The sequence below is a fragment of the Aegilops tauschii genome, chromosome 2, assembly GCF_002575655.3.
Source record: "Aegilops tauschii subsp. strangulata cultivar AL8/78 chromosome 2, Aet v6.0, whole genome shotgun sequence".
In the NCBI taxonomy this organism is placed as follows: Eukaryota; Viridiplantae; Streptophyta; class Magnoliopsida; order Poales; family Poaceae; genus Aegilops; species Aegilops tauschii.
The window spans coordinates 69,326,275-69,398,056 of NC_053036.3; the positions used below are offsets into that span (position 1 = coordinate 69,326,275).

The 71,782-nt window shown below is 46.2% G+C and overlaps 3 protein-coding genes and 2 pseudogenes across 3 annotated transcripts; 3 read left to right on the plus strand and 2 right to left on the minus strand.

The window, feature by feature from the left end:
• Positions 1–16,123: 16,123 nt before the first annotated feature.
• On the plus strand, positions 16,124–20,769 carry LOC109764679 (F-actin-capping protein subunit alpha). The gene is made up of 10 exons (XM_020323471.4): positions 16,124–16,438; positions 16,546–16,661; positions 17,057–17,146; positions 17,892–17,956; positions 18,033–18,194; positions 18,659–18,737; positions 18,842–18,919; positions 20,154–20,228; positions 20,310–20,345; positions 20,462–20,769. Exons 1-10 carry the CDS (start codon positions 16,327–16,329, stop codon positions 20,585–20,587), a joined length of 939 nt encoding a protein of 312 aa, XP_020179060.1. The 5' UTR covers positions 16,124–16,326; the 3' UTR covers positions 20,588–20,769.
• Positions 20,770–22,076: 1,307 nt separating this feature from the next.
• LOC109764678 (uncharacterized) lies at positions 22,077–24,440 on the plus strand. Its single transcript, XM_020323470.4, has 9 exons — positions 22,077–22,204; positions 22,375–22,494; positions 22,594–22,661; positions 22,939–23,047; positions 23,127–23,195; positions 23,288–23,345; positions 23,640–23,875; positions 24,027–24,078; positions 24,168–24,440. The coding sequence occupies exons 1-9, from the start codon at positions 22,202–22,204 to the stop codon at positions 24,233–24,235; spliced, it is 783 nt and encodes a 260-aa protein (XP_020179059.1). The 5' UTR covers positions 22,077–22,201; the 3' UTR covers positions 24,236–24,440.
• A 414-nt stretch (positions 24,441–24,854) lies between these two features.
• Positions 24,855–27,467, minus strand: LOC109764677 (uncharacterized). Its single transcript, XM_020323468.4, has 7 exons — positions 26,917–27,467; positions 26,472–26,549; positions 26,239–26,381; positions 25,752–25,822; positions 25,564–25,659; positions 25,392–25,484; positions 24,855–25,305 (listed from the first exon to the last, which is right to left on the minus strand). Exons 1-7 carry the CDS (start codon positions 27,382–27,384, stop codon positions 25,220–25,222), a joined length of 1,035 nt encoding a protein of 344 aa, XP_020179057.1. The 5' UTR covers positions 27,385–27,467; the 3' UTR covers positions 24,855–25,219.
• Positions 27,468–32,257: 4,790 nt separating this feature from the next.
• Positions 32,258–40,843, plus strand: LOC109764676 (uncharacterized; annotated as a pseudogene).
• A 3,296-nt stretch (positions 40,844–44,139) lies between these two features.
• Positions 44,140–46,627, minus strand: LOC109764675 (protein FAR1-RELATED SEQUENCE 5-like; annotated as a pseudogene).
• Positions 46,628–71,782: the final 25,155 nt, after the last annotated feature.

The following is a 71,782-nucleotide window of genomic DNA, read 5'->3' on the forward strand; positions in this document are numbered from 1 at the left end:
TACCGATGACAAAGGGAACAACGTATGTTGTTATGCGGTTTGACCGATAAAGATCTTCGTAGAATATGTAGGAACCAATATGAGCATCCAGGTTCCGCTATTGGTTATTGACCAGAGATGTGTCTCGGTCATGTCTACATAGTTCTCGAACCCGTAGGGTCTGCACGCTTAAAGTTCTGTGACGATTGGTATTATGAGTTTATATGTTTTGATGTACCGAAGGTAGTTCGGAGTCCCGGATATGATCACGGACATGACGAGGAGTCTTGAAATGGTCGATACATAAAGATTGATATATTGGAAGCCTACATTTGGACATCAGAAGAGTTCCGGGTGAAATCGGGATTTTACCGGAGTGCCGGAGGGGTTACCGGAACCCCCCGGGGGTTAATGGGCCTTGTTGGGCCCTAGTGGAGAGAGAGAGGGGCCGGCTAGGGCAGGCCGCGCGCCCCCTCCCCCTCTGGCCCGAATTGGACTAGGAAGGGGGGGCGTCCCCCTTTCCTTCTCCTTCTCCCCCTTCCTTTCCCCCTCCTAGTAGGAGTAGGAAAGAGGGGAGTCCTACTCCTACTAGGAGGAGGACTCCTCCTCCTGGCGCGCCCTACAGGGCCGGCCGGCCTCCCCCCTTGCTCCTTTATATACGGGGGCAGGGGGAACCCTAGACCACACAAGTTGATCAGTGATCTCTCTTAGCCGTGTGCGGTGCCCCCCTCCACCATAATCCACCTCTGTCATATCGTAGCGGTGCTTAGGCGAAGCCCTGCGTCGGTAGCTTCATCAACACCGTCACCACGCCGTCGTGCTGACGAAGCTCTTCCCCGAAGCTCTACTAGATCGTGAGTTCCCGGGACGTCACCGAGCTGAATGTGTGCTGAACGCGGAGGTGCCGTACGTTCGGTACTGAGGATCGGTCGATCGTGAAGACGTACGACTACATCAACCGTGTTGTCATAACGCTTCCGCTTACAGTCTACGAGGGTACGTAGACAACACTCTCGCCTCTTGTTGCTATGCATCAACATGATCTTGCGTGTGCGTAGGATTTTTTTTGAAATTACTACGTTCCCCAATAGTTTTATGTTTTAATTAGTGTTTGTGCCAAGTAGAACCTTTGGGAAGACTTGGGTGAAGTCTTTATGATCTTGCTGTAAAAAACAGAAACTTTAGCGCTCACGATATTAGCTGCCATTGTTTACTGGAGAGTGCTTTTAGGTTGATTCTTTTTGTAGATTATTAATAGACAAATTCCTCAGGTCCACCAATTTATTTCAGAATTTTTGGAGTTCCAGAAGTACACGTTTGATACAGATTACTACAGACTGTTCTGTTTTTGACAGATACTATTTTCTATGTGTTGTTTGCTTATTTTGATGAATCTATGAGTAGTATCGGAGGGTATGAACCATAGAGAAGTTGGAATACAGTAGATATTACACCAATATGAATTTAGAATGAGTTCACAACAGTACCTAAGTGGTGATTTATTTTCTTATACTAACGGAGCTTACGAGTTTTCTGTTGAGTTTTGTGTTGTGAAGTTTTCAAGTTTTGGGTAAAGATTCGATGGACTATGGAATAAGGAGTGGCAAGAGCCTAAGCTTGGGCATGCCCAAGGCACCCCAAGGTAATATTCAAGGACAACGAAGAGCCTAAGCTTGGGTATGCCCCGGAAGGCATCCCCTCTTTCGTCTTCGTTCATCGGTAACTTTACTTGGAGCTATATTTTTATTCACCACATGATATGTGTTTTGCTTGGAGCGTCATTTTATTTTCTTTGTTTTGCTTGCTGTTTGAATAAAGTACTTAAGATCTGAAATTCTTAAATGTTAGAGAGTCTTCACATAGTTACATAATTATTCAACTACTCATTGATCTTCACTTATATCTTTCGGAGTAGTTTGTTGTTTGCTCTAGTGCTTCACTTATATCTTTTAGAGCACGGCGGTGGATTTATTTTGAAGAAATAGATGAACTCTCATGCTTCACTTATATTATTTTGAGAGTCCTAAACAGCATGGTAATTTGCTTTGGTTATGAATTTAGTCCTAATATGATGGGCATCCAAGAGGGATATAATAAAAACTTTCATATAAGTGCATTGAATACTAAGAGAAGTTTGATTCCTTATGATTGTTTTGAGATATGAAGATGGTGATATTAGAGTCATGCTAGTTGAGTAGTTATGAATTTGGGATATACTTGTGTTAAAGTTTGTGATTCCCGTAGCATGCACGTATGGTGAACCGTTATGTGATGAAGTCGGAGCATGATTTATTTTTTGATTGTCTTCTTATGAGTGGCTGTCAGGGACGAGCGATGGTCTTTTCCTACCAATCTACCCCACTAGGAGCATGCACGTAGTACTTTGTTTCGATAACTAATAGATTTTTGCAAAAAGTATGTGAGCTCTTTATGACTAATGTTGAGTCCATGGATTATACGCACTCTCACCCTTCCACCATTGCTAGCCTCTCTAATACCGCGCACCTTTCGCCCGTATCATACACCCACCATATACCTTCCTCAAAACAGCCACCATACCTACCTATTATGGCATTTCCATAGCCATTCCGAGATATATTGCCATGCAACTTTCCACCGTTCCGTTTATTACGACACGCTCCATCATTGTCATATTGCTTTGCATGATCATGTAGTTGACATCGTATTTGTGGCAAAGCCACCATTCATAATTCTTTCATACATGTCACTCTTGATTCATTGCATATCCAGGTACACTGCCGGAGGCATTCACATAGAGTCATATTTGTTCTAAGTATCGAGTTGTAATTCTTGAGTTGTAAGTAAATAAAAGTGTGATGATCATCATTATTAGAGCATTGTCCCAAGTGAGGAAAGGATGATGGAGACTATGATTCCCCCACAAGTCGGGATGAGACTCTGGACGAAAAGAAAAAAAAGAAAAAAAGAGGCCATAAAAAAGAGAAAAAAGCCCAATAATAATAATAATAATAATAATAATAAATGAGAGAAAAAGAGAGAAGGGGCAATGCTACTATCCTTTTACCACACTTGTGCTTCAAAGTAGCGCCGTGATCTTCATGATAGAGAGTCTCCTATGTTGTCACTTTCATATACTAGTGGGAATTCATTATAGAACTTGGCTTGTATATTCCAACGATGGGCTTCCTCAAAAATGCCCTAGGTCTTCGTGAGCAAGCAAGTTGGATTCACACCCACTTAGTTTCTTTTGTTGAGCTTTCATACACTTGTAGCTCTAGTGCATCTGTTGCATGGCAATCCCTACTCACTCACATTGATATCTATTGATTGGCATCTCCATAGCCCATTGATACGCCTAGTTGATGTGAGATTATCTTCTCCTTTTTGTCTTCTCCACAACCACCATTCTATTTCACCTATAGTGCTATGTCCATGGCTCACGCTCATGTATTGCGTGAAAGTTGAAAAAGTTTGAGAACATCAAAAGTATGAAACAATTGCTTGGCTTGTCATCGGGGTTGTGCATGATTTAAATATTTTGTGTGATGAAGATAGAGCATAGCCAGACTATATGATTTTGTAGGGATAACTTTCTTTGGCCATGTTATTTTGAGAAGACATGATTGCTTTATTAGTATGCTTGAAGTATTATCGTTCTCATGTCAATATTAAACTTTTGTTTTGAATCTTATGGATCTGAATATTCTTGCCACAATAAAGAAGATTACATTGATAAACATGTTAGGTAGCATTACACATCAAAAATTCTGTTTTTATCATTTACCTACTCGAGGACGAGCAGAAATTAAGCTTGGGGATGCTTGATACGTCTCCAACGTATCTATAATTTTTTATTGTTCCATGCTATTATATTATCCTTCTAGGATGTTTTATATGCATTTATATGCTATTTTATATGATTTTTTGGGACTAACCTATTAACCTAGAGCCCAGTTTCTGTTTTTTCCTTGTTTTTGAGTTTTACAGAAAAGGAAAATCAAACGGAGTCCAATTGACCTGAAATTTCACGGAGCTTATTTTTGGACCAGAAGAAGGCCATGGAGTAAAAGAGTTGGGCCAGAAGAGTCCCGGGTTGCCCACGAGGGTGGGGGGCGCGCCCACCTCCTTGGGCGCGCCTCCCTACCTCATGGACAGCCCGGAGACCCCCCTGACCCGTTCTCGACGCCAAAACCTCTTATATATACATAACCCCCCAGAACATAACCTAGATCGGGAGTTTCGCCGCCGCAAGCCTCTGTAGCCACCGAAAACCAATCTAGACCTGTTCCGGCACCCTGCCGGAGGGGGATCCCTCTTCGGTGGCCATCTTGATCATCCCGGCGCTCTCCATGACGAGGAGGGAGTAGTTCACCCTCGGGGCTGAGGGTATGTACTAGTAGCTATGTGTTTGATCTCTCTCTCCTGTTCTTGATTCGGCACGATCTTGATGTATCGCGAGCTTTGCTACTATAGTTGGATCTTATGATGTTTCTCCCCCTCTACTCTCTTGTAATGGATTGAGTTTTCCCTTTGAAGTTATCTTATCGGATTGAGTCTTTAAGGATTTGAGAACACTTGATGTATGTCTTGCATGTGCTTATCTGTGGTGACAATGGGATATCACGTGATCTACTTGATGTATGTTTTGGTGATCAACTTGCGAGTTCCGTGACCTCGTGAACTTATGCATAGGGGTTGGCACACGTTTTCGTCTTGACTCTCCGGTAGAAACTTTGGGGCACTCTTTGAAGTTCTTTGTGTTGGTTGAATAGATGAATCTGAGATTGTGTGACGCATATCGTATAATCATACCCACGGATACTTGAGGTGACATTGGAGTATCTAGGTGACATTAGGTTTTTGGTTGATTTGTGTCTTAAGGTGTTATTCGAGTACGAACTCTATGATAGATCGAATGGAAAGAATAGCTTCGTGTTATTTTACTACGGACTCTTGAATAGATCGATCAAAAAGAATAACTTTGAGGTGGTTTCGTACCCTACCATAATCTCTTCGTTTGTTCTCCGCTATTAGTGACTTTGGAGTGACTCTTTGTTGCATGTTGAGGGATAGTTATATGATCCAGTTATGTTATTATTGTTGAGAGAACTTGCACTAGTGAAAGTATGAACCCTAGACCTTGTTTCCTAGCATTGCAATACCGTTTACGCTCACTTTTATCATTAGTTACCTTACTGTTTTTATATTTTCAGATTACAAAAACCTATATCTACCATCCATATTGCACTTGTATCACCATCTCTTCACCGAACTAGTGCACCTATACAATTTACCATTGTATTGGGTGTGTTGAGGACACAAGAGACTCTTTGTTATTTGGTTGCAGGGTTGTTTGAGAGAGACCATCTTCAACCTACGCCTCCCACGGATTGATAAACCTTAGGTCATCCACTTGAGGGAAATACTCCTACAAACCTCTGCACTTGGAGGTGTTGGGGAACGTAGTAATTTCAAAAAAATTCCTACGCACACGCAAGATCATGGTGATGCATAGCAACGAGAGGGGAGAGTGTTGTCCACGTACCCTCGTAGACCGAAAGCGCAAGCGTTAACACAATGCGGTTGATGTAGTCGTACGTCTTCACGATCCGACCGATCAAGTACCGAACGCACGGCACCTCCGAGTTCAGCACACATTCAGCTCGATGACGTCCCTCGAACTCTGATCCAGCCGAGTGTTGAGGGAGAGTTTTGTCAGCACGACGGCGTGGTGACGATGATGATGTTCTACTGACGCAGGGCTTTGCCTAAGCTCCGCTACGATATTATCGAGGTGTAATATGGTGGAGGGGGGCACCGTACACGGCTAAAATATCGTATATCAATTGTGTCTAGAGGTGCCCCCCCTGCCCCCGTATATAAAGGAGCAAGGGGGGAGGCCGGCTGGCCCTTGGGGCGCGCCAAAGAGGGGGGGGAGTCCTCCTCCTAGTAGGAGTAGGACTCCCCTTTCCTAGTCCTACTAGGAAGAGAGAAGGGGGAAGGAAAGAGAGGGAGAGGGAGAGGGAAAGAGGGGCTGCGCCCCCCTCCCCTAGTCCAATTCGGACTCCTCATGGGAGGGGGCGTGCCACCTCCTGGGCTGCTGCCCTCTCTCACCCCTCAGGCCCACTAAGGCCCAACACTTCCCCGGGGGGTCCCGGTAACCCCTCTGGCACTCCGGTTTTATCCGAAACTTCTCCGGAACACTTCCGGTGTCCGAATATAGTCGTCCAATATATCAATCTTTATGTCTCGACCATTTCGAGACTCCTCGTCATGTCCGTGATCACATCGGGGACTCCGAACAACCTTCAGTACATCAAAACATATAAACTCATAATATAACTGTCATCGTAACGTTAAGCGTGCGGACCCTACGGGTTCGAGAACTATGTAGACATGACCGAGACACCTCTCCGGTCATTAACCAATAGCGGAACCTGGATGCTCATATTGGTTCCTACATATTCTACGAAGATCTTTATCGGTCAAACCGCATAACAACATACGTTGTTCCCTTTGTCATCGGTATGTTACTTGCCCGAGATTCGATCGTCGGTATCTCGATACCTAGTTCAATCTCGTTACCGGCAAGTCTCTTTACTCGTTCCGTAATACATCATCCTGCAACTAACTCATTAGTTACAATGCTTGCAAGGCTTATAGTGATGTGCATTACCGAGTGGGCCCAGAGATACCTCTCCGACAATCGGAGTGACAAATCCTAATCTTGAAATACGCCAACCCAACAAGTACCTTTGGAGACACCTGTAGAGCACCTTTATAATCACCCAGTTACGTTGTGACGTTTGGTAGCACACAAAGTGTTCCTCCGGTAAACAGGAGTTGCATAATCTCATAGTCATAGGAACATGTATAAGTCATGAAGAAAGCAATAGCAACATACTAAACGATCGAGTGCTAAGCTAACGGAATGGGTCAAGTCAATCACGTCATTCTCCTAATGAGGTGATCCCGTTAATCAAATGACAACCCATGTCAATGGCTAGGAAACTTAACCATCTTTGATCAACGAGCTAGTCAAGTAGAGGCATACTCGTGACACTTTGTTTGTCTATGTATTCACACAGGTATTATGTTTCCGGTTAATACAATTCTAGCATGAATAATAAACATTTATCATGATATAAGGAAATAAATAATAACTTTATTATTGCCTCTAGGGCATATTTCCTTCAGTCTCCCACTTGCACTAGAGTCAATAATCTAGTTCACGTCGCCATGTGATTTAACATCAATAATTCCCATCACCATGTGATTAACACCCATAGTTCACATTGTCATGTGACCAACACCCAAAGGGTTTACTAGAGTCAATAATCTAGTTCACATCGCTATGTGATTAACACCCAAAGAGTACTAAGGTGTGATCATGTTTTGATTGTGAGATAATTTTAGTCAACGGGTCTGTCACATTCAGATCCGTAAGTATTTTGCAAATTTCTATGTCTACAATGCTCTACACGGAGCTACTCTAGCTAATTGCTCCCACTTTCAATATGTATCTAGACCGAGACTTAGAGTCATCTAGATTAGTGTCAAAACTTGCATCGATGTAACCCTTTACGATGAACCTTTTGTCACTTCCATAATCGAGAAACATATCCTTATTCCACTAAGGATAATTTTGACCGCTTTCCAGTGATCTACTCCTAGATCACTATTGTACTCCCTTGCCAAAATCAGTGTAGGGTATACAATAGATATGGTACACAGCATGGCATACTTTATAGAACCTATGGCCAAGGCATAGGGAATGACTTTTCATTATCTTTCTATCTTCTGCCGTGGTCGGGCTTTGAGTCTTACTCAATTTCACACCTTGTAACACAGGCAAGAACTCTTTCTTCGACTGTTCTATTTTGAACTACTTCAAAATCTTGCTTAAGGTATGTACTCATTGAAAAAACTTATCAAGCGTCTTGATCTATCTCTATAGATCTTGATGCTCAATATGTAAGCAGCTTCACCGAGGTCTTTCTTTTGAAAAACTCCATTCAAACACTCCTTTATGCTTCGCAGAATAATTCTACATTATTTCCGATCAACAATATGTCATTCACATATACTTATCAGAAATGCTGTAGTGCTCCCACTCACTTTCTTGTAAATACAGGCTTCACCGCAAGTCTGTATAAAACTATATCCTTTGATCAACTTATCAAAGCGTATATTCCAACTCCGAGATGCTTGCACCAGTCCATAGATGGATCGCTGGAGTTTGCATATTTTGTTAGCACCTTTAGGATTGACAAAACCTTCTGGTTGCATCATATACAACTCTTCTTTAATGAATCCATTAAGGAATGCAGTTTTGTTTATCCATTTGCCAGATTTCATAAAATGCGGCAATTGCTAACATGATTCGGACAGACTTAAGCATAGATACGAGTGAGAAACTCTCATCGTAGTCAACACCTTAAACTTGTCGAAAACCTTTTGCGACAATTCTAGCTTTGTAGATAGTAACACTACTATCAGCGTCCGTCTTCCTCTTGAAGATCCATTTAATCTCAATGGCTCGCCGATCATTGGGCAAGTCAATCAAAGTCCATACTTTGTTCTCATACATGGATCTCATCTCAGGTTTCATGGCCTCAAGCCAGTTTGCGGAATCTGGGCTCACCATCGCTTCTTCATAGTTCGTAGGTTCGTCATGGTCTAGTAACATAACCTCCAGAACAGGATTACCGTACCACTCTGGTGCGGATCTTACTCTGGTTGACCAACAAGGTTCAGTAATAACTTGATCTGAAGTTCCATGATCATCATCATTAACTTCCTCACTAATTGGTATAGGCATCACAGAAATTGGTTTCTGCGATGAACTACTTTCCAATAAGGGAGCAGGTACAATTACCTCATCAAGTTCTACTTTCCTCCCACTCACTTCTTTCGCGAGAAACTCCTTCTCTAGAAAGGACCCATTCTTAGCAACGAATGTCTTGCCTTCGGATCTGTGATAGAAGGTGTACCCAACTGTCTCCTTTGGGTATCCTATGAAGACACATTTCTCCGATTTGGGTTTGAGCTTATCAGGATGAAACTTTTTCACATAAGCATCGCAACCCCAAACTTTAAGAAACGACAACTTTGGTTTCTTGCCAAACCACAGTTCATAATATGTCGTCTCAACGGATTTAGATGGTACCCTATTTAACGTGAATGCAGCTGTCTCTAATGCATAACCCCAAAACGATAGTGGTAGATTGGTAAGAGACATCATATATCGCACAATATCTAATAAAGTACGGTTATGATGTTCGGGCACACCATTACACTGTGGTGTTCCAGGTGGCGTGAGTAGTTAAACTATTTCACATTGTTTTAACTGAAGGCCAAACTCGTAACTCAAATACTCTTCTCCACGATCAGATCGTAGAAACTTTATTTTCTTGTTACGATGATTTTCCACTTCACTCTGAAATTATATGAACTTTTCAAATGTTTCAGACTTCTGTTTCATTAAGCAGATATACCCATATCTGCTCAAATCATCTGTGAAGGTCAGAAAATAATGATACCTGCTACGAGCCTCAATATTCATCGGACCACATACATCTGTATGTATGATTTCCAAGAAATCTGTTGCTCTCTCCATAGTTCCGGAGAACGGCGTTTTAGTCATCTTGCCCATGAGGCATGGTTTGCAAGCATCAAGTGATTCCAAAATCCCATCAGTATGGAGTTTCTTCATGCGCTTTACACCAATATGACCTAAACGGCAGTGCTACAATTTGCACTATCATTATTAACTTTGCATCTTTTGGCTTCATTATTATGAATATATGTATCACTACGATCGAGATCCAACAAACCATTTTATTGGGTGTATGACCATAGAAAGTTTTATTCATGTAAACAGAACAACAATTATTCTCTAATTTAAATGAATAACCGTATTGCAACAAACATGATCAAATCATATTCATGCTCAACGCAAACACCAATAACACTTATTTAGTTTCAACACTAATCCCGAAAGTATAGGGAGTGTGCGATGATGATCATATCAATCTTGGAACTACTTCCAACACACATCGTCACCTCGCCTTTTACTAGTCTCTGTTTATTCTGCAACTCCCGTTTCGAGTTACTACTCTTAGCAACTGAACCAGTATCAAATACCGAGGGGTTGCTATAAACACTAGTAAAGTACACATCAATAACATGTATATCCAATATACCTTTGTTCACTTTGCCATCCTTCTTATCCACCAAATAGTTGGGGTAGTTCCGCTTCCAGTGACCAGTCCCTTTGCAGTAGAAGCACTTAGTCTCAGGCTTAGGACCAGACTTAGGCTTCTTCACTTGAGCAGCAACTTGCTTGCCGTTCTTCTTGAAGTTCCCCTTCTTCCCTTTGCCCTTTTCTTGAAACTAGTGGTCTCGTCAACCATCAACACTTGATGTTTTTCTTGATTTCTACCTTCGTCGATTTCAGCATCACGAAGAGCTCGGGAATTACGTCATCCCTTGCATACTATAGTTCATCACGAAGTTCTACTAACTTGGTGATGGTGACTAGAGAATTCTGTCAATCACTATTTTATCTGGAAGATAAACTCCCACTTGATTCAAGCGATTGTAGTACCCAGACAATCTGAGCACATGCTCACTGCTTGAGCTATTCTCCTCCATCTTTTAGCTATAGAACTTGTTGGAGACTTCATATCTCTCAACTCGGGTATTTGCTTGAAATATTAACTTCAACTCCTGGAACATCTCATATGGTCCATGACGTTCAAAACATCTTTGAAGTCCCGATTCTAAGCCGTTAAGCATGGTGCACTAAACTATCAAGTAGTCATCATATTGAGCTAGCCAAACGTTCATAACGTCTGCATCTGCTCCTGCAATAGGTCTGTCACCTAGCGGTGCATCAAGGACATAATTTTTCTATGCAGCAATGAGGATAATCCTCAGATCACGGATCCAATCCGCATCTTTGCTACTAACATCTTTCAACATAATTTTTCTCTAGGAACATATCAAAAATAAACACAGGGAAGCAACAACGCGAGCTATTGATCTACAACATAATTTGCAAAATACTATCAGGACTAAGTTCATGATAATTTTAAGTTCAATTAATCATATTACTTAAGAACTCCCACTTAGATAGACATCCCTCTAATCCTCTAAGTGATCACGTGATCCATATCAACTAAACCATGTCTGATCATCACGTGAGATGGAGTAGTTTCAATGGTGAACATCACTATGTTGATCATATCTACTATATGATTTACGCTCGACCTTTCGGTCTCCGTGTTCCGAGGCCATATCTGCATATGCTAGGCTCGTCAAGTTTAACCTGAGTATTCCGCGTGTGCAACTGTTTTGCACCCGTTGTATTTGAACGTAGAGCCTATCACACCCGATCATCACGTGGTGTCTCAGCACGAAGAACTTTCGCAACGGTGCATACTCAGGGAGAACACTTTTATCTTGAAATTTTAGTGAGAGATCATCTTATAATGCTACCGTCAATCAAAGCAAGATAAGATGCATAAAAGATAAACATCACATGCAATCAATATAAGTGATATGATATGGCCATCATCATCTTGTGCTTGTGATCTCCATCTCCGAAGCACTGTCATGATCACCATCGTCACCGGCGCGACACCTTGATCTCCATCGTAGCATCGTTGTCGTCTCGCCAACTATTGCTTTTACTACTATCGCTACCGCTTAGTGATAAAGTAAAACAATTACATGGCGATTGCATTTCATACAATAAAGCGACAACCATATGGCTCATGCCAGTTGCCGATAACTCGGTTACAAAACATGATCATCTCATACAATAAAATATAGCATCATGTCTTGACCATATCACATCACAACATGCCCTGCAAAAACAAGTTAGACGTCCTCTACTTTGTTGTTGCAAGTTTTACGTGGCTGCTACGGGCTTAGCAAGAACCGTTCTTACCTACGCATCAAAACCACAACGATAGTTTGTCAAGTTGGTGTTGTTTTAACCTTCACAAGGACCGGGCGTAGCCACACTCGGTTCAACTAAAGTGAGAGAGACAGACACCCGCCAGTCACCTTTAAGCAACGAGTGCTCGCAACGGTGAAACCAGTCTAGCGTAAGTGTACGCGTAATGTCGGTCCGGGCCGCTTCATCTCACAATACCGCTGCACCAAAGTATGACATGCTGGTAAGCAGTATGACTTATATCGCCCACAACTCACTTGTGTTCTACTCGTGCATAGCATCAGATGCATAAAACCAGGCTCGGATGCCACTGTTGGGGAACGTAGTAATTTCAAAAAATTTCCTATGCACACGCAAGATCATGGTGATGCATAGCAACGAGAGGGGAGAGTGTTGTCCACGTACCCTCGTAGACCGAAAGCGGAAGCGTTAACACGACGCGGTTGATGTAGTCGTACGTCTTCACGATCCGACCGATCAAGTACCGAACGCACGGCACCTCCGAGTTCAGCACACGTTCAACTCGATGACGTCCCTCGAACTCCGATCCAGCCGAGTGTTGAGGGAGAGTTTCGTCAGCACGACAGCGTGGTGATGGTGATGATGTTCTACCGACGCAGGGCTTCGCCTAAGCTCCGCTACGACATTATCGAGGTGTAATATGGTGGAGGGGGGCACCGCACACGGCTAAAATATCGTATATCAATTGTGTCTAGAGGTGCCCCCCTGCCCCCGTATATAAAGGAGCAAGGGGGGAGGCCGGCTGGCCCTTGGGGCGCGCCAAAGAGGGGGGGAGTCCTCCTCCTAGTAGGAGTAGGACCCCCCTTTCCTAGTCCTACTAGGAAGAGAGAAGGGGGAAGGAAAGAGAGGGAGAGGGAGAGGGAAAGAGGGGCTGCGCCCCCCTCCCCTAGTCCAATTCGGACTCCTCATGGGAGGGGGCGCGCCACCTCCTGGGCGGCTGCCCTCTCTCACCCCTCAGGCCCACTAAGGCCCAATACTTCCCCGGGGGGTTCCGGTAACCCCTCTGGCACTCCGGTTTTATCCGAAACTTCTCCGGAACACTTCCGGTGTCCGAATATAGTCGTCCAATATATCAATCTTTATGTCTCGACCATTTCGAGACTCCTCATCATGTCCGTGATCACATCCGGGACTCCGAACAACCTTCGGTACATCAAAACATATAAACTCATAATATAACTGTCATCGTAACGTTAAGCATGCGGACCCTACGGGTTCGAGAACTATGTAGACATGACCGAGACACCTCTCCGGTCAATAACCAATAGCGGAACCTGGATGCTCATATTGGTTCCTACATATTCTACGAAGATCTTTATCGGTCAAACCGCATAACAACATACGTTGTTCCCTTTGTCATCGGTATGTTACTTGCCCGAGATTCTATCGTCGGTATCTCGATACCTAGTTCAATCTCGTTACTGGCAAGTCTCTTTACTCGTTCCGTAATACATCATCCCGCAACTAACTCATTAGTTACAATGCTTGCAAGGCTTATAGTGATGTGCATTACCGAGTGGGCCCAAAGATACCTCTCCGACAATCGGAGTGACAAATCCTAATCTCGAAATACGCCAACCCAACAAGTACCTTTGGAGACACCTGTAGAGCACCTTTATAATCACCCAGTTATGTTGTGACGTTTGGTAGCACACAAAGTGTTCCTCCGGTAAACGGGAGTTGCATAATCTCATAGTCATAGGAACATGTATAAGTCATGAAGAAAGCAATAGCAACATACTAAACGATCGAGTGCTAAGCTAACATAATGGGTCAAGTCAATCACGTCATTCTCCTAATGAGGTGATCCCGTTAATAAAATGACAACCCATGTCAATGGCTAGGAAACTTAACCATCTTTGATCAACGAGCTAGTCAAGTAGAGGCATACTAGTGACACTTTGTTTGTCTATGTATTCACACATGTATTATCTTTCCGGTTAATACAATTCTAGCATGAATAATAAACATTTATCATGATATAAGGAAATAAATAATAACTTTATTATTGCCTCTAGGGCATATTTCCTTCAGGAGGCCCAACAAGTCTACAAGAAGAAGGTTGTGTAGTAGACATTACTGGGCCTCATAGGTTCCTTCCCTTAAGCGCGCAACCCCTTAGGTTTTCGTTCACTTTATCGCGAGTCATATCACATCCGACTCGGCTGGTCGGTAGTGGCCTCTAGCAAAGCGTGCCGACTCCAGGTGTCCAATGAAGCTGGTTAGGCGAACCCGTACATCATACTTCTGTTCCCTTTGCCACACGATATATGTTGTCGGGCTCAAGGCGAGCCTATCATCCTTGTGCTAGCCCGGCCCCTTTCTCGTTCTAGTGATGTCGACCACAAACCGGATTATCTCATAATCCTAATCGCATGGCCATGCTTATCTTGGTCGGATCACACGAGGTGCCCAGAGTATATCTCTCCTGATCGGAGGGGCAAATCTCATCTTGCTCGACCATGTCTCGTAGCATGGGTCTGGACAAGCCCAAAACCCACCTTTGTAACTACCCAGTAACGGAGTAGCGTTTGGTTGGCCCAAAGCAAGTCTGTCACCATCCCGAGTACATGCGCCAGTTCAGGTCTTAGGACATAGAACGTATGTTGTACTAGAGACTCACAGATGACATATCGCTGCGTCTCATAGTTGGGTCTGTCCGACTCGGACCTTATCTCAACTCGGATCCAACTACGTCGAATCCGACCAGATCCTTCCGAGTCCATATTATCCGGTTAGCATCCAATGCTCCATGGCTAGTGAGACCAAGCCATCGACCGTGTCATATGCTAGTCTAGTCGGCTGCGCGTCCACAAACCCTTTCGACTAGAGACCTTTTAGGACGTTCATCATACAATGCATAGTCCCACAAACAAGTCACGTGTACTTGCTAATACACATCATTGATAATGTCCAAGGACTATCTTTATTCATAAACACATAGGAAGTATCATCATACATGATTGCCTCTAGGGCATATCTCCAACAAGGACCAAGTGAATACAATTTCAAGTAAAAGGAGCCAGAGTAGAGACTACATATGTGATTTCACAATTCACTCTCAATATCCTCTAGTAGCTAGCGGTATGTTTCTTTTTTGAAAATTCAAAGGAGGATTATTCTCTTGTTATGTGAAAAAACATAAAAAAAGGGGAGCCCGACGCATGTAGCTCCCGCTTGCGCAGGGTCCGGGGAAGGATCTGACCACTTTGGGTCTATTGTACGTAGTCTTTCCCTACATTTTTGTAAGAGGTTGTTTCCAGGACTTAAACTTGTGACCTCATGATAACAAGGCAGCAACTTTACCACTGCGCCAAGGCTCCCATTCTATGTAAAAAAGCATTAGAGAATAAATTATTATTTTTGATCAAAAAGGGTTTCCCGTCCTAGTATTTTATAAAAAAGAGAGGTAACGAAACACAAAATGACTGTTCACAGGTCTCGGGCTAAACCAAAGTACCCAAGCCAAAAAAGTTTTAGCAGGACAACCAACAACACGAGCAAAAAGAAAGTTCAGCAATAGGAGCTATCTCAGATAGAAGCTCTATTGAACAATCCTTGGGCCCACCTTATTCCTCATCTCCACGCGATCCTCATGAGTTCTCCTCTTCCTCGATCCAGTAGTACAAGCATCCCTTTAGTAAGCTTGATTGAGTACTAGAGAATAATCTAGATATGTTAACATAAGTTATAATTAAAAATATTGATATGTCAACAACCTCCAGTTTCATAACTCCTCTACTTCTCGTTTGTCGAACACAAACCCAATCTCATGAACATACAAAAAAAAGAGTACTCACTCTGTAAACTAATATAAGAGCGTTTCAATCACTAAAATATTAATCTAAACACTCTTATATAAGTTTACGGAGGGAGTACATGATACTACGTACTCCCTCCGACCGAAAATACTTGTCATCAAAATGAATTAAAGAGGGTGTATCTAGACGTATTTTAGTTCTAGATACATCCATTTTTATCCATTTTGATGACAAGTATTTTCGGACGGGAGGGAGTACTTCACAAGATCTATAAAAATATCGAGCAACTTTGCTGTTTTGTTCACTCCTTTGCACTTCCACAAATTAATTCCCCCCCTTTTGCCCTAAAAAAGAAAAAGAAAAACCTCCAGCGCCCATCTACTCCACACGGAAAAACCACCGGCCCCGTCCGTCCGATCGGGTACAGTAGTACCGCGACCATCGTCAACCGGCACGGCCCGGCAGGCGCCACCCGCCGCTAGCCTCGCCTGCCCCCCACGTGCCGCCCGTGCGGCCACCCATCAATCCCATTCCCCCTCCCCCCACGCCTCCCGCTCCGCCCACTCCACATCGCCTCCCGTCCCCCACCCACCGCCGCCCCGCGCCCGCGCCCGCCAAATGTCGGAAGACGGCGGCGCTGGCGAGCCGCTCAGCGGCGACCAGAAGCGGGAGATCGCCGTCTGGTTCCTCGCCAACGCCCCCACCGGCGAGATCCACTACGTCGCCAAAGGTAACCCCCGCCCGCCCCCTCCGCCTCCCTCCATTCGATCCCCAGTTACGCGCCCGTAATTCAGGCGAGCCGTTTGTTTGACTCCTCGCTTGTTCGAATGCGCGCAGATGTGCGGGCGCTGCTCGGGGACGACGCCGCGTACGAGGCCGCGGCCGCGGAGGCCTACCCGGAGTACAACAAGACGCACCTCCTCTCCCTCCAGCTCCCCGACCGCAGCGGCGATGTGAGCATCTCTCTCTCTCTCTCTCTCTCCCTCGCTCCCGACCGAGCTGTTGTACAGTGTCGAATTACTTTGGAAGTGACAGCGTACGTTTGCCATAGGTCGTAATTCAGCGGTTAAGACCCCACGAATCTGGCTCTTAGGCTATTCCTTCGGATTTATTTTTAATTTGCTAGGCTTGGGGAACGGAACAACTGTACTGTACGCGGAGTTGAGGATAGGGGAACATTTGGGTAGTTTCTCTCTCTGACCACATGATAATTAGAGTAGGAGCATTTCTGTTGGATGGGCCACTGTTCTTTGTGTGTCATTTTCCATTGCTATGAAGGGAGTATGATGCTTTTAAGTGTCCCTGTCGGCCGAATGTTGAATTTTAATAATGTGATACATGCCTGCAGATAATCATCACAACTTATGGGGAGATTGACAGGAACAACTATCTGGACCCTAGGACCGCACAAATTGCTACCGTGGACCATGTTAAGCAGGTATCATTGAATGATGTGCATGATACCGCTCACGACAATTTAGCTTTATTATGTCTATTCTTACAATACTTTAACACGCCAGAAAATGTACAGCAAACCAGTGAACAAATAACCACCCATTTGCGTATCTGCAGTAAGCATGGCTTGCATCTCGATCTTAGTGGTGTTACTATTCTTATACTTTTGAGTTTTGACTAATGGCCCAGGTTATTTGTGGTTGATCTGTCTTACTGTGTGTGTGCAGTTTTCACTTAGTTTGCAATTTATGCTGTGAAACCACATATTTCATGTTGCATGTCATATGGATGTGATATAGTGTATAACTCAGCATACTTTAGCTCAGAGCCGAGCTCTGCATGTAAATAGTCCACGCTTTCTCTGTTGCTGGTTTATAGTTTTACTGAGGAATTGATCTGGGCATTGATACTGAAATAACCATATGTTCCAAACACAAATGGATTTGCTGGACTTGAATTGAATAGGTGGTTTCTTATGATACTTGAAATAGCTCAGAAGCAGAAACATGAAAAATGACTTCTCCAATATAGTATTTCAAAATTGCAGTGGCCTTTATCTAATTAACCCTTACATCAAACACCACCAGCAGCAGAATTATGCTTTGCAGGCTAATGTTACCTGCCTCCACAAAATTGGATATGGGATTTCGTTCTCCTTTTTAATACCCATTAAATATGAGAATTCCTGCATTAAGTTAATTTGTTTTGTTTCGTGATTATGTTTAAAGACTTGTACAAAATTGAGGCCTGCTGCAGATGAGGAGCTTCCTTCAGCATATATTGAAGAGTTTAGGTATGTTATCTCTGCTACTTTTCATTGCCCATATTACATAGCCAGCGAATAATCCATACTTATGTACTTGATATAGGAGTGCTATAGATTATGAAGTGTCCAAATATGTTGGTGAAGCTTATCCAAAAGGTGTTTCTGCCGTTTATTGTACCAATGGAAAGGATCTAGAGGAACCAGGAGCTGATTTTGGTTTGGCAGTAGTTATCTCCGCTGCTAGGCGAAGCCCACGAAACTTTTGGTATGTTTTCTGACTTTTTTGTTACCTCTCTGTTATTATAAGGAAACTACCTTGTTTGCGCACCTATAGATCAGTGACTTTGGTCTGGATTATAATGCCTGTTTTCAGTTCCTCCTCTTTATAGTGTCTCTAGAGGTTTTAGTTTTTATCTTTGTATCCTTGTATTCCTTGAGAACCCACTTTCAGTATGCAACTTTTGATTGTATATTTACCACCATTGTTTCTCGTTTCCCACTAGTAACTAATCATTTGGTTTGTGGCTATACTGTTTATCACCTGCTTATAATACATTATTATATGTTTATTTGTACTTTCTTACTTAAAGATTTAGTACTTGTGCTGTATCTGAACACTTGTTTCACAGAATACCTCGCTAGAACACTTGAAGTATGTTCCTTATAGGTTTGATCTTCGTATCATTTAGTGTCTGTCTGATGGAGGCAACTTAATATTGTGTCATCCAGCAATGGCAGCTGGCGTTCCATTTGGACTTTGGAATTCAGTTATGCGTTTCAACTTGTAGAAATTAAAGGAAAGATACAGGTTAGCTGTTTTACTTAGCTCAAGCTAAAATCATGGTTAAATAATGTCACTGCAAGTAAAATTAGTAACTTCTGTATTGTAAAGATTACTTGTATGGTCCCCAGGTAGATGCTCATTATTTTGAAGAGGGAAATGTGCAGCTGGATACTGACGTTGATTGCAAGGACTCCACAATAATGCAGGTTAGTTTATGGAATAATTTTGAGCCCTACGTATTGTAGTGATTTTTTTTTCTTTGACCTCATAGTGGACATATGTTGCTTGTGTGCGCAGAAATTTGTAGAGACTAACATGGTCCTTGATCTCCCCTTTCGTTTTAAGAACCTCTGATGCATAAGAAGAGGCCTAAAGCTCTGCAGCATATTTTGGCTCGAAACTATGACCTTGGCCCTCTAGGCACCCTCAATGTTCGAATTTTTGTGTGTGTGTGCAGAACTTGGTGTTTTATCACCTTATAAACATGGCCTACCATTAAGTCTCTTCTCAGGCTCTGAAGCTCTATTTTGGTTGTTGTATCACTGCTTTAGTATTCTTTGCTTGCATAGTTGGGACCCACAGTGCAGCTATTATAAATTTTAGGTAAACTTTATTCCATTCTTCGATAATATTGTTTTCTCGAACACTCCTGCACATGCAAGTCAGTATGTGTTCATTTATTTGTATTCAAGAAACTTAGAAATATTATCTTCACTTTACCAAGTCACTATATTGGTGCAAACTGTCCCAACACAAACCTAAGCTTTATGCAACTTTTTTGGGAAATGATGAACCTATGGCATATTTCCTCTCCCAGATTTTACTTTGCTGGATTGTGTAGATAGAAATGACAGTTGCAAGTTCACCTCATGACTAGCATGTAAGAGAGAAAGCGTGGGTGGGGCATAGTTACTCTTTTCCTTCCTAGTTATTTTCTTTTGTAACTGGCTGTGGAGTTTATGTGTTGCACTATTCACATTTCAGGACGATATGTGTACTCCCTCCGTCCCAAAACAATTGAAGTTCTAGTTTTTTCCTAAGTCAAACTTGCTTAAGTTTGACCACATCTATAGAAAAATGTGCTGAGATCTACAACAGCAAATACACATAATACGAAAATATGTTATGTCTTAAAGAATCTTAAGAGACTAATTTGGTGTTATAAATGTTAATATATTTTTGTATAGACTGGGTCAAAAAGTTAAACAATTTTGACTTGGGCAAATCCAGAACTTCAATTATTTTGGAACGGAGGTAGTAGTATCTTTGTGTCAGTCACCCATTGATGTGTCATCTGATCTAAATTGGTTGTGCTGCCTTGATATTTAGTCATGGTGCCGCCTTCGATATCCCTATTTGCTTTCTTTGTCCTTTTTATTATATCTTTGCCAGGTTTAAAATTTTAAACATGCCTCTGATGTTATATTACTTATGTTTCAGTCGCCCGAAGACACTGGACACACAGTCGCTAACATCATTCGGCATCACGAGTCCGAGTATTTTTCATCTCTCGAGGTTGGAACCTTTCTGTTCTCTACTTCATCTCCCAAGATGCTAACACAGTGAATAATGCTATTTACACATTTCTGCGCACAGGAATCATACTTGAATCTCTCCGACGCAACGTTTAAGGTACGCCGAGGCATCAGTAAACAATCTGGCATTAAACAGGATAGTCGCAACGCTCGGACTACTGCAGTTATCTTTTCATGTCCCCTGTTTCACTCCATGTTTTGTCTCGTGCACAGGATCTTCGGAGGAAACTTCCGGTTACCCGCACCCTTTTCCCATGGCATAACACGCATGCCATCACCCTCACGCGGGACCTTGCCAAAGAGCTAGGGATAGGGAAAGGAAGCCATGTCACTAGGTAGCTTCGTGTGGAATTTTTATCTCCATGCAATTTGCTGTTCTGTAGGCTGTACAATTCTTATCCTGTATAATCAGCAGTTTTCTTCTTTCGGTTACTGTGGTTTCACATAGCGGTGTAAATCAAGAGCTTGACCTTTCTTTTGTGGAGAAATCGCATCGCCAGAATATATGTTCATTCAGATTCCGACTTGCCTCACTCCAGAATATATGTTTGTTTTCGGCCTCCAAATCAAACGCATATGTCCTTGTGCTTTTTGAGATGACCTGAAACAGATTTTATCATGTATGTACAAAAGGTACAACTGACAAGAGATGATGCAGAACTCTTGAAACATTCTTTGAAATTCTTACAATCGTCTGTAGGATGAAGGTTTATCATGTATACCCGAAAAGTCCATTCTGCACCCGAGCTCATATGCTCCCGCATGAACAGTAAAATCGAAAAAAATTCAAAAAATTCCCAATTTTTTTGAGAGAAACATTGACAAAAATTTTAAGTGCCTGTAAAAATTCATCATGAAATCACATTCCTGTAAGGCGTGGCAAAAAAGACAAATTCAGTGCTTTAAAATGCGTTTGAAAGTAGCTTTTCAGAGTACTGTTTTTGTTTTTTTTTTTGCCACGCCTTCTAGGAATGTGATTTCATGACGAATTTTTGCAGGCACTTAGAACTTTTGTCAATGTTTCTCTCAAAAAAAATTGGAATTTTTTGAATTTTTTTAATTTAGTTTTGATTTTACTGTTCACCCGAGCTCATTTGAGCTCGGGAGCAGATTAGCCGCGTCCATGTATACCCTCCAGGTATGTTTGGTAGTGCCCAAGTTTGCCCTACCAAAAATCTGTCTAGCCTAAACTTCAGTCAAGGTTTTTATTCCTATGAGTTGTCCAATATTTTTTTGCAAAAAATAAGAAAAATAACTGGAGTGAACACAGTTAAGTTAACATGTCATACATCTTCCCGCAAAAAAAATGTCATTCATCAAAACAAAGTCTATATTCTCTTACAATTACAAATACCAAGTGCAGCGTAGAGCCGTAGACACACCAACCACACGAACGTTCTCATACATTGTCTACCAAAGATTGGAGTTTCAAAGAAGATTGATCAAGTCACCATAAACACACATTGTTTGTCAATGAAAACATCGCCTTTCCACTGAAAGAATAATCCATCTTAACATAGATGATGTCAAACCTAGTATTTGATTCGGGACCGGCTATGGATATAACAATCCGGCTAACTACCTTTTCTGAGGCAACCTGGCTATCTGCCTAGTAACATGTTAATTCGCAAAGTCCAGATTAAAAAAGAGTTAATTCTCAAAGTCCATATTTTTGGTGACGAACATGTTTTAGTCAACGGTCTGAACTTTGAACTTTTTTTTTTGAGGCAGTCTGAACTTTCAACTAAGGGAAGAGCGTGATCAATTAATTACCAAAGCAGGCCTTTCTGGCCCATATCATGCGCGAGCGAGCCTAACGGTCAAAATTGCCCAGACGAAGATCGTGCAGCCCAAGGCCCATAAATACCTATAAACCCCCAAAACGACTCCCCTTCTCCTTCCTTTCCGCCGCCTCCCCACCGCAAACCCCGACCAGCCCTAGGGTTCGCCGCCATGGTAAGTCCCCTCCGTCTTCCTCCCACCGCCGTCCTCCCTCCGCCGTCCGCCCCGCTGCCGATTCGTCCCGTCCCGAGCTCGCCCCCCGCTCCGCTCGCTCTCTGATTGCTGCACGATGTTTCCCCCCACGAATTTTGTGCTGATTTCCTCCGTGCTCGAGTTGCCTGCAGCCTCAGGGAGATTACATAGAGCTTCACCAGAAGCGCCATGGACGGCGCATGGACTACGAGGAGCGCAAGCGCAAGAAGGAGGCGCGCGCCGTCAAGAAGAACTCCAAGGATGCCCGCAAGGTGCTGCCCTGATGCTGATGCGACCCCTCTCTTTCGAATCCCATGTATTGTTTCTGCGCGTTTCTGTTGCTGATGCGTGTGTGGTTTTGCCTGTCGCAGCTACTCGGTGCCAAGGGCAAGAGGTTCGCCAAGAAGCGGTATGCCGAGAAGGCGCAGATGAAGAAGACGTAAGTGTTTTGTTTAATGTTTCAGAATTACTGCTTACTGCTGCTCCAATTGGTGCTTGCCTAGAACTAGGAGATATGATGATTGTTCCCTATCGCAGTCGTAGTGGAACTTTTTAGAGACGAAGGGGGTCGGCAACAACCCGCTGTCCCATTTAGGTAGAAGATCAGTGATACGAATAGGAGATGCTCCAGCATCAAGGATGTTTTCCTCGTGATGTAGAATCAGCGTATCTGATTGCGGTTGCGTGGTCCTTACTCACAAGTGTTGTTCTTGCAGCCTGAAAATGCACGATGAGTCTTCTTCCCGGCAGAAGGTTGATGATGATGTTGAGGAGGGTGCCATTCCTTCGTATCTGCTGGATCGTGATCCGACACAGCGCGCCAAGGTACATGCTCTGTTCCTACTGCCTGCGGTGGCACAAACCTTTCCTATTGCACCACTTGCTGATTTATCGTCAATTGCAGGTTCTCAGCAACACAATTAAGCAAAAGAGGAAGGAAAAGGCTGGCAAATGGGATGTTCCTTTGCCTAAGGTATTTCCCAGTTCAAACTGCTGTTGTTTGCTTGCTTCAAAATCAGTGGGTTCCCACTCAGCTAAATGTTGCCACGCTTCATCTTCTTGCAGGTCAGACCTGTTGCTGAAGAAGAGATGTTCAAAGTTCTACGCACTGGCAAGCGGAAAAGTAAGTCATGATGAGCTCTATTGGGCAGCCTAGTTTGTAATTTGCCTATGTCAGTGCATTTCATATACAGGGATTGCATAAGTTTGTAATTCCTTGGCGGTTGCTAGCCCATTTTTGCTTCGGATGCTTTCCTAAAAGTGAATGTGCTGCAACTTTAAGGCAACTGAATTCTGCTAACTCCTGTTTTTGATCTGAAGTTGCTTTTAACATTCGGTGAACAATACACTGATTACATATAACTATTTCTTCTCCACTGAGTCGAATAATTTAGCTGGTAATTTTTTCCTTGTGCAGCCAAGCAGTGGAAGAGAATGGTAACTAAAGCCACCTTTGTTGGCCCTGGATTTACAAGGAAGCCACCAAAGTATGAGAGGTTCATCCGGCCTACTGGTCTGCGTTTCACCAAGGCTCATGTGACTCACCCTGAACTGAAATGTACGTTCAACCTTGATATCATTTCTGTGAAGAAAAACCCAAATGGTCCAATGTACACTTCTCTTGGTGTTATGACGAGGGGAACAATTATTGAGGTAGGCAAAGCAAACCTTATCTCCCCTGCGTTAGTGTTATAACTGATATACTTTTCCCCCTGTCAATGCTTACAATAAAGATATTTGTCATTGTTCTTTGGCATGAGATTTCTTTTCCTGCTGGTGCTTACAATAATGAATCTTCATCCAGGTGAACGTTAGTGAACTCGGTCTCGTAACCCCTGCTGGAAAAGTTGTTTGGGGTAAGTCATCCGTGGAAAAGCTCAGCTTCTTTTGCCCTTCCCTGCGCCTTAAGCCATGTTCCATAAACCAATGTTTCTTGTCTGTGCAGGCAAATACGCGCAGGTTACAAATAACCCGGAGAATGATGGCTGTATCAATGCTGTCTTGCTCGTGTGAAGCTTTGATACAATTCTGGTTAAGGTGCTGAGTGCGCTGTTTGTATCCGGTCTAACAAGGGCAGTTTTGTCGGTATTGCAGTTCGTGCTTGTCTTTGGAATAGACCCACTATCTAGTGTAATGTCAAGGTGGAACAGTCTTCTTCCCTTACTGACTATCCTGGTGTAAGATCTGAGCTATAGAGCTGGCAAATCCTTGAATGGAAGCACCACATGTCTTTTTTCTATGTTCATATTACGTTTCGGGTTTGCCTTATTTTGTCGGTTCATCCTCTAGTACCGCAAAAATATCATGCTGCAGTCTAGTATTTGGTGTGTGCCGTGAGCCTTCAATCCATGCTTATCTTTGGATCCACCCACATGCGCAACAGTATTTCCTCCCTTGATGTAACCTGCTTTACAATTTGAGCTATAAAAGTAACCAAATCCTTAAATAAAAGTTTGCCTTCTTTTGGATCATCTTGTTTTTATTGTTTCTGACTATCCTTCAATAATGCAAAGTATCTTCAAAGAACATTCTTCACTCAAGATATATCCACTGTACAAGCTAAATCTTTGCCATAAGGCGTGGCCCAAATTACTTCTTGATATATAGGCACATACTACTTAACAACAAAAAATTCGCACACCATTTACTCTTTTCATTCACAATGTAAAGTTGCCACAAACATTGCTCTATAGACATGGCCTAATGGGAAACTGGTTCCACTGAATGCTACAACCAAAATATTTTCTGTTGATCTTTATCAAAGTTAAACATGCGTGCGAGACATAAACTGCTTCCTTGAGTAAATCTGTACATTCAATCAAATAAACATCTGAAATGATCTCGGAAATAAACACCTGAACTATATAGGAGTACTTGCTAGCAAACCACTGCTGCTTTCTTGGATCTTGAACACATCATGTAAAAATCGGTACGTTTGGTGTTTGCTTCCCAGAGAGATCACACGGTGGAGAAAATTAATAGTCCTGTTGATAGATGTCAGCAAATGAAAATTCTATCCGCTGGAGCTGCTGCGTTGGCAACATTCAGATAGTTGACATCAACAGCATGCTTTCCAAAATCATCTGCAGGATTATTCAGAGAACAGTTAGGTTTTCGAATTTTTAGTAAGTGTTTGTGTCACAGCGACAGATACAATGACAAATCAAACCTTCATATATTGTCCGTACAATCTGAACATAGTCGCGTATCATGTCTTGATATATAATTCCATCTGGATGTGCATCCAAGACGACTAACACTCCTGTATGATTGCAAATTTGACAACAAAATGTCCAGTTAGTATGTGCAAAACAGGAAACAGTTAATCTGTATCAGCATACCTGGTGCCAACCAAGCTTTCGTCTCACTGGATGGCAATGGAGCTAACCAAAGGATATTACGTAGATTCATAGAGTCGTCATATGGTACATCAGATTCTGTTAAGATAGTGAATTTTTTAATCAAATGCAGGCACACAGTGCAAGGAAAATTTAGATTAAGATTTCATATGCATCTGACTGAATCATACCAGTCTGGCAATATCCCAAATTGTAAGGGAACGATTCCTTATCAAATGCTGGATATTCTTTGGCATGAAACCTGGTTCAGAAAATAATCAACATGGCTAGACCTAACAACTAACACACTGTTTCAGGAAGACATAATATTTCTAGTGGCATAGTAAAGATCATCTCTCAACCGAAACAATCTTTTCACAATCCTATGATCAAAATGCTTAGTCCTACCTATCTAACTCGACTAACAAGACCCTGCAAAAAAAAAAAAAAACTCGACTAACAAGAGCTTAGAAAGTCCTATCTCCATTTTACTTTCACCAAGAGGCAGCTAACTTCCAGTTTAAGTTTGCAAGCAATTAATCTTATGCTGTAAGTACAGATTGGCATGCTAAAGTCAACAAATTGTGATGCTACCAAACCTGCCCAGATCATAAAAACTGTTGTGCTATAGTTATCGAAAAGAAGCTCGAACCTTAACCATAAGAAATTTGAACTTACAGAATCCCAAGCCTTCCTGTCCCTGATGCCAGGAAGAGATGCCCATGGAATAAATCATACCGAGTCAGTGATACATTTAATCCAACCGATGGTCCTCGTGCAGCAATCAATTCAAACAGAAATGCAAAGTATGAATTGATTTCCTGGTCATAACACAAACATGTAAGACATGTAAACAGTGCCGAACATAAAAGTAAAAGAAATGTCGGCTAGAACTTGAGCCAAACACTGACCTCGTCAGCAAAGTGTCTTCCATACGGTGTTCTTGTGAGGTGGCATTTGCTCTTCTTCGTTCCCTCAACATCAGGCACCTAACGAGGATACCATGGTAGATTTTGTTAGGAAAAAAGAGCATATTCCGGGCGTTGGAAAATTTGGGACTATATGCGCATGATATATAGCTCACTCCAGAACAGTACCCTATTCTGTTTCCAGATCATCTAAACCAAACTGAATTTCTCCACTAAAAACTCACACAGTATCTTATCCCACATTCGGATCATGTAGAAACAAAACTGAATTATCAGCAGAAGACTGCATCATTTCCCACCTATCAACCAATGCCTGCTCTAGCGCCCCTCGAGACCTCAAATTCCATCCTCCCCCAAACTATCCGAGACCCTAAACGGTGCAAAATTTCACGCCTCCCGGGAGCAATCGAGGAAAACGAGCACTCACCGGCAGCATGGTGGGGTCGAGCAAGCGGTGGATGGCCCCAGGGTCGCCACCGGAGTCGACGGCGAGGCGCGCCAGCTCCAAGACCGGCGCCGGCGGCCACATCACCATCGCATCCGCCTCGGCCGCATCGCAGTCTTCCAGCAGAACCTTCCGGGAGCCCTTCCAGGGATACGCGCTAGACACGGCGGCGGGGTTGGCCGGGGAGAGGAACCGGAGGCAGGAGCTCAGGCGCGAGGCCTCCCGGGCCGGCACCCGCGCCGCGGCGCGCGGGCCGGCGAGGACGGCGAGGAGGTCGGCGGCTACGGTCCGCGGAGACGGCCGCGGGGAGGAGGAGGCGGCCGAGGAGGGGAGGGGAGAGGAGGAGGAGGAGCAGGAGACGGCGGCGAAGGAGACGCCGAGGGAGAGGGAGACGGCGGCGAAGGCCAGCTTGAGCGAGAGGGGAGGTGACCTGAACCGGAAGCGTTCCATCCCCTACTCCAACTGCCTTTTGCTTCTTGAGAAAATCCACCCCGCAGACCACAGCCAACACTTAAATCAAACGGTGGAGCAGTGCTGTTGCCGTGCATCAGAAGGCGCGATCGTGAAAAACGACGACCAAAATGAACTCATTTTAAAAATATTTCACAAAATGATCCTATCTGCACGACGACCGGGCCCGGGGTGCCATGCTAGTCATCATAACACCCTGGTCAAGTGCGCCATTCAAGGCGCTGATCTACCACGCCGACATCGACGATGGTTGGGCCCATATGTTGGCGCATGATGCCCCAGGCAGGGGCGCTATGCGCCTATGCCGATAGACATGACACCCTGGGCCGGGGAGCCATGCCCCTTCGCAAAAATGAAAAAACAAAAAACCAGGGCCAACGCGATTCGCTGCATACCCGAGCCAGAGGGCTCATTCTTTGTTCATGCCTTCTCTCGTCGCCCTTCTCCTCCCTCCCAATTCATGGTGAAGAAGTATGGATCGAGGGGAAAACTGGTGGATCTTCTTCCCTCCCAATCCTCAAGGTATTCCCCCAACTTTCCCCTTTTTTTATTGGTTTTTTTTTTTTTGCATTGAGCCCATGTGTAGAAACCCTAGTTCATCCCTTTTTTCAAAATTTGTTGATATTTGCGCCTGTCTTAGAAATGTATGGGTAGGGATTTGTATGGTGTGATTAGGATTTGGTACTTATAGTTGGATTTTTTATTATTATGTATGAGCTATTATTTGTAGCAATTTTGAACATGGGAATACTAAGGTTGTTTGTAAATGTGTATATGCATGTTCACTTGTATGGATGAGTTGGCCTAGGTACTTTTTTGCACTTGTATGTATCCATTTGTTGTGTGGATATGGATATTTGCACATGTATTATGTATGTATTTGCACTACTCCGGATGTTTACAAATGACAAGGAGGCTTACGACATACATTATCTCACTCGTGTCTCGTTCGATGTCGAAGATGAACCCTTGTGCAATCACGACACTCATTGATCGATAGCGGCCTGAGACACATACTTTCCACTTATTTGCTGGAGAGATGACGATTACTTTGCAGGATGTTCCACTGATCACTGGACTCCCCATCAAAGGAGAGCCTATTTGTTTTAGCACATATTTCGAGGGATGGCGTGAAATTATGGTGGGACTCATCTGGAGGAACCCGGGGCCTCACGCCTCCATGACTCACGTGAGCAGATAGATATATGTTTGACCAACAAGGCACAACATCGTGAACCAACATGTGGTTGAATGGTTAGGAGGACAGTGATACCCCCAGCCTGTCAGGGTTCAAGTCCTGGGCTTGACATTGATGTTCGCATTATTCTTGGATTTATTTCAGACTTCTAGCGATGTTCGTTCAGTGAGAGGAGACGTTCCCGTCGATTGCAAAGCGCGTGTCGTAACTTCGTAAAATCTAAAGATGTTATGCTAGCTCAATCTCTCAGATGTGCTCATAGAGATAGGGTGTGCACTCACAAGGATGAATGTATGCTCGTTTACGTGAGCGGCTTTGATTATGCTATGTTAAAAAAAGGAGGCACAACATCACAACCGGGCTCACAACAAACATCCAACCTTACGATGCACCACACACTCTCATTTCCTGGAAGCTTAGTATTTGTAGTGATTTCACAAAAAAAAAGAAGAGATCGGCGGATCATGGGATGGATAACAAATCAGCGGCCCAGAACTTAGTCCAACGGAGTCATAATATGTAATCACTAATTGAGAAGTACCCCTTCCACCTCTCAGGTTGCGGTAAGTGACGCGCTGTATGCGCGCCACTTGTCGCAACTTGGGAGTATTCCCTTTTTTCGTATCCCATGGGAGGCCGCCGCCACTTGTATCCTATGGAGGCCGACGTCGGCGCGTCCCCGGCTTGTACAGCCGACAATCTGTCTGGTCTTTATCTCAGACCATCCTGGGCACACCCGTCTGGGTTCCACTGAAGCACCCTCTTTACCTCTTCGATGAGCGGCGTAGCCGGACATAGGGAAGATACGGGAGAAGAATATGCCTCCAGGACTCCTGGCAGTCCGGTTAGCGGGCTGCCGGATATGAAGAAGACATAGCGATCCGTCGTGGCCCGCCGAGACTAGTGTAGTCTATCCTTGTCATGGGAGTGAAGCTCCACGCGATTGTACGTGCACATAATTTTACCTTTTTAGTTGAAAATATATCCAAAATGTAACCGTTTTCATCTGGTTTGTATGAAATCCGTCATGTTTATCTGAAATCCAGCCGAGTTTGCATGAATTTCATCCGGTTTATTGAAAAAAAGTTTGAAATGTATGCGGCTAGCGTTGGATGACGGCTGATGCGTCCATTTTGCATCATGTTTTCCTACTGTTATTCATTATGTTTGGGAATTGTTATTTCACCTCATGATGCAATTATTATGCCTTTTCTCTTTTTTTTGCAAGTTTCATCTGAAGAGGGAGATTGCCGACAACTGGTATTTTTGGACCGGAAAGGGCTACATCAGAGATAACTATTCTGCACAACTCCAAATGACATAAAAATTTACGGAGAACTGTTTTGGAATATATATAAAATATTGGCGGAGGAAACACCAGGATGCGCCCTACCCCCCTGGGCGCCCCCGAGCTTGTGCCGCCCCTAGCAGGCCTCCGGGGTCCATCTTCTCCTATATGATGCCATTTGCCTTAGAAAAAATAGAAGAAGACTTTCGGGACGAAGCGCCGCCGTCTCGAAGTGGAACCTGGCAGGAGCACTTTTGCTCTTCGGTGGAGCAATTGCGCCGGTGAAACTTCCCTCTAGGAGGGGGAAGTTGAAGCCATCGGCATCACCAACAATCATCTCATCATGGGAGGAGCAATCTTCATCAACATCTTCACCAGCATCATCTCATCTCAAACTCTAGTTCATCTCTTGTATTCAATCTTCCCAAAACCTCAGTTTGGTACCTGTGGGTTGCTAGTGGTGTTGATTACATCTTGCAGTTGATGCTAGTTGGTTTTTTTGGTGGAAGATTATATGTTCAGATTCTTAATGATATTCAATAACCCTTCGATCTTGAACATGAATATGATTTGTGAGTAGTACTGTTGTTCTTGAGGACATGTCAGAAGTCTTATTATAAGTAATCATGTGAAGTTGGTATTCTTTCGATATTTTGATGATATGTATGTTGTTTCTTCCTTTAGTGGTGTCATGTGAACGTCGACTACATGACACTTCACCATACTTGGGCCTAAGGGAAGACATTGTGGAGTAATAAGTAGATGGTGGGTAGCAAGAGTGACAGAAGCTTAAACCCTAGTTTATGCGTTATTCTGTATGGGGCTAATTTGTATTGCTATGATTAGATTTATCTTAATTCTTCTTTCTTAGTTGCGAATGCTTGCGAGAGGGGGTAATCATAAGTGGGTTGCTTGTTCAAGTAAGAACAACATCCAAGCACCGGTCCACCCACATATTAAATTATAAAAGCAGCGAACGCGAATCAACTAAATATTATGAACGTGACTAGACGACAATTTCCATGTGTACTCGAGACCACTTTGCTTTATGGAGTATAAGAGAACTTTCAGGCTTGCCCTTTGCTATAAAAAGAATTGAGCCACCTTGCTGCACCTTTGCTACTATTGTTATTTGTTACCCGTTACGAATTATCTTGCTACAAAATTACCTATCACTGTTACCTACAACACTTGCAGAGAATACCTTACTGAAAATCACTTGTCGTTTCCTTCTGCTCCTCATTAAGTTCGACACTCTTATCGAAAGGACTGCATTGATTCCTTATACTTGTGGGTCATCGGCGGCCTCCCGCATTCTTGTTCGCGGATTGGTCACCCTGCCCATGGACAGATGCGGGAGAAAATTTGTGGGCTGCCGTTGGAAATGCTCTTAGTATGTGTAGTGATTTCACAAAAGGAAAGGAAGAGGTCGGTGGATCGTAGGATGAAGAACAAATCAATGACCCAGAGCTTAGTCTAATGGAGTCATAGTACTATATCAGGCATCTGAGGTGATGGGCCAGGGCGTCCCCGGTTGACCCAAAAGGCTAGTTAACCATTCTCTTTTATAAAATAAGTGCTATGAACCAAAAAAAAATTTCTTAATAAAAACAGTGGAGCCTAACTATTGAAATTGGCATGTTCTTAATTTGTGGAAAATATCATCCTCTAATAACAACCATGGATGTTAAAAATATATTTAAACTTGCCATGGCCTATAATTTGAGTTGCCATGTAAAGAAAAAGGAGAAGAAGAATGCCATGATAAAAAACTTCATCTCTTAATAAACCAAAAGAATAATCTTTTAATATAAAAATGTCATCTCTTAATATACAAAAAATGCCATCTCATAATAATAAAAAATGGCATCTATTAATAATAAGCAAAAATGCCATCTCTTAATAATAAAAAAATGCCATCCCTCGATAATAGAAATGACATATCTTAATCAACAAAAAATGTCGTTGCTTAATAAACAAAAAATGCCATCTCGTACTAATAGAAAATGCCATATCTGAATTAAAAATGCCATTTCTTAATATGAAATGACACGCCATCTCTTAATAAACAAAAATGCCATCTCTTATAGTAACAAAAAAAGAGCCATCTCTTAATATAGAAACGCCATCTCTTAATAAATAAAAAATGCCATCTCTTCATAATAAAAAATGTCATGTAGAAAAACAAAACTTGACTTGTCAAACAAAACAAAAAAGGGGGTAAATGTTTAAATCGCCATATGACATAGTTCAGAAATTTATAAACTGCCATGTAAAAAATTCTAGTAAAATTGCCATCTGTTGAAAAAAGAAGAAAAAAGCGGGGGACTGTGATTTGATCGGAGGTCTCCTGGTTGAAGCAGCGCATGGCTAGCCATTATGGTAAGTCAAATGTTTTTAATAGTCATGCGTTCGCTGGCTTTCATTGTACAGCAAACCAGTTTCAAAATCCGACATGCCTCCGATCCAGCTGCATGATTCGTGCAAATGAATCTGACGGGACAGAGCGCGTTCGCTAGGATTGGGCCCCAGCGAATGTTCGCCAGTTAGCATATCCCTTTTAAAGCAGCTAAAAATGATTAAAAGAAATGTTGCACACGCCCAAAACCTAAGCATATCTTCTTTTCCTCTTTTGCCTTCAAGCCCTGCCGCAGAATCAACCCGAAACCCTGCCGAAACCCACCGCGCTCCATCCTGTTCCGGCGGAAGATGAGGTTTGCGGCGGCGAACACGCCGGGGCATTGCCGGGCTGGGAGGTCTACCACGGCACTTCTGTTGCTGATCCGGGCTTTTGGTTCAGTGCTGCCGTCCTCGGGGGCACCTGAACCATCGCGGCCCCAGCCGCCGCAACATGGATCTTGAGTGTTAGCAGTTAGCTAGTCTCTCCCTCTCACCTCTCTCCACCGTGCGCACGTACTGCATGCGGTCGCCCACGATCCATGCACGTAGCCACGACCTGGCGCTCTGCGCCTCTGTTATAACCTGAGCTATATATACGAGTGTATAGATCAGAGAGCACCTAAGGTGCGATCTCCTCTCCCCGTAACATCCTACATGGTATCAGACGCAGGACTCGTTCCTCGTCCCTGAAACCGCTTCCGCTCTTCTCTGCACCTCACGATCATGGCCGCTCCTCCACCTCCCCACCGCGGCCCAACCCTGTCGCCGGCGGCGGCTCGCCCGCCACACCGCCCTCCTCCCAGAGCCACCACCAGACCCTTCTCACCCCCTCTGCCTTCACGCGCGGGGCGCTCTTCGTGCCGGACCCGACGGCTTCCACCTCCGCGCCCAACCAACCGCTCGTCTCCCACCTCGCCGGAGTCTTCATCAACCAGCACGTTCCCATCGTGCTCACGCTCAACCCCCCCCCCCCCCCCAACTTCTCCCACTGGCGCACTCTCTTCGAGGTCACGTTCGCCAAGCACGCCGTCACCGACCACATCGGTGGCCCGGCGCGCCCCCTTGACCCGGCCTGGGCGCAGGACGACGCCCACGTCCTCTCCTGGCTGTACAACCGCATCAGCCCGGAGGTCTTCGGGCTCATTCACCAGCGCGGCGCTACTGCCGCCGCCGTTTGGGAGTCCATCTGCACTCTCTTCCTCGAGAACGCGGAACACCAGGTGGTGTTTCTCTCCACCGAATTTTGCCGCATCGAGCAAGGTTCCTCTTCCATCCTCTCCTTCTTTGCACGGCTCAAGGACTGCGCCGACCGCCTCGCCGAGCTCGGCGCGCCCGTCACCGATCGCGATCAGGTGCTCAACATGTTCTGTGGGCTTCACCCACGTTTTCGCTATGCCGTGCCCATCCTAACGATGCAGACACCGTTTCCGACCCTGCTGCGCTGCCGTGCCTTTCTGCTGTTGGAGGAGAGCCGTCTCTCTGCCGACGGCACCACTGAGACTGCCATGCACGCCGCCCGCGCCCCGGCCAACAACAACAACAACAACACTCCGGGCGGCGGCGGCGGCGGTAACGGCGGCCCTGGGAACGGTCCACGCGGCGGCGGGGGACGCTACAAGGGCAAAGGGAAGGCCAACAACTCCGGCGGGGGGCAGTCGTCCCACTCCGGCGGGGGTGGGCATGCACAACGCCCTCCCGCTCCTGCAGCTGCACCGTGGACCGGCATGGTTCACGCCTGGCCGATGCCGTGGCGCGCCCATGCCCCGGGCGCGGGCATCCTCGGCCCTCGTCCTGGCGCGAACACACCGTTTGCGGGAACTACCTCGCACCATGCTGCTGGTCCGAGTGCTCCGGGCGCTCCGGGCATCCCTGCGACAGCGCCTCCCGTGGTCTGGCAGCACCAGGTTGTGCCTCCACACCCGCTCTACGGCGCCCCCAACACCGGTCTCTACAACCCGACCGCGCCTGCATGGGACCAGGGCGCGCTCATCCACGCCCTCAACTCCATGACGATGCAGTAGCAGCAGCAGTCTCCACCGACCGCGGACTGGTACCTCGATACGGGGGCGACGTCGCACATGGCCTCCTCGTCCGGTATGCTCTCCTCCTCCTTTCCCCATACTTCATCTCGCATCGTTGTCGGCGACGGGACCACGCTTGCGACCACGCACACCGGCCACACCACCATCCCAACCTCAGGCCCTCCTATCTCCCTCCGCAATGTTCTTGTCTCCCCACACCTCATTTGAAACCTAATCTCTGTCAAAGCTTTAGCTCGCGATAACCCATTAAATGTTGAATTTGATGATTTCGGTTTCTCTGTCAAGGATCGAAGAACGAAGAGGGTGATCCTCCGCTGTAACTCGGACGATGACGAGCTCTACCCCATGTCGTCCGCGCCCGCATCCCGTGATCACCACGCGCTCACCGCCACCATCCGCGATCTGTGGCACCAGCGTCTCGGCCATCTAGGTGGAGATGCCCTTGGCCGCACTCTTCGTCTCACGGGCATCGACTGCGACCACTCCGCCCCCGGTGTCTGTCATGCGTGTCAACTAGGGAAGAGCACTAGGCTCCCGTTCAGCTCATCTGGACATGTATCTTTCTTTCCGTTTCAGTTAGTGCACTGTGATGTATGGACCTCTCCCGTGCAGAGCAACTCCGGTTGCCAATACTATCTACTTATCCTCGATGACTATAGTCACTTTGCATGGACTTTTCCTTTGCGACACAAGTCCGATGTTCTTCCCACGATCTGCACGTTCTTCACCTTCGCACGCACCCAATTCAACCTTCCCATCCTCACGGTCCAAACGGACAACGACAAGGAGTTCGAAAACGCAGCCTCACGCGCTCTCTTCTCCTCGCTCGGCGCCCAGTTACGCATGTCCTGCCCTTACACCTCACTGCAAAACGGGTGGGCAGAGCGCGCACTCCGCACCCTTAACGACATCACGCGATCGCTCCTCGTCCACGCCCACATGCCACACTCCTACTGGGCCGAAGCACTTCAAACTACCACTTTTCTCCTCAACAGACGGCCGTGTCGTCCTCGCCACGATCACTCGCCGTTCTTCCTACTCTACGGTGCCCAACCTGACTATACCGCAATGCGTGTGTTTGGTTGTCTCTGCTACCCGAATCTCACAGCCACAACTCCGCACAAGCTAGCCCCACGCTCCGCGCCGTGTGTCTTCCTCGGATACTCGCACGAGCACAAGGGCTACCGGTGTCTCAACTGTGCCACCGGGCGCGTGGTGACCTCGCGGCATGTCGTCTTCGATGAGGGCACGTTCCCTTTTCGCGTCAACACAAGCGTTCCCACCCAGCCAGATACATCTCTCCTTGACGACCTGGCCAACCTACCTTTCGTTCCACAACAACCCATGACTGTTCGTCCATCTCACTCATCCCCTCCCACCATTGTGGACGCGCCCACGCCAGCACCAGCGCCTGCTGCCATGGCAGTCCCCACGTCGTCCCCTCCCACAACCGGACCCACGTCCGCCCTCCCCCCGCCCACGACACCCGAACCTGGGTCACTCACCTCCGCTCCCACGACACCTCCTCACGTGGAGTCGACAACCACTCCTGCTGCCGGCGCCTCCACTGCCTCGCCACCATCCTCACCACCGCCTCGCCGCCGTGCCTGCCCACGCCCAACACACCCCATGCAGACGCGTGCGCAAGCCGGCAAGTTTCTTCCTAACCCTAAATACCACCAGAACCTCACAACATCCACTACACCTGATATATCCCCGATCCCAAAAACCGTGCGTGCCGCCTTGCGCGATCCTTGTTGGTTGGCTGCGATGCAGGTGGAGTACAGGGCCCTCATGGAGAACAAGACCTGGAGGCTCGTACCGCGGCCGCGCGGTTCCAACATCGTCACCGGCAAGTGGTTGTTCCGGCACAAGCTCAAGGCCGACGGCACGCTCGAACGCTACAAGGCCAGATGGGTGGTTCGCGGCTTCTCCCAACGCCCCGGCGTCGACTTCGACAAGACCTTCTCACCGGTCGTCAAGGCGGCCACGATCCGTGTCGTCCTCACCGTTGCAGCATCTCGTCGGTGGCCCGTGCATCAAATGGATGTCAACAATGCCTTCCTGCACGGCCACTTGACGGAGCAGGTGTACTGCCAGCAACCCGCTGGCTTCGTCGACGAGGCTCACCCCGACGTCTGTCTGCTCGATCGCTCCCTCTACGGCTTGAAGCAAGCGCCACGCGCCTAGTTCGCGCGCTTCGCTGCGTTCGCCCGCAGCATCGGCTTCGTCACTTCTCGGGCGGACCCATCTCTGTTCGTGCTCCACAACAACGACGGCGCCGCCTACCTCCTCTACGTCGACGACATCATTCTTGCTGCTTCGTCGACTGCGCTTCTTCATCAACTCCAGCGGCGCCTCTCGACGGAGTTCTCGATGAAAGATCTTGGTCCACTTCACTACTTCCTCGGCATCGCTGTCACACGCACGGCTGACGGGTTCTTCCTCTCTCAACGAGAGTACGCCGAAGAACTGCTCGAGCGCGCCAACATGCAAGCCTGCAAGCCGATCTCGACTCCCGTCGACACCCGCTCGAAGCTCTCTGCGACGGATGGCGCGCCGGTGCCCGACGCCGCGGAGTACCGCAACCTCGTTGGCGCTCTCCAGTACATGACTATGACGCGCCCCGACATTGCCTATGCAGTTCAACAATGCTGCCTGGTGATGCATGACCCGCGCGTCCCACACATGGCGCCGGCGAAGCGGATACTGCGCTATCTTCGGGGCACCACAAGCCATGGACTGTGCCTACAACCAGCTACCTCCCTCGACCTTGTCGCCTACTCCGACGCCGACTGGGCCGGGTGTCCGGACACGCGACGCTCCATCTCCGGCTACGCCGTCTACCTTGGTGATGCTCTGGTGTCCTGGTCCTCCAAACGCCAGGCCACCGTGTCCAGGTCGAGTGCGGAAGCCGAGTATCGCGCCGTCGCCAACGCCGTCGCCGAGAGCTGCTGGATACGCCAACTCCTCGCCGAGCTAGCGACTCCTCTTCGCAAGGCCAGCATTGTCTTCTGCGACAATATATCCTCCGTCTACATGGCTGCCAACCCTGTGCACCATCGCCGGACCAAGCACATCGAGCTTGATATCCACTTCGTCCGGGAGAAAGTGGCCCTCGGCGAGCTGCGCCAACGAGCCAACAGTTCGCCGATGTTCTCACCAAAGGGCTGCCCATGCCAGCGTTCGAGGAATTTCGGTCCAGTTTGTGCATCAGGCTGCCCGACGCTCAAACTGCGGCGGGGTGTTAGCAGTTAGCTAGTCTCTCCCTCTCACCTCTCTCCACCGTGCGCACGTACTGCATGCGATCGCCCACGATCCATGCACGTAGCCACGACCTGGCGCTCTGCGCCTCTGTTGTAACCTGAGCTATATATACGAGCGTATAGATCGGAGAGCACCTAAGGTGCGATCTCCTCTCCCCATAACATTCTACATTGGGCAATCCCGCTGGGGCATCGCGGGCCTGCAAGCCCGAGGACTGCATTTGGTGCGCACGTCCGCGCCATGGGATCAGAGCCCGCATCATCCAGTTCTTCTGAGCAGCCGATACCTTCTCTTGGGCAGCCGGGTCTACATCCTCCTGACGACAACCCGTGGTAAGAATTATGGAGCGGTAATCGTTCACAGATTTACTTCTCTACCTGCTGTGGCCTTAGCGCTGCGTTTTTAATGTGCCCTGTTCATTGTGCTGAATGTGATGGAGCTGTGACCAGCTTTTCAATTTGTCCTGTCAGTCATGATGTCCATGGAAGAATGTGGTAGTATAATGCAAGCTGAATGATGTTGGTTTTCTGTTTGGTTGAGTGAAGGTGTTGTACTGTTGTTGTTGCTTATGATGTTCAAACTTTACTTATCCTATTCAGTTTTCTCTGTTGCCCACTCCTCATATCTGGTCTGTATTATTTCGTATCCTGCTGCTGCTAATAGGACTTGCTGATATATGGGAAGTTCTCTCAAACGATAGACACTGTTGTCAAGTTAGTTGAACAATACCCAAGTTAGTGTTGCTTGTGACATTGTTTTATCAAGTGTTGTCATTTCAGTATTATGTTAGTTGATTGGGTCTGAAAATTTAAGTCTAAAGTTGATTTCAAGCCAGTTTTAACTCACGGGTGTTTTGCTTATGCAGTTTCTCTAATGCTGCCTTAGTCAACCATAAGCTGAAGACCAGAGACCCTCATGGTTACCTCACCAAACACAGACCTGTGGAGAAGGTTGTGCTGTATGGTGATAGAACTGAATCGTCAATCGCGTCGGATTCATTTCGTCATGCACTGGGTACCGCAATCGTGTCAATCTTCAAGAACGGAAAGGGAAAGTTTGCATTTAGGCATCCTTTGGACCTGAGAAGTTGGAGAGTGAATGCCTTTGGCGGATTTGAGGTGGCAGCTGGCACTCCAATTATTAAGAAGGCCTCGGAATATAACACAATGCATGATTTTTATGAGCTAGGTGTCTTTGCAGAGTTCTGCCTTCTGCACTTCGGGGGAGTTATTCCTGAGCAGTTCAGCAAGTTGATCGAGAAGCTGAAAAGGTTATGCTATTATGGTAGATCCATGCCTCGTTCCAACTCATCTTTGGTCTCTTGTTTTTCTGGATGCCTTCCATACTGTGATGCATTTGATGTCTAAAGAAGAGAGGGAAGTGATACTGAAGAGATTGGATGCTCACTGCCAAGGTTGGAAAGCCGATATGCTCCTAAATGAACTTTCAAAGTGCTATGTTATGTTTATTGGCCCCGACGAAACCCTTACAACACGCGACGAAGATAGCTCGAGAGCTTTCCTTGAGTGCATTAGACATGCTCTTGCACATCCGTTGGATTATATTGGCAGGTTGGAGAGGCTTGGCTTCGAAATTCACAGCAAGCAGGATCTGTACAAAGTTCTGAGGGAGAAAGGTGGTGACAGGCTGCTTTCTCTTCTGTTTGACCTTCTGCCAACAGAATATGTGGAGGAGTTAGCGCTGGAACGTTATCTGTGCCGGGAACACTCCTCCTGTTGTCCATTTCCCACAAACTGTATAAGGCGTGTTTTGAGAAAACATAGCCTTCGTCGTCGTCGTCTTGATCCAGCCACCATCAACAGATTGATTTGGGTAAGGAACTCTCCACACTTTGCATTTAAGAAGCAAAGGACCATGCTAAATTCTGCTACTTTCAGTTTTTCATAGTTACTTTTATCACGCAAAAGAGTCCACATTATATATTGTCCTTTCACCTGAAAACTTGGTGTCTTGATCAAACTTTTAACAAATTTCTGTAGACCACTTTTGTTGAAAGAGCAGTGTGATGAGGCCTTAAAAATGTACATTTGTGTTGCTATACTAAAAGTTGACAGAGAAAAATGTCCCCCCCCCCCGACGTGTGAAAAGTTACATCTGGCATTTTAATAGATCTTTGGATAAATTGCTTTATCACTTTTATTGAAAGAGAGGGGTGAAGGTGCCTTCAAATTGCTAGTATGACCTCTAGACACACTGGATTATAAGCCATGGCAATGAACTCCCTCATAGCGTAAAAGAAAGCAAATATCAAATGTCTATCTATGCTCATATGCTTTTTTACCACGTGCTGAAGTTAATGATATGAGTTAGTGCACAACTGCACATAACAAAAAAAGTAATTGAATAGTCTTATCATTTCCCTCCAATCTTTATCCTGGAATAACATTAAGTTTGTTCTAATGATCATTGAGGTCTGGCCATTTTCAGTCAGGTTTTGCACTTTGTATGTTCTCACACCCTATCTGACTAGTAGTATATATCAGTTGATGCTAGAGTTAATCTTGTGCAATCGAGATGCACATTGATAGAGGTTGGGGACCTTCAGTAATCTAAATGAATTTTGTATTATCTTCTGTGAGTGAGTCTTTCTCAGTCCCTCTTCTGACCTGCATCTGTTTCTTGTTGATTTGAAGTTGGAGATGGGAAATAAGATGAACGAACAACTCTTCGTTCCAAGTGGAGTCCTCAATACCTGGAAAGTCCTATATTCAGAACATGGGCCAGCACTTGAGGGTACTTCCCTTTCAAGCTAATCAAGAATTCGGCTTTATCATTATTCCCTTGCCCTTTATTTCTTATGCTCCTGGTGTGTCCTATGTTGCAGAGTTTTGGGAGATGTGTGAATCAATTGAAGGGCACTCAGTATGGAAATGTGAAGGAAATGATGACTTTGGTAATTGCCATGCCCATGAGGTGGTGAACACGACCTGTGGCCTGATGATGCACATGTACCCTTGTCGCAGTTATTCTTCTGGCCGAATGATTGTCATGGGTCGCAGAACAGGGCCGTACAAAGTCAAGGGGGTCTGGGTGTTTCCAGGGGTTGAAGTCCCACGCTTCTTGACGAAAATCCATGGCATGGAGTTATATGGTTGGACCAAGGTGGACATTTCCATCGAGAGACAGAAGGCAATGGTCAATGACATCCTGAGTGTAACAGTTGTTGATCAAAAATCCGAGGATAGTGGCCAGGAGGAGGTGGTTTCAGCAATTTGCTTTTGAGCCCTTGAGAAGTGAAATGTAAATACGTATGCTGCAATCCTTCAGTAAGTCTTTGGCGTATGCCTGAGGTTGACCTGAACATCTCCACTGTCTTGTGTGCCGAATGCCATCTGGGAACGAATGTCTGAGCTGGGTACATCTGAGTGCCCCCCTTTCAGGTCAAGATGTTTCTTGATGAAAAATCTTCTTCCTACAACCTGAATGTCTAATTTGCAGCCAGGACCTTATCTCAGTACTCAGTTTCCATGGGTTTTTGACCTGATGAATGTTCAATTTTGCTGCCCCCTAACTGAATGTTCAGTTTTGCTAATGTATTATAATCATCAAGGCATTCTGTAGTGTAATTTATGCAAGTATGATGCTGTCAAATCATCACGCAAGAGTCCGATGTGAATTGTTTATCTTGTCCGAATGGTATGAATGGTTGTAGAAATGTTGTTAAGCTGATCTCTTTTCATGTAGTATCTCCTACGACGGAAGTACTAATGTGAGCGCGAGCACCAGTGATCTCGTTATCTGGGCCATGGATTGGTGTCATGATCTGTAAGGATGGCCATGGGTAGAGTATGGGCAGGGTAGAGCAATACCATACCCATACCCATATAGTCGGTGGGTATAAAATTTTACCCATACCCGTATCCATGGGTATGAAACTTTATCCATACCCATACCCGACGGGTACCCGTACCCATTGGGTACCCAGCGGGTAGAACAAATAGCACATGAGTTGTTCGCATTTTTACGCTCATTGATAGCACATTTGACAAAAAAACAATTATCTCAACTCAATAACTGGTAGATGAGTACAACATACTCATAAGTCAATATGAGTAGACAAGCCACATGACAAATTAATTATTAATTGACGACAACTTAACATTAGTTTACAAGCGGGTAGGGTATGGATATACCCGCGGGTACAAGGTTATACCCATACCCTACCCATGACTTAACGGGTACGGTATGGGTATTACCCATGGGTATAAAATTGTGCCCATACCCTGCCCATGCGGGTACGGTACCCGCGGGTACCCGTACCCGTGGGTAAAATTGCCATCTTGATCTGTGCGTCTGTACAAGTGCATCTTTCGTTCTGCAATTCTTTATTTAGGCTATGGCCAGCTGGCGGCGTCATAACTCCGTCGGGTAGCTTTCCCACAGATTTGGACTAATGGAACCGGCTCTGCACATTTATTAGAGGTAAATACGCTAGAGGTCTTAGAACTTGCACGTGATGGTCAGTTTGGTGCATAAACTTGTAAAATACATTGTTCTAATCATCAAACTTGCATGGACATGCAAATACGGTCACATTTCGCATACACAGACGTATCCGCTGCATGCATGGCACACCAGCGTGGCAAGGGCCGGCTGTCAGTGGCTGATAGCAGTGCATGTGATTTCTAAGACCCTTGGATATTTTTTTACTGGTCGTTGCTGGGTTCCACTCGTCACTGTACAATGTAAATAAAAATAAGCAAGAAAAATAGGACGGGTGAGAGTTAGCCTGATGACCTGATGCACTAGCGCGGGTGTCCTAACCACCACACCTAAACAATGCTTCATGCCCCCTAAAAAAACAATGCTTCATTCCTAATAGTGAACTACTAAGATATATATCAGGATAAATATACATATTAAAGAGCACCCTTTTTAGCAACCAAAGATGCATTTTATAATTCTCAAAGAAAAAGATGGTTTTTATAAACGAATAGAAGAAGAGCCAGGGTAACCACCAGACAAGACGACGTTGATGCCTTAAATGAGATAAATTTACTTTTTAAATAAGGTTGAGCGAATTTTTTCAATCCATTCAAAAATAAATTGTTGATTTGTCCGGAAAATTGCATACGCTCATTCTGACCAATATTTTCATTTATCCATATTTTCAAATTTTCAAATTTTGAATTCATACAAAACTTCGTTGATTTGTCCGAAAGAATTTACGCACGTTCATTCTACACTGTATTTTCTTTTATCTAGATTTCTAAATTCAAAATTACTCAATTCAAACAAAATTAAGTTGATTTTCTGAAAATTTATGTACATTCATTATGCACTATATTTCCTTTTATCTGGATTCTTAAATTTAAAATTATTCAAATTCAGACAAAAAATCATTGATTGTTCCAAAAGGATTTATGTACATTCATCTGCACTATATTTCCTTTTATGTAGATTTTATAATTTATAATTATTCGAATTCAAACAAAAAAAATTCTGATTTGTCTGAAAGAATTTATGAAACTTTGACCATTTCAAGGGTGAGTGGATTTTTTTGGATGGTACATATTTCTTTTTAAACTACATGAACATTTGTATCGATTGTGTAATTTTTCTTAATGTGACAAACATTTTTATGAAATGTGTGAAAAATTAGAATGCAACATACGTGTTTCTAAAAAATATTTTTATAATGTTTATACAATTTTTAAAATTTCACGTACATTTATTTTATTTTTATTTTTTTTGCGGGAAAAAAATAAAAAATAAAATGGCAATATAAAGAATGTTTATCCGTACCGCGGAGCTGCCTTTTTTGGTTATATATTTCATCTTTAGTTATTTGGTCCTTGTTGAAGGATATTAAATATGGTCGTGCGAATTCAATATGAATCATCATTGGTCTGATGGCAGTGCGTGCGAGGCTACTAGCAAGCTGGTCCTGGGTTAGAAACACACTCGTCCCATTTGTTTTTCATTTATTTGACGGGCTTCTTACATAAATACAAAAAGTTGAGGGCTTTTATGCAAATCTATCATGCACATAGGGGCACAGTGGCTCACAGCGGGCCCTGGCCACGCTGGCGTGCCGCTAAGACAGCGGATACACATGTGTACGTGAAATATGACCGTATTTATACGCTCACGCAAGTTTGATGACTAGAATCACGTATTTTACAAGTTTGTGCACCAAACTAATTGTCGCGTGCAAGTTTTATGACTCCCGATGTATTTGCCTCAATTTATTACAACCGACCGTTGGACCTACCAATCTTCCTGAGCACAACACCTCCCCCTTCTTATTCTGCTGGGTTCGACCAGCTCGCCCGGAGAATAGTGTTTTGTAACACCAGCAAGCAAGTTTTATAAGGCTAAAACTGCCCCCTGGCCATGATGATTGGCTAGTTATTTTTAGGCAGGCTATCAACACATGTTTTATGATCATATATAATAGGACGAACTGATCCAAATTTTACAGGTACAACACATTTTCGAACTTGCATAACAAAGTGGTGCATTTGACAAACTACAGGATGCCCATCAAGTATTTTTCAGTCTCAGCTCTTCCGCCTTCTGGCATTGTTCCGGCGGTGTTCTTCGGTGCCACAATTCTTGCATCTTGATGGCTTCCTAGGCTGCCTCGGAACATCGTCACGATCAGGGCAAGTTGTCCGTTTGTGGCCCTGCCGACGGCATATGCTACAGAACCTTGTTCACTTGCCCAGACCTTCATATGGCGCCTTCTCACTTGCCCCATATCCTTCCACTTAGCTTGGTGCCAATAACCCTACAAGCATGTTTGCCGACTCATTTGCTGAATTGTTGTCATCATCGTTCGCATCACCATGTGAGGCAGCTACTGCAGCGAGGACCGTGCCTCTAGACTGAACCTGGGTCGGGACATCTCCATTATCAGCAAGTCTCTGTCTTCAAGTCCTAGCCCATCCCTTACCTCTGTAAATGGCTTCATTTCAGCAGCACATTTCTTGAACAAAGATATCAGATGGTCGTATGCTTCCACACTACAGTCACCCATGCGAACAAGCTCCATAGCATGCATATACATATTGAAGTGCCTGTAGCTAAATGGGTTTTGCTGTGCATGGTCCTTCTGGTACTAGGTGAGGCGGTAGTATATCCCTTCATTCTTTGTCCATCTTTTAAGTATGTGTTTCTTCGGGATTTCTGTAACGCGTATAAAGTCCAGCACCTGCATCAAAACATTCAGCTCTCTTCAAAAAACCATCCAACTGTGATATCCAACATTTACGAAGATCCTCTTCTTGAATTGATTAACAGACTAAGATTACCTTCAACACATGGCTACATAGCAGGCCCATGTGCGCAAATTGACCACATTCACATTCAAATTCATCATCGCCATCCAGGACTGTAACTCTATATGAAATTCGACACCACTTCTCTCTATGCTCTGCCTCTGTATGTATTGCAACATATGTTTTACCTTTTTCAATTTCCTCAACCTGGTATGCACCACACTCATATAGGATATGCTCGAATTGCTCAAACAAAGCTCTGGTATATATCTTGCCGGCATGCCTCTCTACCGCCATGTTTGCCTGGAGAAGTGGCCTCCCCTGTAAAACAAGCATTTTTTACATCCGTCAGAGATGCAGTCGACAATACATAAAAAGAGTGATCACCTGGTAATAACAAACTTACAATTCAGGTTCTTTTCTCCTCATAATTTTCCTGCGACTCCCTGTCAAACAGCAACATCATGTACTTCCTGACAGACTTATGCATGGGGCAGCCTGGAGCCCTGGAGGCACATAATTCTTCAACATGTGGTTAGCGCTTTCACCCGCTGTGTACTTGTCATCTTGGCAAAGAACACACCAGTGAAGTAAGGCTTCGCCCACTTGTGCGGTGTCTCAAACAATTGTGTCATGTAGGTGTGGTTTTTCAGGTTGTACTTCTCCACCATAAATTTCCAAGCTTCCTCAAACTCATCTACAGTCAGCATATGATTAACCACCTTGTGAAACTCAGCATGGAAGTCGCTCTTTTTTTTAGTACAATGGGCCTAAAGCCTCTTTTGCCTTTTTCAGCACATGCCATTTGCACCAACGATGCGTTGTGTCCAGCATTACATTTTTTATAGCTATTTCCATTGCTCGATTTTGGTCTGCAAAATATCCATAGCAAAGTTATTGGCCACAACACCAACAAACAAAAACAAATCTAATTGCCAAATCATCAAATTTTTAATCATTCATATTTTTCGTTACCTGTCAGTATTGTCTGTGGTGCAGCCCCACCCATCATCCTAATAAACTCTGCAAAAACCCACTCAAACGTCTCTACCTTCTCATCACGAACCAACACACCTGCTATGCTAGTATAATGCTCTGAAAATGATTGTTCACCCCCACAAAAAGACCGAACGGCATGTCATAGAGATTGGTCCTGTAGGTCGTAGCAAATTTCACAACATCCCCGAAGAAAGTGTACTGCAACCTGCTGTTGCCAGTAGCCCACATTAGAGTTCTCATCCAACATTCTTTGTCAGCCTGAACTCGATAAGTGAACTGCGGGTCTTTCGAACATAGCTCCTGGAATACTTCCATGGTTTTTCTCACATCACCCTCTGCTTGTTCACAGCTGATCTTACCACACAGATTTCGCAACACTGTTATCCATTCTACCAAAAAAAGTGCCAATGATGTTGTACACCTTTGCAAAGTTCACATTGTTCTCGCTCAGCTGCTTCACGATGTCCTTGCTGTACTCATCTATATGCTTGTGTGATAGCCAGTGTAGAGCCTGTCCATATGTAAGGGACCCTGCATGGTTGTGCTCGTCCCGGTGCTCAGCTATGTACGAGCCATTATCCTTCGACCGCAATAACCTTATCAGTGGAGGGCATTCACAACGGCAGGAACGAGTATTTTCAGCTATTGGTTTACCCTGTAAATAATAGCATCAACCTATCTCAGTTAGTTGCAACACATTTCCGAGTATGTCATAAATCAGAATAAGGATAGTTAATCAGAAACCGCCGTTACCTCACAGCCACACGATATCTCTTGCGTGCATTTTGTCTGATTTACATTTAGCCTCTTTTTCCGTATCTGATGCCGAATCCGTTCTCCCACGAGTACAAATTGTAAAAATTGTACGCCTCTCCAAGCTTGTCAAAGCTCGTACCTATTTTTGGCAAACTGCCTGATTGTTTTCTCTAGGACTGATATCCTATCAGGGCATGGTGCTCTGCCCAGAGCAGCAGCTCCAACCCTCACCCTGCAAAACAAATGACATTTGGCACCGGTACAGAGGCACATTTTATTTTAAACCATACAGAATAAACACTTATGTGATAACACACTGAATCTGTTCATTTGTTCTGCTCAAACAACTTTTTGCCTGTCTTTTTACTGCATTTTTGTTTATGACATGGCCATACCAAAAATCGCATGACAACTACCGTGAGCACTTAAATATACTTAGTCTGTTTACTCATCATAGTTTATTTAACCACGGAACCATATGAATTAACCATCAAATTTTTCTCCACAGGCATGGAATGTTTGGAACAGGAACCAACAAGCAGCACGCATACAGGACCCCAAGTCTACACTGTGTCTATGCTTCAGACATATTCATGCTGAATATTACTACCAGTGCTATGTAATTTCTCCTCACACAACACCGCCCTCCCCAAAAAAGGTAATTTGTTAACTATCTGACCTAACCAAAACTAAAAGTAGTTCAGATCATCTGTATGTACCTTTTAGTCCAGCCAGGAGTTTTCGGGTATATTTGCTCTATGGAGTTGCTCAAGCCTAGCCTTGTCTGCAGTTCCTGCCGCTTGAGCAGATTCAGCAGCACACATCTGGACATCTGCACCCAACGCCGCCGTGGTGGGAAGCTCAACAGCCGGCAGCGGCGTCACAGGGTAATGAAGAGGACTCATGTGGCCGTTGTTTTTGTTGACCTCCTCTAGCAGAGTTCTGCTGCACCAACAATGATCCACCGACAAACACCGAACTACAAGGCAGCGGGGAAGCAGCGAGAGCTACCAGATCCGTACCTGCTTAAGGGCTGCATCAAGCTTGGCTGAAGAACATATATATTCATCATGTGCCTTGCCAATCTGGTCGTCATCGCCGTGCTCTTCGTCCACAACCACTGAAACTCAACCCAAGCAATCATCCTCGTCGGCTTACTCATTTTGCTGTGACCCATTTTCAGATCGTCGAACGGCAATCAGTGCCCAGTAATGTTTCATTTCAGCACGGTCCTCCATGTAATAGCTAGTAATTAGTTTTCCATCAAGCTCATCAATGTATGTTCTAGTATCTGCTGCCTGGTTCACCTACAGCGCAAACAGGTTTGTGTTATGTTCTCATGGTTCGTCAAGCAATAACAAAGCGGGTGAGTCCAATTTCACCTTCAGCATTACAAATTAATCAAGGTTTCCAGCAATATCTAACCATGATAATCTCCTGAGTCCTGACAAAGGCTGACTGCACACAAAGAAACATCAACAATCACATTAACCATGATAATCTCCTGACAAATTAATCAAGGTTCATATATGATACAATTCCCACATGTTGCCGACATTCCTTTAAATCTCTAAATGCATGGCACCTTGTATCGAACTCAAGACCTCTTGGTCTAAGGAAGACCACATTAACCAACTAGAACAACCTAATGTTTGGCTGTTTTTACTTCTTTTTTTATATTTTCTTCTACTTCAGCTCGCGGCTGGGCCAGCCCATTGTTGAATCGGTACTGTTATTACTATTTCTTTTTTGTTTTTTCTATTTGTCTTTTTTCATTTTTGTTTCTTTTTTATTCTCTAAAAATTCTCACACTTATTTTTTTAAAATTTAAAATTCGCTTTTCAAAATTTTGTTCATAAAGTACAGATATTCGCATTTCAAGAGAATTTTACAGATATGTCAAAAAATTGTTTGTTTAAATAGAAAATGCTCACATCAATATGATTAAATTTCTGAACATCTATTAAATAGAAAAATTGTTCATTTAAACAAAAATGTTTGTTTATTGTTCGTTTAAATAGGAATATGCTCACATAAAAGAATCGGACACTTTTAAAATTTCTGAGCATCTATTAAATAGAAAAAGGAAAATGAAACTAAATCATTCAACGACCGGTTTACTGTTCTTTTTTGTTCCTTTTCATTCTTGTTGTTTTTCGTTTTTCGTTCTTCATTCTTTTTCTTTCAAAAAATGCCCACATCAATAAAATTGACCCAATTTTTTTCCCACACACTAGTATCACCATGTCAAGCATCCATGATAAGTTTCATTGAATTCTGACCTTTTATACATTTTCTAGGGTTTTCCTAGTGAAAAAACCCTAACACACTAGCCGAATGTGACGCAACGAGCGTTCGGTGTCCAAATTTCTTCAAATTTTTTATGGAGGCCTGCCATGAGCATGCTCACATGCTGGCAAAAATTGGTGTTATTTCATGCATGGCAAGAAGCACACCATGTTCAAAGGTGGTGGTTTGAGTAGGCCGGTAGGGCAAGTCTGGTTGAACTTTTATTTCACACCAATAAAACGAAACCAATTTTTTTCGTAACACTAACATCACCATGCAAAGCATCCATGATAAATTTCATTGAGTTCTGACTTTTTATGCATTTACTAAGGTTTTCCCGTGAAAAAAAAATCCTAAAACACTAACCGAATGTGACACAATGTGTGTTAGGTGTCCGAATTCCTTCAAATTTTGCATGAAGGCCAACCATGAGCATGGCCACATACGGACAAGTTTTGATGTCATTTCGTGCATGGCAAGAAGCATATCATGTTCAAAGGTGATGGTTCGGGTAGGCTGGTTGGATGCACTTTTTCACATCAATAAAATGGACTCGAATTTGTTTCACACACTAGTATCACCATGCCAAGCATCCAAGATGAATTTCAAAGAACACTCATTAAGAAAGAGGATGGAGTTTAATTACAACTTGATTATTGACCTTTAGGTAATTTTTAAAATAAATAATTAGGAATTCAAGAAAGTTCACAAAAAATTTAAAAAGTTCACTGGATTTTAAGAAAGCTCATTGATCAGAAAAAGTAAAACAAGACTTCATCAATTTTCGGAAAAGTTCACAAATTAGAAAAAAAGTTTATCGATTTTGAAAAAAAGTTCATTGACTTTTAAAATCAAATTCATCATTTTTATAAAAAGTTCAATATTTTTTAAAAAAATCACTGATTTGAGAAATAGTTCAGGAATTTGGGAAAAAAACTTCACCATTTTTGGAGAAAAAAGTTCACCCACTTTGAAGAAAAATTCACGAATTTAAATATCTTTAGGCATTTAAGAAAGAAAAGGGAAACAAATAAAGAAAAGGAAAAATAAAGAGGAAAAGAAAACCAAACAGGATATAGTGCGCTTTTCCTGTGTTCTATTTTTAGTCAAAACAATATATCTACCACAAGCTGTTCGGTTGCCCAGTTGGTTATTGCGCCTATGCTAATTACTGCTGGAGTGCGGTTCGAATCCTTTGCGGCACATACTTATTTTTGCTGTTTTAGAAAATAAAAAAACATGATGCATGGGCCGGTCCAGCGCGGGAGGATGTGCGCGTTCATTAATGGACTAAAAAAATGTTTAGCGTATATGTATGGCGAAGAATTTATAAATATGACTATCATGCCCCTTCCTATGAAGAGGTATGGGCTAATCTGAGCCGTCCTTGAGTTTAGAGGGGGTCTACCGAAGCAGAAGTGATGATTAAAATCATCATTTATCATAGATGAACCTGTATCTCCCACGATCCCCGGCCCTAGAACATCCCAAACCAGAACTATCCACCGAAACCTCCAACATGCTAATACGGCAAATAAAAAAGATGAAGTAGCATAGTGTTCAGTCGTAACCAAATTAACAAAAGACTCCAGATCAAGTATAGGGTAGATACACTAGCCTGTTAATCTCCGTTTCCGCCGAAGCCATCTTCTCTTGTTATGCACACCCACTGAAGGACGGGAGTTACCCCATCTCTCGGGTCGGGCCTTTATTTCTTGTCTGATCCGTTGAATGCCGCCTGTACCTTGAACGATGCCTGGTCCACTACTGAGTTGTATACCGCAGCGTATTTGTGTGAACTGGGAATTCACACGGCGCGCGTATTGCAAAAGTCCTATTAAAAGTAGCAATCGCAGCGCCCTGGCGGACGACCCGGATATCGGCAGCGCGTAGCCGCATGTCCCAAAAATTCACGCGAAAATCTCCTTTGGTGCACGGCGTTCAGTGGTATGCTTATCGGCATCACTCGTTTGCATGTGGATCATCATCCCGCATTTATGAAATGAACCAATGTATAATAACGTTGCATCTGTTTTACACCACGCAGTATGCAACGCGTAAAGCAGCTAGTTTGGTCCTGGATTCCTCAGTGGGAGTAGCAGATGTTCCCCGAACTGGTTGCATTTTGTACCAAATATCCGGTACAAGTCACGGGCCGGTCAGTGGTTGCCAATACGCTCGGTCCCACACCTCCCCGCCGGAGCACATAATTTTCCTGCACAAACAAAGCGTTCAATTAGTACAACTTATTTTAGTTGTTATAGATAATCATGTTAACACTGTAGCTAATCACTTTGACACACGAACGAATCACTAGACGCCGTGCAGTATTAAGAAGTACCCCCCTGTACATGCATCCAGTGCTGATCCGGATTACGCAAGCTTGCACTTGCATAGGAGGAATAATCAGTTTGCATTATTACCCAGCGCGGAAGCAAATTGCCCCAACACTCGCTAGTTTTGTAGCACTATAACCATTGGTTTAGACCAGTCAATTCCGCTCCGCGCACCACCACAGCGCTCAAGTCATGGTTTGGGTAGTTATTATGATTTTGGTGTGGTCCACTATTTTTTGTTGGGATATTTTCGTTGGGTTCAATTGTGGTGTACATGCGTGAAGAGTTATTGTGTGTTAGGAGGGTTTGGCGGGTTGCATGTATGCTCGTGGGGGTCATGATTGGTGAGTAACCCAATTATGGTCTGATTGTATCGGTTTTAGCCCGGTTTTTCATAGATTAACCAGACAATTTTCTTCTTCTTGATTAATCGATGATGCAATTCTTTTGCCTCCGTTTAAAAAAAGTCATTTACTGTTCTTCTCCTCCCTCCTCGACCCTCACCTACCCAAAGAAGCTCACGGCCGTGCTGAAGAACACTATCCAGGGATCCGACTCCCCCACCCACCCCACAAGGTGCGTGATGCATATCACCCCGGCGGGACGCAATTCACCCTTGACAAGTTTACGAATAGCAGGGCTGCTTCAAGCGCCCCAAAAAATAATTGACGGTTTTTTCAATTGTGTTTCCAATTTCTTCAACCAGTGGCATTGCAACCAACATGATTAGCACCTTTCATGATGGGCTTGACGCTCCATCATATCATAAGCATAGGCCCTGTTTGGATACTCTAACTCAGTTAGAGGTTAGAGTTAGATTCTAACCCTGAACTAACTCTAACCAAAGAGGTGTTTGGATGGCAGGGTTAGATGGAGCACGGATACGGCGAGGCGCCTTCGCGGGCGGTGCGAGAGGGAGGGAGGGAGAGGACGAGAAGCTTCGAGGAAGTGGGGAGGGATCTGCTGCGGAAAGAGCGAGAGAAAAATGTGTTTTTTAGTGATCCCGAGAAGAACTAATCCAAATAAGCACTTCTTGGGTGCGTTAGATTTTTTGAATGGGTTAGATGCATCTAACCCAAACTAACCCTCCTGTTTGGATATTTTTGGGTTAGTTGAGTCCAAACTAACCCAAACTAACTCTAACCCATGGATTCAAACAAAGCCATATTTATATTTGATGTCTGATTTTAATTACCTTGTCGCAATACTAGAACCTCACAGTTTGAACCCAAACGCTGCTTTAGAGTTTGTATTAGAGATTGTAACACTATTTCTAAGGAATAAAACCCATGCTTTACCCCACAAAACAAATAAATAATTATTGATAGGTGCTAATCCTTTTTGACACTATGCTAATCATCTTGACATGTGCTAATTACGGTTTTGCATTTTATTTTTCATTTCAGTTTTTTCGCGGCATCCACGCGAGCATTCATCTAGTCAGTCAGGAATGGTAATTGTCATTACCACGTTTTGTTTACACAGACTCTCACGGTTTTGCATTAATAAATCGATCTGTCCCACATTCACCTAGATCGGCATGCGCAATTTACACCCCGCACTATAGCCGGTGCAAACGAATTGACAGATGTTTCTGCCTCCTACTGTATCTGACTAGCTAATCCCACTAGGTGGCACATCAGCCACGGAGGACACGGAGACGACGAGATGACCCCGTTGTCCGGCAGGTCGACTGCTCCCGCAAGGCCGCACCCCACCTGGATCCGTGTGCTTCCGCTCCTATCTCGGATCAATCAAAGAAATAAAAGGAGCAATGTCTGATGTCATGGTTTCCAAACCATCCGTGGAGGAAAAGATTCAAATAGAATACATACACGAGCCGGCATGAAGGAGAAGAGCTCGCCTGATCGAAGCTCGCAACGTGGGCGACCGTCTCCCTGCCACTGGATCTGGCGTTTCAGCCCTCCCATGCTGACCGCCTCCGGTGGATCTGGTCGAAACTTCATGTTCATGGAACTGGCAGCGAAACCAAGCCCCGCTTGAGAGCCCTTGCTATGGTCAGCTCGCGGTGGTGCCAGAAGGAGAGCAGGGCATTGGCGTGGTGCCGGAGCCGGAGCCGTGATTGGAACTGAATGTGGCGGCGCCGTTCTCTAGGCCGCGGCTACGAGAGTACGTCACGCTCACCCAGCGAATCTGCAGTAGGCATGGCTTACCGACGCTGGCCGTCGGCTCGTCGCCGGCAACCACGAGAGAGCTCCACTCGCCATGAGAGAGAGAAAACGTAGGGGACAGTGGTCGGGTGGGGGTTTGGAGCCATTGAAGTCACCAGCTGGCGGGAACACTTTTTTTGACGGGAGCTGGTGGGAACACTTTTTTTTTGAAAACACAATAACTTTATTCAATCGAAATAACGGATACGTCGTTTAAGAGGAAGGGTACAATTTCATTCAATGGCTCCTCAAAGCAATCAAAAGTATCAGAAAATCTAGCCAACCTGACAAGTTCATGAGCTACTTTATTTGCCTCTCTATTACAATGTTCAAACTTGGACATAGAAAAATCACAAGCAATAAAATAACAATCATCAAAAATTGCCGCCGCCACTCCCGCCGACCGTCCTCCATTATTCATAGTCTCGATGACCTCCAAGTTATCAGAATTGATGACAAGTCGATTACACCCCGCCCTTTGCGCTAGGGATAGCCCAAACCTAAGCGTTTACGTCTTTCCCACCATAAATACCACGTCGTGATGACAATCATCTCACGCGTATTCTGGGTTCCCAAAATAGCTAAATCTTGGTTTGGCAATTGTAATAAGGATTCCAGGACAGCCTCACCAGCATAATCAACTTCACAAGCACTAGAAATAACTCCGTCCAAACCAAGTCCTCTCCACACCTCCTTAGCTTTCTGGCACTGGAACAACAAATGTTTTGTATCTTCTTGCCCAGACGAACACGAAGGACAAATTGGCGAAACTTTCATATGTCTATTGGTTAGTGTAACACGGCGTGGGAGAGTGCCATGCAACGCCCTCCAAATATTTTTTTTAACCTTTGCCGGACAAGATAAGTTCCAGATCTTACGCCAAATTGGATTAAAATTTGTTCGCCCCAATCCGTTAGATCGGCTAAGTTTCCTTCCATATTGATGATTCCACTCAACGACATAGGCGGAGCGAACAGAAAAGATCTCATTCTTAGTGTAATTCCAAGCAATAAAATCCGTCATGTCATATTGTGGGAGAGGGATCGCGAGGATTCTATGAGCATCAATGGGGCCATGCCGGCCCTCAAACACGGGCCGAAAGAATCGAGGCATGGTTGTTGGGTGGTGGAACGCGTCTTGGACCATCGTTGTACCCACAAACCATAGAATACAACATGTATAGTCCAGATAAAGTTTCCAATATAATACGCTGGCACATTTAGTTACCATCTCAACGCAGCGACGCACGGGCAGGATACCGTGCACCATTGACGCCGTGCGCTGAAAGTCCGTTTCGAAATTCACGTCCCTTCATATAGTGCTAAACGCGGCACGGACGGATGGGACAGACGCGCGCGCGGCACACGCCCAGCTCGGCCTTCGTCTCGTCCCGCGCGAGCTGCGCTCGGGACGCACACCCAACTCGGCCTCACCCTCCAGTGCGAGCGTAACGGACTGACCTCCCATGCCGCTGCCACGGGAGAATTGATTTTAACCCCCCCAGTTCGCTCGCCTTGGATCTTATGCCCATTTCTTCGTTTGCCTTGCTCTGAAACCCTCCAGTTCTGTCTAGCTCTTCCTGATGCCCCCCTTTGATGGTTAACAAATTTGTTAGTAGATATAACCATCAAATAAAAATGGGAATAGACAGAAATCCCCATGTCAAACTCCCTCAGCACCTAGGGTTTCTAGGATCTGGACAACCATACAAGAGGAACCAAGCAAAATCCATGAAAACGGAAGGGGAGAAGCTTGCCTGGAGGGCGGCAGAGGAGGGGGGGGGGGGGGGGGGGACGTCGCGCAACAGCAGGCGAGACGGACGGCAAGGCACGGCGGAGCAGCAGGGGCGACGGACGGCGGGGCGCGGTGGCTCTGCCGGCAGGGGCGAAGAACAAACGTGCTAGCCCTCCTCGCATCGTGTGGTGCTGGGTCTTGAGGAAACTGCACGAGGGCAAATTAGTCAAATCAGAATATTATAGGACCAGTTTTTCTTGCATTATTAGCTAACTGAATACTATAACAACGCAAAAGGGGCAATCAGCAAGAATCAAGTCGTACTGGGGGGGGGGGGGTTCAGAGCAAGGCAAACGAAGAAAGGGGCATAAGATCCAAGGCGAGCGAACTGGGGGGGGTGTCGGTGTCAAAACCGGCGGATCTCGGGTAGTGGGTCCCGAACTGTGCGTCTAGAATCGATGGTAACAGGAGACGGGGGACACGATGTTTACCCAGGTTCAGGCCCTCTCTATGGAGGTAATACCCTACTTCCTGCTTGATTGATCTTAATGAATATGAGTATTACAAGAGTTGATCTACCTCGAGATCGTAATGGCTAAACCCTAGAAGTCTAGCCTGTATGACTATGGTAATGAGTATCCGCCTATCCGGACTACGCTCTCCGGTTTATGTAGACACCGGAGAGATCTAGGGTTACACGGAGTCGGTTACATAGAAAGGAATCTACATGATTGATCGCCAAGCTTGCCTCCCACGCCAAGGAGAGTCATGTCCGGACACGAGTGCGGTCTTCAGTCTTCACATCTTCACGGCCCATTAGTCCGGCCCGTTGATGATAGGCCGGACGCCCGAGGACCCCTTAGTCCAGGACTCCCTCAGTAGCCCCCGAACCAGTCTTCAATAGCGAAGTGTTCGGCACACAAATTGTCTTCGACATTGCAAGGCGGGTTCCTCCTCTGATGACCTCCAAGTAAAATATTCGGCCGTTGATCCAATTTCGCTCCCCTCGGCTTCTGCGCGTTAAATAACTTCGTCTTCCACGTGTCGAGCGAATGCGGAAGGTCAGGGCATTTTTGCAAATAATACCCTGCTCATGCCAGGAAGAGCACCTATTTAAAGAGATCAGATCTTTAGATCCATTCAATATCCCGCGGAGAAAAATCCCCAAAGACTCCCAGGAGAAAAGCCATTCCACCATGGCTAGCGTTCCCGGTTCCTCCTCCGGCACAAAGAGAGGCGAGTGGGTGAGGTGCTCAGTGACCCACAGCCAATTAGAGAAGCTGCAAACGCAGGGATTTCTTCCCCCTGCAGATCTGGTCCCTGTTCGAGCAGGGCTAACCTCCCTTAACGGTGAGACCCAGGCGGAGGATTTTCCCAATCCATCCCGGGGGGAGCGAGTTTGTTTCGTCCCTTATCTGTTAAGGGGCGTTGGGTTCCCAATCCATCCATTCCTCCGGGGGCTTCTGGAATACTATGGCCTTCAGCTGCATAACTTTACTCCCGCCTCCATTCTACATATTGCGGGCTACGTCGCTTTGTGCGAACTGTTCCTGGGCATTGAGGTCCATTTCAAATTGTGGAGAAAGTTGTTCTGTCTTGTTCCGCGCAACCACCAGGGGTCAATTTTCGAAGTGGGTAGAGCCGAAGTATGGCGCATCGCCGATACTGGATACCTGTCCGGCACACCAAGGAAGGCATATGAAGGATGGCCTTCCGAGTGGTTCTATATAGAAGACGTCGCTCTTCCCGACCCAGTTCGTAAGGGTCTCCCAGAATTTGCAAGCGTTCCGTTGAAGAAACGTCACAGCTGGCGTCCCCAAAGTCTTGAAGAGGAGGACAGTGCGGAAGTTCGTCAGCTCTTGGGCAAGATAAGGATGCTTGCCCAGTCTGGTTTTACAATTGTAGAGGTAATGGAGACCTCCATAGTGCGAGGGGTCCAGCCACTTCAATACAGAGGGCTCCCATTGTGGCACTACAATGGGGAGGATGATGCCTCCCGTTATGGTCGGAGAGGTCCGGACACCCCCGCCGCTCTAGCCAAGATACTGGCCGAGCTTTTTAAAGGGGAGGAAGAAGAATTTCTCCGCATCAACCGCAGAGACGGGCACTCCATGTACAACCCTCCCAGCTGGGTAAGTCCCAACTCTTTTGCTTTTATTTACTCCGCTCTCTTAGCCGTCTTTAATGAATTCCCAATCCGGCTATTTTGAAACAGCACTGGCGGAAGGTAACCGAGGGGCTGAACAGCCCTGCCCCACAGCCGGAGAACCACAACTGGGAGCTTGATCATGGGTTTGTAGAGGACCCGGATATATTCGTGGTACTCGCGGAAGGTGTGTTTTACCAGGTGAGTTATGACGGCACAGAAGTGGCCATCATCGCCGATTATCCTGGTCTTCTTCCAGCTTCCCACGTAAGTAATCAGGAGAAATCTTTCTTGAAAGAGTCTCCTCGCACTGCCTCACCCACCGCACTGTCTCGTGCTCCAAAGGGGAGGCGTTCGGCAAGTCACGCTACGCCGGGGATGACTCCAAGAAGAGCGGCTCCCACGTCGAGCAAGGCCTCGAAAAGGAAGGTCGGTGAAAACAAGGCCAGTCCTTCGCCGAAGAGGTATGGATTTTGAAGGTATGCTTTGGCAGTTGTACCCAACAGTGATTGTTATGTTGGTCCTGTATCAGGAAAAAGGTTCGCCGGACTATGTCCGGGGATCTGGCCGGCCGCACTCCCCACAACCGGGATTTAGATCCCACCGGTGAGGTGGGGGCCGCTATGGGGACAACGCCGGACTGTCCTTTGGCCGAGGGTTCGGACGATATGTCCATTACCAACTCGGAAGTGGAGAGCGCCATGAATCATCGGCACTGCGGGCTGTCCTACGAGACCCCAAGTTAACGGGGGAGGCATTCAATGCCTTTAGCTCGGCTGACGCATACATCCGAGCTGCTCAAGATGGGCTTAGAAAAGCCACAAAGCAACATTTGAAAGATGTGCAGGTAAGTATTTCTTTGTCCGAAAAGGATAACCACATGCCCGTAGCCCCTGAGACTGAAAGCAGTTGGTACAACTGATTTAAGGATCGTTGTATAACCAGGTCCTTACAAAGAAGAATGACCTGCTAGCCCAAGAGCTGGAGCAGTGTCGGGCACAGCTAAATGCTGCTACCTCCGAACCAGAAAACATCAAGAAGGCGTCTTCTGGTAACATTCCCCTCCATCGAGGAGCAATAATTGTACACCAACTGTACTAATACTGTAGCTGATCGCATAATAGGATCGCTCGAACAACTTGAAGAGAAGTTGAAGATTGCCCAAGAAGGAGAAAGAGAGGCGAAAAGGCTACATGCCGCAGGCGAGCGTGTGCTGGCCCGAGTTAGAGGGGAGAAGAACAAGCTATAGGATTCCAACACTACATTGGGTGAAGATTTGAAAGATGTGCGAGCCCAGCTAGCCGACTCCGTGAAGGAGAACAAGAAGCTGCGGGGCGGCATATTCAGTATGTGTCTGAATTAATTTTTAAAGTAGTTCGGAGATAAATGGAACTGATATAGTTATGATTGCAGGTTTGTTGACGAGCCGTCCTGAAGAGGAGGTGTCCGGATCAGCGGGTGATCTGCTACAAGGGCTGTCGCAAGTGCACGAACAGGCTCGGCTGCCGACGCGGAGTGTTGCCAAGGCTCTATGGCCATCCGCCTCCACTCCAGGAGGTATGGAGGAGCTTGTAGAGCTGTTCAAGGGAGCGCGGCGACGTATCCGACTATGGAAGATATCGGCCTGCCGAGAGGGTGCGCGAGAGGCCTGGGCCATGGTGAAAACACGGTATACCAAGCTGGATCCTAATCACATGGCCCGGGTCGGACCACTAGGGTCAAATGGGGAAGAAATTCCCGTTAGTTTAGTATATGACCAAGTAGAGGTGGCCGCCAAATATTCCCAACAAGATTGTAAGTTAGACCGCCTGCTGGACGGTATAGAGGAGGAAGTGTTTGAGTCCAAATGACTATGTACTTTCCTTGACATTGGGAGCTCTAGCTGAATTGTATAGCATTTGTCATGGCAGACATTTTCGCTTCAACCTCCGGACCTGAGGGTGCGGAGTGTTTCCAAATACCCTTGTGGCCGAATAGACCGGGGTATGCATGGAAAACTAGGCGTAGGGGTCATAGTTGCTTGAACAGACAAGTTGTATCCGGCTAGTTATGTTATATTACATTGAGATTGTAAGAAACAACTTCTAGGGAGGATAGTTCTGTTAAGGGTTCCTTTCCCTGGGTGTGCATGCATTAGTATACATGTCCGAATTGTGATGTGAAAATCATAGTGTGTATAGCTTCTGGGGGTTCACAATGGAGTGAGTGCAAAAAACATTTTTCATCCACCGACCGAATATTCCCTTAAGAACGCTAGCTTTCGGCTTCACCCAGTCTGAGGTACACATCCGGATGACCCGACAGTAACAATCGCAGAGGTGCTCCCTTTACCACCTAGCCGAACAATCGAGAACGTAGGGGTAAGCACAGGAGCCAGGCAACCCAGCTTGGCCAAAACGTAAGTCATATCGATGCATATAATGATGAAGAAAAGACATACGGGAAAACGCATATATGTGATGAGCTTGATGCTCGGAGAATAATATTAACAAGCTTCTGTTAAAGAAGCCCCCAGGTATAATAGACGTACATATTTAAGTATGTGTATGTCACAGGTGCACGGTCGAGCCGTACAACAAGCCTCAAAGCTAAAAAAGGAAGAGGAAAAAAGGGCAAAGAGAGAGGAAAAGCAATGGTAACAATAGGGAGAAGGAGACAAACAAAGAGTCCGGCGCTAGGCATAGAATCTTTGGAGTCTGGCTGCATTCCAAGGGTTCGGCTCTAGGCGATTGTCTGACGCATCACGTAGGCGGTACGCTCCTCCGGTGAGAACTTCGTAAATGATGAAGGGACCCTCCCATTTGGGCTTGAGTTTGTCCTTTTTCTTCTTCGGTAAGCGTAGAACGAGTTCGCCAACATTGTAAGTCTTGGCCCGTACTTCCCTGCTGTGGTATCTGCGGGCCTGTTGTTGATAAAATGCAGAACGGGCTTTTGCGACGTCGCGCTCCTCCTCCAGGGCGTCTAGGCTGTCGTGCCGATCAAGCTCGGCTTCTCTCTCTTCGTACATGCGCACTCGAGGTGAGTCATGAATAATGTCGCAGGGCAACACGGCCTCTGCGCCGTACACCATAAAGAAAGGTGTATATCCGGTAGTGCGATTGGGCGTGGTCCACAGCCCCCAGAGTACGGAGTTGAGCTCCTCAACCCAGTGCTTGTCTGATTCCTTCAAAGACCGCACCAGCCTAGGTTTGATGCCGCTCATAATACGACCATTAGCCCGTTCTACTTGACCGTTTGTTTGTGGGTGATAGACAGAGGCGTAATCGAGCTTGATGCCCAGATTGGCGCACCAATTTTTCACCTCGTCGGCTGTAAAGTTGGAGCCGTTATCGGCGATGATGCTATGTGGAACACCATAACGGTGTACGACGCCGGATATAAAGTCTATCACTGGTCCGGCTTCGGCCGTTTTAACTGGTTTGGCCTCTATCCATTTGGTGAATTTATCCACCATGACCAGCATATTTTTTTTCTTATGGCTGCCTCCTTTAAGAGGTCCGACCATGTCCAGCCCCTAGACCGCAAAAGGCCAAGTGATGGGGATTGTTTGTAAGGCAGTTGGGGGCATATGGCTTTGGTTGGCGAAAAGTTGGCATCCGAGGCAGCGTTGGACAAGGTCCTGCGCGTCTGCTCGGGCCATCGGCCAATAAAACCCTGTATGGAAGGCCTTGCTAACAAGGGCCTGTGCTGCGGCATGGTGTCCGCCTAGACCAGCATGAATTTCCGCCAAAAGCTGCCGCCCCTCTTCCTCGGAGATACATCTTTGAAGTACTCCGGTAGTACTTTTCTTGTAGAGCTCTCCGTCGTGAACCTTGTAGGCCTTCGAACGCCGGACAATGCGGCGGGCCTCATTCTGGTCTTCGGGAAGCTCCTTCCTATTAATGTAGGCCAAGAAGGTTTCGGTCCATGGGGCAATGACTGCCATAATGAGATGGGCCGACGATGTGATTTCGGTGGCTGAGCCCCCGATGATATCGGTGTGTTCAGAATCTGGGGTTGTGTTCGGATCTGGACCGCTGTTGCCGCCATCCCCTTGCCACACCACGGATGGCTTAAAAAGCCTTTCCAGGAAAATGTTAGGTGGGACGGGGTCGCGCTTAGCGCCAATGCGAGCAAGGACGTTTGCCGCCTGGTTACTTTCTCGGGCGACGTGGTGAAATTCAAGCCCCTCGAACCGAGCCGACATTTTTAAGACAACGTTACGATAAGCTGCCGTCTTTGGATCTTTGGCATCAAAGTCTCCGTTTATTTGAGATATTGCGAGGTTTGAGTCCTCGTGGACCTCCAGGCGTTGAATGCCCATGGATACGGCCATTCGGAGACCATACAATAAGGCTTCGTATTCGGCTGCGTTGTTTGAGTCTGTGTATAATATTTGGAGTACGTACTGAACTACGTCTCCAGTGGGGGATGCTAACACGACACCCGCTCCTAACCCTGCCAGCATTTTGGAACCATCGAAATACATGACCCAGTTGGAATACGTGCTGTACTCTTTCGGGAGTTCGGCTTCTGTCCACTCGGCGATGAAGTCAGCCAGTACCTGGGATTTAATGGCCCAACGCGGTTTGTATGTAATGTCAAATGGAAGGAGCTCAATAGCCCATTTGGAAATCCGGCCCATAGCATCGCAGTTGTTTATTATGTCGTTGAGTGGTACTTCGGAAGCCACCGTGATTGAACACTCCTGAAAGTAGTGGCGCAGCTTCCGGGATGCCATGAAGACCGCGTATGCTATCTTTTGGTAATGAGGGTACCGGGATTTGCATGGTGTGAGGACAATGGACACGTAGTATACTGGCTTCTGAAGCGGGAATTTGTGTCCATCCTGTTCTCGCTCGACGACGAGCACGGCGCTCACCACCTGGTGTGTTGCCGATATGTATAATAACATGGGTTCGCCGATGTTCGGCGCGGCCAGGATTGGGTTGTTTGCCAGGAGGGCCTTTATTTCCTCGAGCCCGGCCGTTGCCGCGCCCGTCCACTCGAAGTGGTCGGTACGTCGGAGAAGGCGGTAGAGTGGCAAGGCTTTTCTCCCAATCTGGAGATAAAGCGGCTTAGCGCTGCCACACATCCCGCAAGCTTTTGGACCTGTTTAAGGTCTGTTGGCGTAGCCAATTGTGACAAAGCTCGGATTTTGGCTGGATTTGCCTCAATTCCTCTATTGGAAACGATGAAGCCCAGCAATTTTCCGGCGGGGATGCCGAAAACACATTTTTCCGGATTGATCTTGATGTCATATGTACGGAGGTTGTCGAATGTGAGACATAAATCGTCTATTAGCGACTCGACGTGCCTAGTTTTGATGACGACGTCATCCACATATGCTTCGACTGTCTTGCCGATCTGTTTCTCCAAGCATGTTTGAATCATGCGTTGGTAAGTGGCGCCAGCGTTTTTGAGCCCGAAGGGCATAGTGTTGAAGCAGAAGGGCCCGTATGGGGTAATGAATGCCGTGGCGGCCTGATCGGACTCCTTCATTTTGATTTGATGGTATCCGAAATACGCGTCGAGGAAGCATAAAGAGTCATGTCCTGCGGTGGCATCAATGATCTGGTCGATGCGGGGTAAGGGGAAGGGATCCTTAGGGAAGGCCTTGTTGAGGTCTTTGAAATCGACGCACAGGCGCCAGGATTTATCCTTCTTTGGCACCATCACCAGGTTTGCTAGCCAGTCCGGCTGTTTTATTTCTCTAATGAATCCGGCTTCGATTAGCTTGGCTAGCTCCTCCCCCATAGCTTGACGTTTAGGTTCGAAAAAATGCCGCAGTGTTTGCTTGACCTGTTTATATCCCTTCAATATATTGAGGCCGTGTTCCGTCAATTCGCGTGGGATTCCTGGCATATCAGAAGGGTGCCAGGCGAATATATCCCAGTTCTCGCGCAGGAACTCTCGTAGCGCGGCGTCGACTGTTGGGTCTAGTTGTGCTCCAATGGATGCTGTCTTCTTGGGGTCCGTTGGATGGACTTGGAATCTGACTATTTCTTCTGCCGGTTTGAAGGAGGTGGATTTGGGTCGTTTGTCTAAGATCACATCATCCTTGTCCACCGTGGAGCACAGTGCGGTTAATTCTTCGGTCGCGAGGGCCTCAGATAATGCCTCGAGGGCTAGGGATGCGGTTTTGTTTTCGGCATGGAGCGCTATGTCCGGATCACTAGCGAGAGCGATTATGCCATTGGGCCCGGCATCTTGAGCTTCATGTACCCGTAATGAGGTATAGCTTGGAAGCGTGTAAATGCATCTCGCCCTAAGAGGGCGTGATATCCGCTGTTGAAAGGGGCCACTTGGAAGGTTATCTCTTCGGACCGATAATTCTCCGGTGTGCCGAATACTACGTCAAGTGTGATTTTTCCCGCACACCGCGCCTCCCGACTAGGAATAATTCCTTGGAAGGTCGTACTGCTTTTCTCGATGTGGCTCCTGTCTATTTCCATTTTGTGGAGAGTATCTTCATAGATGAGGCTTAGTCCACTGCCGCCGTCCATGAGAACCTTGGTGAGCCGAAAGCCATCCATGATTGGATTGAGGACCAAGGCGGCTGGTGCTCGAACTGTCCTGTATTTTGGTTCGTCACCGGCGTTGAAAGTTATAGCCGTGTCGTTCCAAGGGTTTATTGCTGTGATTTGGCAGACTTCGGCGAGCTCGCGGAGTGCCCTTTTGCGCCTATTGTTTGAGGCAAATGTCTCGAAGACCGTCAGTACTTCGGGGTTGTCGTTTTCTGGGGGGGTGTTGTTCTGGGGTATTCTTGGTGAGGATATCCTCGCCGCTCTTGGCCACTTGCCGGAGTATCCAACATGCTCTAAGGCTGTGGGTTGGTGTGTTATCTGGTGTTGTGTGTATTTTGCATGGCCCATCGAGCCATCCTTCCAGAACGGTTCCGCGCCCCATAATGGGTTTTGATTTCTTTACTGTTGGGCCAGGCGTCCCGCGAGGGTGCGTCCTTTTTGTTCGGACGAGGGGTCGGGTAGCGGCTGGTGGTTCCCTACGAGCTGCCTGGGTTTTCCAGGCGCTTTCCATTGCACAGTACTTCTGTACTATGTTTGCCAAGTCAGCGAAGTGTAGTACGCGACGACGGTTGATGGCGTTGAGGATTCCTTCGTCCGTGCAGTTTGTATAAAACGCTGAGATTGCGTCTTCGTCGCGGCAATCTTTGATCTTGTCTTTGACAAGGAGGAATCTGGCCCAGAAGTGATGCACTGTTTCCTGAGACTGCTGTTGTATGCTTGTGAGAGCGTTTATGTTTGGGTGGGTGGGTGGATTTGAACCTGAACCCTGACCCAAATTTGGATCCGAAGTCTGAAGATCCTCCGAACTTAACAGTTCGGGCTTCGGCATGCCAACTGATTTTTCAGGTTTGTCGCCCGACTTTATGTTCGGAGGACAAGGCGCGTCTCTCAGACGGTGAGTGTCCAGCTCTTCGAGATCGGAGATCCGAACGCAGTTCGTCCTCAATATAGAGGGAAAGCTGTCTTGCTCTTCGACTACCGCTATCTGGTGGGTGATCGGCGGAGTTTTAATTTCTCTCTGGTCGGGTTTAAGCCTGATCCGATCGTAGTCTGTAGCGACTCCCAAGGCGGCGAAGCGGTCTAAGATTTCGTTCAAAGATGATAACTCCGTCGGATCCATCCGTTTGGAGTATTCGGGACCAACGCGGAGGCGTTTTTCGATGACCCGAGAGGTCATTGTCGGCTTAAGGGCCGAACGGGCGGTCATGATGAAGCCGCCAAGCCGGAGGGTTTGGCCTAGAGCTAGGCCTCCTACGGAAGTGATATTTTCCTTGACGACAAGGCGAGCCATCAACCCTTCTGACGACGGCACAACAGACCTCTCAATGAAAGCACCAATGTCGGTGTCAAAACCGGCGGATCTCGGGTAGGGGGTACCGAACTGTGCGTCTAGGATCGATGGTAACAGGAGACGGGGGACACGATGTTTACCCAGGTTCGGGCCCTCTCTATGGAGGTAATACCCTACTTCTTGCTTGATTGATCTTGATGAATATGAGTATTACAAGAGTTGATCTACCTCGAGATCGTAATGGCTAAACCCTAGAAGTCTAGCCTGTATGACTATGGTAATGAGTATCCGCCTATCCGGACTACGCTCTCCGGTTTATATAGACACCGGAGAGATCTAGGGTTACACGGAGTCGGTTACATAGAAAGGAATCTACATGATTGATCGCCAAGCTTGCCTCCCACGCCAAGGAGAGTCCTGTCCGGACACGAGTGCGGTCTTCGGTCTTCACATCTTCACGGCCCATTAGTCTGACCCGTTGATGATAGGCCGGATGCCCGAGGACCCCTTAGTCCAGGACTCCCTCAGGGGGGGGGGTTAAAATCAATTCTCCCCGCTGCCACGGGGGAGCTCGGACTGATGGAGCATGCCACGCTACCCAAGGACGCGAGGCGGGCGGCCGTGAGAGCACCTCCAACGCGCCAACGCAAACTGTCTACGCGTGTCCGTTAGGGTTGAAAGGGACATAAATCGTGGCCCAATGTGATGACGCAAACGGACAAGTGTTCATTTTTTGCCTGCGTGCGATCCATTTCAGGCCCAAATTTGAGCCGGGTTTGCGTCACCGCGGACACGGAGCAGACGCGCGTGACTTCCGCCCTTGTCCTCCCCCCGGCACGTGAGTCGGTGGCATGTCCACCCATAGTTCCTTCTCTTTCCCAAAACCCTCCTGCCCCGCTTGCCATGGCCGACGCGCCGAACCCTGCCGCCGACTCCGGCCTTGCCTCCATCATCGACACGCCCCGCGCCATCCGCAATAAGGCGTTGCAGTCCAAGAAGGAGCTGACAGACGCGCAACGGGCCATTCAGCCTGCAAAGAGGGCTGGTCGGTGGAAGGTGCAAGCCGACAAGATGGAAGCCGCGGCCGCCGCTGCCCAACACGAGGCCACCATCGCGGAGAATAAGGCCTTTTTGCCGCAGCCATGCAATGGGCCCTCCTCTACCTAGGGTTTCAACGGTCCCGGTCAGCACGGGCTCATCGCTACCGCCATGGCCGCGGCCAGCACGGGCTCGTCGGCAGTCTGTCCGCCACGGACAGAGTCACCACACACATCCTCACGCTGCAGACGCCCGTCTTCCATTCCCAACTGCAAGCCTCCCGTTTCTCTACCTCTTCCGCGGGCTACTCGTCGAAGGTGAGTGTGGTCGCGCCGGCCACGCCCAAGCCCATGGCCATCGACCTCAACGCCACACATGTGGCCGACGGGTCGTCCATCGGTGGACAAAGGAAACAAGTGAAGGAAATATGCCCAAGAGGCAATAATAAAGTTCTTATTTTATATTTTTCTTATTCATGATAAAGGTTTATTATTCATGCTAGAAAACTTAAATACATGTGTGATTACATAAAGAAATACCGTGTCCCTAGTATGCCTCTACTAGACTAGCTCGTTGATCAAAGATGGTTAGGGTTTCCTAACCATAGACATGTGTTGTCATTTGATAACGGGATCACATCATTAGGAGAATGATGTGATGGACAAGACCCACCTGTTAGCTTAGCATAATGATCGTTCAGTTTATTGCTATTGCTTTCTTCATGTCAAATACTTATTCCTTCGACTATGAAATTATGCAACTCACGGATACCGGAGGAATACCTTGTGTGCTATCAAATGTCACAACGTAACTGGGTGATCATAAAGATGCTCTACAGGTATCTCCGAAGGTGTTTGTTGAGTTGGCATAGATCAAGATTATGATTTGTCACTCCGAGTATCGGAGAGGTATCTCTGGGCCCTCTCGGTAATACACATAATAAGCTTGCAAGCAAATGACTAAGGAGTTAGTAACGAGGTGATGTATTATGGAACGAGTAAAGAGACTTGCCGGTAACGAGATTGAACTAGGTATAGAGGTACCGACGATCGAATCTCGGGCAAGTAACATACCGATGGATAAAGGGAATTGCGTATTTTGTCATAACGGTTCGACCGATAAAGATCTTCATAGAGTATGTAGGAGCCAATATGGGCATCTAGGTTCCGCTATTGGTTACTGAGCGGAGAGGTGTGTCGGTCATGTCTACATAGTTCTCGAACCCGTAGGGTCCGCATGCTTAACGTTCGTTGACGATATAGTGTTATATGAGTTATGTGATTTGGTGACCGAATGTTGTTCGGAGTCCCGGATGAGATCACGGACATGACGAAGAGTCTTGAAATGGTCGATAGGTAAAGATTGATATATAGGACGGTGGTATTCGGACACCGGAAGTGTTTCGGAGGGTACCTGATACTTATCGGGTCACCGGAAAGGAGTTCTCGGGCACCCCTGGCAAAGATATGGGCCTTATGGGCCAAGGGAGGGAACACACCAGCCCACAAGGGGCTGGTGCGCCCCTATAGCGTCAGGCCCTATGTGGAGGAGAAGGAAAGAGGGGAGGGAAAGGAAAGTGTGGACTAGGACTCCTCCTTCCTTCCCTCTCTCCCTCCTCTTTCCTTCCCCCTTCTTCATACAAGGAAAGGGGAGGGAGGGCGCAGGAGGCCAGGAGCCCTAGGGCTGGCGGCCGGCCCCTTGGGGTGCGCCCTGGCTGCCCTAGGCTGCCTCCTCTCCCCTCCCACCTATATATATGTGGGGAGGGGGCGCCACACAAGGACACAACATTGTCTTAGGCATGTGCGGCGCCCCCGTCCACCGTTTACTCCCTCGGGCATATTTTAGTAGTGCTTAGGTGAAGCCCCGCGGAGAGCACATCACAATCACCGTCACCACGCCGGCGTGCTACCGGAACTCATTTACTACCTCGCCGTCTTGCTGGATCAAGAAGGCGGAGGACGTCACCGAGCTGAACGTGTGCAGAACACAGAGGTGCCGTGCATTCGGTACTAGATCGGTTGGAACTCGAAGAAAGTTCGACTACATCAACTACGTTGTGAAACACTTCCGCTTACGGTCTACGAGGGTACGTAGACACACTCTCCCCCTCTTGCTGCTATGCATCTCCATGGATAGATCATTGCGTGTGCGTAGAATTTTTTTCGTTTTCCATGCAACGATTCCCAACAACGGGCGTGTGAGATCCCCGTCGGTAACCGTCCTGACGCCCGCAACCTGTTCGACTCAATGCCGATGTTGGATGATGACACAACCAATCATTTCATCATGGAGAACATCATTTTCGAGGCCGGCATGGGTGGCACGGCCTTCGATCCCGACGAAACCCAAAGTCAAGATGGCCGCGACACCTTCACGATAGGCCAAGATGGCATGGCCGACACCTTCATTCAAGGCCATGATGGCATGGACGACACATTCACGTAAGACCAAGATGGCATGGATGTCACGTTCACGCAAGGCCACGAGTTCCCGGACAACTACGGGGAAGAAGAAGATGAAGTGGACATCAGACGCAGACGAAAAATGCGTTGGCCGGTTGGGCACACCAGTCGTACACAGGCGGACAACAAGCGCTAATCACCCAAACAGCCAAAAGAGGGGCAAACCGTGTGTCCGTTTGCATCGGTGCGTTGGAGTTGCTCTGACTGTCTCGACATGGGACGAGCGGCACCTTCCAGCCAATCGTGTCGGACCATGCGAACTGGTCGAAGTCACCGTGCGCCATCGCTCTTCCCAATCCTAATATCTTATTTTAGATAAAATACATTGGTGTCTGGTGGTCACTGTATTTGAAGTGAAATCACGATACAATCAGTGGACTTCAAAATACGCTCTGGTCACTATATATATTTTGTGGTGATTATGTGGTCACTGGCTCATCATAGAGCATCATATTAGACTCTGTCGACTGGTCAAATAGTCTACATGGTACTATGTTGACTGGTCATAATCTATCTGGCAATTTTGCAGTGGGCCCTGATACGTCTCCAGTGTATCTATAATTTTTTATTGTTTCATGCTACTATATTATCTATCTTGTATGCTTTATATGCCATTTAATACCATTTTGTGGACTAACCTATTAACTTAGTGCCCAGTGCCAGTTTCTATCTTTTTTACCTATTTCTTAGTTTTGCAAAAAAAACGTACCAAACAAAATCCAAGCACGATGAAATTTTATGGTGATTTTTTCTAGACCAGAAGAGACTCTAGAAGCTTCGGGGGAATAGAAGATGATGATCGAGGGAGGCACAAGCTCAGGGGGCGCGCCCCGGGGGGGGGGGGGGGAGGGGGCCGCACCCTGTGAGCTTGTGGGTCCCACGTGGCTCCGTTTGACCTAATTCCAGCGTTATAAAATCCCTAAAATCCAGGAACCCCCAGAGCAAGATCTAATTTTTTTTTTACTATCGGCGCAAGCCTCTATTCTTTCGCGGTCCCATCTGGAGGCCTCCACTGGTACTCTGCGAGAGGGGGAATCCATCACAGAGGCCATCTTCATCAAGTTTGCTGCCTCCCGAATGATGTGTGAGTAGTTTGCATAGGACCTAGACCTACGCGTCCTTAGTAGTAGATAGATGGTGTGCTTTTTTTCCGATCTTCAATACAATGATCTCTTCGGAGACCTATTCGATGTAACTTTTACGATGTGTTTGTTGGGATCCAATGAATTGTGGGTTTATGACCAGACTATTCACTGAAAGTATTTGATTCTTTTCTGAGATTTATATATGTGTGATTTCATAGCCTTGTATTTCTCTCTGATCTATCTATCTCTTTTGGCCAATTAGATTGATTTACCTTTATTGAGGTGCTTGGTAGTACGTTCAATACTCTATGACAAGAGGAGTTGCAAGGCACATATTTGTATTGTTGCTACTAAGGTAAACGATGGGGCTCGAACATATTATTTGATCTTGCTTTGTCTATATTATGTCACCATGCGAAAATGCCGTGTGGAGGCCGAGCTCCGTGCAGCTCGCTATCTCGGTCGTGAGTGAGCCCATCGAGACGCTGTAGCGGCGCATTTATGTCATGTATTAGAGACAGCAGCTTTAACCCCAATCCCGTATTATGTATTTTTTCTATAGTAGCATCCCATGTCATCCACTGCTCGCTCACAGGCTGGCTAGACGTGCGACCACTCCCCCATCATGGCCCTGCAGTGCCATCATCACCCACAGACGATCATGCCCATGTTCATTTTTTCACATGTTCTGCGCGAGACGACAACATCCATTTTTCTTATGCCAGACATAAATTTCCAATTGAAATATTTTTTCTTCACCATCACAACAGCAAACGAGCATATCCTGTTGGGGAACGCAATATTTCAAATTTTTTCCTACGATCACGCAAGATCTATCTAGGAGATGCATGGCAACGAGACGGGAGAGTGTGTCCACATACCCTCGTAGACCGAAAGCGAAAGCGTTTAGTAACGCGGTTGATGTAGTCGAACGTCTTCACGATCCAACCGATCCAAGTACCGAACGTACGGCACCTCCGTGTTCAGCACACGTTCAACACGATGACGTCCCTCGAGCTCTTGATCCTGTTGAGGACGAGGGAGAGTTCCGTCAGCACGACGGCGTGGTGACGGTGTTGATGATGTGATCCACGCAGGGCTTCGCCTAAGCACTACGACTATATGATCTGAGGTGTAATCTGTGGAGGGGGCCACCACACACGGCTAAGACAACTGATCTTGTGTGTTCTAGGGTGCCCCTGCCTCCGTATATAAAGGAGGAGAGGGGGAGGCCGGCCGGCCCCTGTAGGGCGCGCCAAGAGAGAGGAGTCCTACTAGGACTCCAAGTCCTAGTAGGATTCCACTTGGTGGAAGGGGGAAGAAGGAAGGGAGAGGGAGAGCGAGAGGGAAAGGGGGGCCGCGCCCCTCCCCTAGTCCTATTAGGACTCCCCATGGGGGGGGGGGGCGCCACCTCCTCGTGACCTGCCCTCTCTTTCCCCTAAGGCCCATGTTGGCCCATTACTTCCCCGGGGGGTTCTGGTAACCCCTCCGGCACTCCATTTTTACCCGGTACCTCTCGGAACTCTTTCGGTGTCCGAATAACATCGTCCAATATATCATTCTTTATGTATCGACCATTTCGAGACTCCTCGTCATGCCCGTGATCTCATCCGGGACTCCGTACAAACTTCGGTCATCAAAAACACATAACTCATAATACAAATCGTCATCGAACGTTAAGCGTGCGGACCCTACGGGTTCGAGAACTATGTAGACATGACCGAGACACATCTCCGGTCAATAACCAATAGCGGAACCTGGATGCTCATATTGGCTCCTACATATTCTATGAAGATCTTTATCGGTCAAACCGCACAACAACATACGTTATTCCCTTTGTCATCGGTATGTTACTTGCCCGAGATTCGATCGTCGGTATCTTCATACCTAGTTCAATCTCGTTACCGGCAAGTCTCTTTACTCGTTCCGTAATGCATCATCCCGTAACTAACTTATTAGTCACATTGCTTGCAAGGCTCATAGTGATGTGCATTACCAAGAGGGCCCGGAGATACCTCTCCGATACACGGAGTGACAAATCCTAATCTTGATCTATGCCAACCCAACAAACACCATCGGAGACAATTGTAGAGCATCTTTATAATCACCCAGTTACGTTGTGACG

Excerpts from the sequence above, each read along its gene's own strand:
- LOC109764679 (XM_020323471.4), top strand. The coding sequence starts at position 16,327 with ATGTCGGAAGACGGCGGCGCTGGCGAGCCGCTCAGCGGCGACCAGAAG. Across the intron at positions 17,957-18,032 it reads GCATATATTGAAGAGTTTAG|GAGTGCTATAGATTATGAAG; the intron begins GTATGTTATCTC and ends TACTTGATATAG. Across the intron at positions 18,195-18,658 it reads CGAAGCCCACGAAACTTTTG|CAATGGCAGCTGGCGTTCCA; the intron begins GTATGTTTTCTG and ends TGTGTCATCCAG.
- LOC109764678 (XM_020323470.4), top strand. Across the intron at positions 22,495-22,593 it reads ACTCCAAGGATGCCCGCAAG|CTACTCGGTGCCAAGGGCAA; the intron begins GTGCTGCCCTGA and ends TGCCTGTCGCAG. Across the intron at positions 23,876-24,026 it reads CGAGGGGAACAATTATTGAG|GTGAACGTTAGTGAACTCGG; the intron begins GTAGGCAAAGCA and ends ATCTTCATCCAG.
- LOC109764677 (XM_020323468.4), bottom strand. The coding sequence starts at position 27,384 with ATGGAACGCTTCCGGTTCAGGTCACCTCCCCTCTCGCTCAAGCTGGCC. Across the intron at positions 26,382-26,471 it reads GAAGACACTTTGCTGACGAG|GAAATCAATTCATACTTTGC; the intron begins GTCAGTGTTTGG and ends TGTTATGACCAG. Across the intron at positions 25,823-26,238 it reads ACAGGAAGGCTTGGGATTCT|GTTTCATGCCAAAGAATATC; the intron begins GTAAGTTCAAAT and ends TTTCTGAACCAG.